The sequence below is a fragment of the Mus caroli genome, unplaced genomic scaffold, assembly GCF_978045245.1.
Source record: "Mus caroli unplaced genomic scaffold, Mus_caroli_1 scaffold_18, whole genome shotgun sequence".
Lineage (NCBI taxonomy): Eukaryota > Metazoa > Chordata > Mammalia > Rodentia > Muridae > Mus > Mus caroli.
This window is the reverse complement of record NW_028227273.1, coordinates 52,163,059-52,235,147: the sequence shown is the minus strand read 5'-3', so window position 1 is coordinate 52,235,147 and position 72,089 is coordinate 52,163,059. Positions and strand designations below refer to the sequence as shown.

Below are 72,089 nucleotides of genomic sequence, written 5' to 3'. Positions count from 1 at the left end.
AATATCTCTTAATATCAATGGACTCAACTCCCCGATAAAAAGACATAGACTAACAAACTGGCTACACAAACAAGAACCAACATTTTGCTGCTTACAGGAAACTCATCTCAGAGAAAAGGATAGACACTACCTCAGAATGAAAGGCTGGAAAACAATTTACCAAGCAAATGGCATGAAGAAACAAGCTGGAGTAGCCATTCTAATATCTGATAAGATTGACTTCCAACCCAAAGTCATTAAAAAAGACAGGGAGGGACACTTCATACTCATCAAAGGTAAAATCCTCCAAGAGGAACTATCAATCCTGAATATCTATGCTCCAAATACAAAGGCAGCCACATTCATTAAAGAAACTTTAGTAAATCTCAAAGCACACATTGCACCTCATACAATAATAGTAGGAGACTTCAACACACCACTTTCAACAATGGACAGATCATGGAAACAGAAACTAAACAGGGACACAGTGAAACTAACAGAAATTATGAATCAAATGGATCTGGCAGATATCTACAGAACATTCTATCCTAAAACAAAAGGATATACCTTCTTCTCAGCACCTCATGGTACCTTCTCCAAAATTGACCACATAATTGGTCACAAAGCAGGCCTCAACAGATACAAAAATATTGAAATTGTCCCATGCATCCTATCAGATCACCATGGACTAAGGCTGATCTTCAATAACAAAATAAATAATAGAAAGCCAACCTTCACGTGGAAACTGAACAACACTCTTCTCAATGATACCTTGGTCAAGGAAGGAATAAAGAAAGAAATTAAGGACTTTTTAGAGTTCAATGAAAATGAAGCCACAACATACCCAAACTTATGGGACGCAATGAAAGCATTTCTAAGAGGAAAACTCATAGCTCTGAGTGCCTCCAAAAGGAAACTAGAGAGAGCACACATTAGCAGCTTGACAACACACCTAAAAGCACTAGAACAAAAGGAAGCAAATTCACCCAAGAGGAGTAGACGGCAGGAAATAATCAAACTCAGGGGCGAAATCAACCAAGTGGAAACAAGAAAAACTATTCAAAGAATCAACCAATCAAGGAGCTGGTTCTTTGAGAAAATCAACAAGATAGATAAACCCTTAGCCAGACTCACTAGAGGGCACAGGGAAAGCATCCTAATTAACAAAATCAGAAATGAAAAAGGAGACATAACAACAGATCCTGAAGACATCCAAAACACCATCAGATCCTTCTACCAAAGGCTATACTCAACAAAACTGGAGAACCTGGATGAAATGGAGAAGTTCCTAGACAGATACCAGGTACCAAAGTTGAATCAAGATCAGGTTAATGATCTAAACAGCCCTATATCCCCCAAAGAAATAGAAGCAGTCAGTAATAGTCTCCCAACTAAAAAAAGCCCAGGACCAGATGGGTTTAGGGCAGAGTTCTATCAGACCTTCAAAGAAGATCTAATCCCAGTTCTTCACAAACTATTCCACAAAATAGAAACAGAAGGTACTCTACCCAACTCATTCTATGAAGCCACAATTACTCTGATACCTAAACCACAAAAAGACCCAACAAAGATAGAAAACTTCAGACCAATATCCCTTATGAATATTGATGCAAAAATCCTCAATAAAGTTCTTGCTAACCGAATCCAAGAACACATCAAAACAATCATCCATCCTGACCAAGTAGGTTTCATCCCAGGGATGCAGGGATGGTTCAATATACGGAAATCCATCAACGTAATCCAGTATATAAACAAACTCAAAGACAAAAACCACATGGTCATCTCGTTAGATGCGGAAAAAGCATTTGACAAGATCCAACACCCATTCATGATAAAAGTCTTGGAAAGATCAGGAATTCAAGGCCCATACCTAAACATGATAAAAGCAATCTACAGCAAACTAGTAGCCAACATCAAAGTAAATGGTGAGAAGCTTGAAGCAATCCCTCTAAAATCAGGGACTAGACAAGGCTGTCCACTTTCTCCATACCTATTCAACATTGTACTTGAAGTCCTAGCCAGAGCAATTCGACAACAAAAGGAGATCAAAGGGATACAAATTGGAAAAGATGAAGTCAAAATAGCACTCTTTGCAGATGATATGATAGTATATATAAGTGACCCTAAAAATTCCACCAGAGAACTCCTAAGCCTGATAAACAGCTTCGGTGAAGTAGCTGGATATAAAATTAACTCAAACAAATCAATGGCCTTTCTCTACACAAAGAATAAACAGGCTGAGAAAGAAATTAGGGAAACAACACCCTTCTCAATAGTCACAAATAATATAAAATATCTTGGCGTGACTCTAACTAAGGAAGTGAAAGATCTGTATAATAAAAACTTCAAGTCTCTGAAGAAAGAAATTCTAGAAGATCTCAGAAGATGGAAAGATCTCCCATGCTCATGGATTGGCAGGATCAACATTGTAAAAATGGCTATCTTGCCAAAGGCAATCTACAGATTCAATGCAATCCCCATCAAAATTCAAATCAATTCTTCAACGAATTAGAAAGTGCAATCTGCAAATTCATCTGGAATAACAAAAAAACCTAGGATAGCAAAAACTCTTCTCAAGGATAAAAGAACCTCTGGTGGAATCACCATGCCGGACCTAAAGCTCTACTACAGAGCAATTGTGATAAAAACTGCATGGTACTGGTATAGTGACAGACAAATAGACCAATGGAATAGAATTGAAGACCCAGAAATGAACCCACACACCTACGGTCACTTGATCTTCGACAAGGGAGCTAAAAACATCCAGTGGAAGAAAGACAGCATTTTCAACAAATGGTGCTGGCACAACTGGTTGTTAACATGTAGAAGAATGCGAATCGATCCATTCCTATCTCCTTGTACTAAGGTCAAGTCTAAGTGGATCAAGGAACTTCACATAAAACCAGAGACACTGAAACTTATAGAGGAGAAAGTGGGGAAAAGCCTTGAAGATATGGGCACAGGGGAAAAATTCCTGAATAGAACAGTAATGGCTTGTGCTGTAAGATCGAGAATTGATAAGTGGGACCTCATGAAACTACAAAGCTTCTGCAAGGCTAAAGACACCATCAATAAGACAAAAAAACCACCAACAGATTGGGAAAGGATCTTCACCTATCCTAAATCAGATAAGGGACTAATATCCAATATATATAAAGAACTCAAGAAGGTGGACTCCAGAAAGTCAAATAACCCCATTAAAAAATGGGGCTCAGAACTGAACAAAGAATTCTCACCGGAGGAATACCGAATGGCAGAGAAGCACCTGAAAAAATGTTCAACATCCTTAATCATCAGGGAAATGCAAATCAAAACAACCCTGAGATTCCACCTCACACCAGTCAGAATGGCTAAGATAAAAAATTCAGGTGACAGCAGATGCTGGCGAGGATGTGGAGAAAGAGGAACACTCCTCCATTGTTGGTGGGATTGCAAGCTTGTACAACCACTCTGGAAATCAGTCTGGCGGTTCCTCAGAAAATTGGACATAGTACTACCAGAGGATCCAGCAATACCTCTCCTGGGCATATATCCAGAAGATGTCCCAACCGGTAAAAAGGACACATGCTCCACTATGTTCATAGCAGCCCTATTTATAATAGCCAGAAGCTGGAAAGAACCCAGATGTCCCTCAACAGAGGAATGGATACAGAAATTATGGTACATTTACACAATGGAGTACTACTCAGCTATTAAAAAGAATGAATTTATGAAATTCCTAGCCAAATGGATGGACCTGGAGGGCATCATCTTGAGTGAAGTAACACAATCACAAAAGAACTCACACAATATGTATTCATTGATAAGTGGATATTAGCCCAAAACTTAGGATACCCAAGATATAAGATACAATTTGATAAACACATGAAACTCAAGAAGAATGAAGACCAAAGTGTGGACACTGTGCACCTTCTTAGAATTGGGAACAAAACACCCAGGGAAGGAGTTACAGAGACAAAGTTCGTAGCTGTGATGAAAGGATGGACCATTTAGAGACTGCTGTATCCAGGGATCCGTCCCATAATCAGCTTCTAAACGCTGACACCATTGCATACACTAGTAAGATCTTGCTGAAAGGACCCAAATATAGCTGTCTCTTGTGAGACAATGCCGGGGCCTAGCAAACACAGGAGTGGATGTTCACAGTCAGCTATTGGATGTATCACAGGGCTCCCAATGGAGAAGCTAGAGAAAGTACCCAAGGAGCTAAAGGGATCTGCAACCCTATTGTTGGAACAACATGATGTACTAACCAGAACCCTGGAGCTCTTGTCTCTAGCTGCATATGTATCGAAAGATGGCCTAGTCAGCCATCAATGGAAAGAGAGGCCCATTGGACTTGCAAACTTTATATGCCCCAATATAGGGGAATGCCAGGGCCAAAAGAATGGGAATGGGTTGGTAGGGAAGTGGGGAGCGCTATGGGGGACTTTTGGGATAGTATTGGAAATGTAATTGAGGAAAATATGTAATAAAAATATCAAAAAAAAAAAATTCCAAATCAATTCTTCAACGAATTAGAAAGTGCAATCTGCAAATTCATCTGGAATAACAAAAAACCTAGGATAGCAAAAACTCTTCTCAAGGATAAAAGAACCTCTGGTGGAATCACCATGCCGGACCTAAAGCTCTACTACAGAGCAATTGTGATAAAAACTGCATGGTACTGGTATAGTGACAGACAAATAGACCAATGGAATAGAATTGAAGACCCAGAAATGAACCCACACACCTACGGTCACTTGATCTTCGACAAGGGAGCTAAAAACATCCAGTGGAAGAAAGACAGCATTTTCAACAAATGGTGCTGGCACAACTGGTTGTTAACATGTAGAAGAATGCGAATCGATCCATTCCTATCTCCTTGTACTAAGGTCAAGTCTAAGTGGATCAAGGAACTTCACATAAAACCAGAGACACTGAAACTTATAGAGGAGAAAGTGGGGAAAAGCCTTGAAGATATGGGCACAGGGGAAAAATTCCTGAATAGAACAGTAATGGCTTGTGCTGTAAGATCGAGAATTGACAAGTGGGACCTCATGAAACTACAAAGCTTCTGCAAGGCTAAAGACACCATCAATAAGACAGAAAAACCACCAACAGATTGGGAAAGGATCTTCACCTATCCTAAATCAGATAAGGGACTAATATCCAATATATATAAAGAACTCAAGATGGTGGACTCCAGAAAGTCAAATAACCCCATTAAAAAATGGGGCTCAGAACTGAACAAAGAATTCTCACCGGAGGAATACCGAATGGCAGAGAAACACCTGAAAAAATGTTCAACATCCTTAATCATCAGGGAAATGCAAATCAAAACAACCCTGAGATTCCACCTCACACCAGTCAGAATGGCTAAGATAAAAAATTCAGGTGACAGCAGATGCTGGCGAGGATGTGGAGAAAGAGGAACACTCCTCCATTGTTGGTGGGATTGCAAGCTTGTACAACCTCTCTGGAAATCAGTCTGGCGGTTCCTCAGAAAATTGGACATAGTACTACTGGAGGATCCAGCAATACCTCTCCTGGGCATATATCCAGAAGATGTCCCAACCGGTAAAAAGGACACATGCTCCACTATGTTCATAGCAGCCCTATTTATAATAGCCAGAAGCTGGAAAGAACCCAGATGTCCCTCAACAGAGGAATGGATACAGAAATTATGGTACATTTACACAATGGAGTACTACTCAGCTATTAAAAAGAATGAATTTATGAAATTCCTAGCCAAATGGATGGACCTGGAGGGCATCATCTTGAGTGAAGTAACACAATCACAAAAGAACTCACACAATATGTATTCACTGATAAGTGGATATTAGCCCAAAACTTAGGATACCCAAGATATAAGATACAATTTGATAAACGCATGAAACTCAAGAAGAATGAAGACCAAAGTGTGGACACTGTGCACCTTCTTAGAATTGGGAACAAAACACCCAGGGAAGGAGTTACAGAGACAAAGTTCGTAGCTGTGATGAAAGGATGGACCATTTAGAGACTGCCGTATCCAGGGATCCATCCCATAATCAGCTTCTAAACGCTGACACCATTGCATACACTAGCAAGATTTTGCTGAAAGGACCCAAATATAGCTGTCTCTTGTGAGACGATGCCGGGGCCTAGCAAACACAGGAGTGGATGTTCACAGTCAGCTATTGGATGTATCACAGGGCTCCCAATGGAGAAGCTAGAGAAAGTACCCAAGGAGCTAAAGGGATCTGCAACCCTATTGTTGGAACAACATGATGTACTAACCAGAACCCCGGAGCTCTTGTCTCTAGCTGCATATGTATCGAAAGATGGCCTAGTCGGCCATCAATGGAAAGAGAGGCCCATTGGACTTGCAAACTTTATATGCCCCAATATAGGGGAATGCCAGGGCCAAAAGAATGGGAATGGGTGGGTAGGGAAGTGGGGGGCACTATGGGGGACTTTTGGGATAGCATTGGAAATGTAATTGAGGAAAATATGTAATAAAAATATTAAAAATCAAAAAAAAAGGAAACAAATAAATCTTTGAAGAAGGAGAAGGGAAAGAAGAGAAAGAAGAACTCCTATTAATACTTATTGTGGGCTGGAGAGATGGCTGAGGAGTTAAGAGCCATAGTGCTCCTCTACAGGACGAGAGTTGAGCTTCTAGCACCCAAACCAGGAGGCTCACAAATAGCTGCCTCCAACTCCAGATCTCATGCCCTCTTCTGACCTCTTTGGGTACATGCTTTCATGCAGAGATCCAAATGCATACATATAATTTAAAGATAAAGACAAACATGCCTTTTTAAAAGCAACTAATGAAAAAAATGAGCCTATGAATTTGGAAAAGGGCAAGGAGGGACTTAAGGAGAATTTGGAAAGGGGAAATGATATAGTCCCAAAAGTAAGAGAAGGAACATTTTTTAAACCAAATAAAGAAAAACAGTAATTCATTCCTCTTTTATGCTTTAATAAGAAATTTAAAACAAATCTTCTTAGTTGACATCCTCATTGTTATCAATAAATCAGAAAACCACAGAATCCTGTGTTGGTGTTGCTGCTGTTGTTCTCCTCCTCCTCCTCCTCCTCCTCCTCCTCCTCCTCCTCCTCCTCCTCCTCCTCCTCCTCCTCCTCCTCCTCCTCCTCCTCCTCCTCCTCCTCCTCCTCCTCCTCCTCCTTCTTCTTCTTCTTCTTCTTCTTCTTCTTCTTCTTCTTCTTCTTCTTCTTCTTCTTCTTCTTCTTCTTCTTCTTCTTCTTCCTCCTTGCATTTTCTTCCTGAGCTTCTAGGAAGACTCACTTATCTGTACCTTATCTCAGTTGGACTGAGTCACAGGATTCTGTGCTGGCCAAGGAACTGTGGTGGGGCTCCAGTGTAACAGATGACATGACATAAGATCACACTTTTTGAGGTTTTGTTCTCATTGTACCCCTTACAATAGACATGCTGTACTGGAAACAGATGTATCCCAAAGGGAAAGGTATCTTACCCTGAACAATTGCACGGGGCACAGTTCCTCTGGGGGACTCATGAATCACGATCCAAGCCAGAAATAAAATTTTATAGTATAAAACAGCAGAGGTTGGAAGGCGAGGGGCAAATTTTGATTGTTTACTGTTACTACTGAATAGCATAACCTTTAAGAGTGTCACTTCTCAATAGTAGAATTTTAAAAGATTTCAAAATGTAGCTGTGACTTCATACCTCTGGATCTCCTTCTGTGTCTTTATTCCCATTTCCTCCTTCTGCTGCTCTTCTGGCTATTACCCCACCCCAAGCATAAACACTCACAAGTACAAGTTCTTCATAGCTGCTCTATTTTAATTTTCAAGATTGTCTTAAATTTTTCCCTTTTATTAAAAAATAGATTATTTTCTCACCTAACATATCCTGATTATGGTGTCCTCTCCCTCTACTCCTCCCACTGAAATCCACTCCCTTTAGAAAAGAACAGGTTTCAGGGGGATAATAATAAGATATAACAAAATAAAATATGAGATAAAATAAAAACATCAGAGTTGGACAAGACAGACAAGTAGAAGGAAAGGAGGCAATGAGAAGGCAAAACAGAATCAGAAACCCACTCATTCACACACTCAGTCTCATAAAAACACCAAACTGAGAGCTAGAGTGCAAACGCAATTGGACCACGTATAGACCCATGTAGGTCCTATGCATGCCATCCCATTCTCTGTGGGTTTATTCATGGATGGATCATATTGACTTAGAAAGCCTTGATCTTTAGTACTGTCATCCACTTTGGCTCTTACATTCCTTCTGCCTCCTCTTCCCAGGGTTCCCTAAGCCCTGAGGGAATAGCTTTGATGGAGAAATCCTATTTAGGACTGAGTGTTCCAAGGTCTCTCACTCTCTGCATATTATCTGCCTGTGGGTCTCTATATGTGTTGCAATCTGATACAGGAGGAAGCTTCTCTGATGATGGCTGAGGTAACAGAAAGATGTAAGACCCACAGCTTCCAGTTCTCTCTCCCATACTCTTTCCCTAAGTCTACACACACACACACACACACACACACACACACACTTGATTCCTTCTGCTATCCTTCCCAGCCCCTCTTCCACCCCAGTTCCTCCCTCTATCCACCTCTGATGTCAACTCCATTTCCCCTTCCAGTGAGATTCGAGTGCCCCTCTCCTTGAGCCCTCTTTGTTACTTAGCAGCTTTGGGTCAGTGAACTGTAGGATGATTATTTTGTAGTTTATTGCTACTATCAACTTATAAGTGAGTACATATCATATTTGTCCTTCTGGGTTTGGGTTACCTCACTCACAATAGTCTTTTCTAGTTCCATCCATTTGTTTGCAAATTTCATGATGTTATTGTTTTAATAGTGGAATAATATTCCATTGTGTAAATATACTACATCTTCTTTATTCAGTCTTTAGTTGAATGACATCTGGGTTGTTTTCAGTTTCTGGCTCCTACAAATAAAGCTGCTATGAACATGGTTGTGCAAGTGCCCTTGTGGTATTGTAGAACATCCTTTAGGTATGTGCCCATGAGTGAGTCTTGAGGTTGAACTATTCCCAATTTTCTGAGAAACCACCAAATTGATTTCCAATGTGGTTGAAAAGTTTGCACTCCCACCAGCAATGGAGGAGTGTTCCCTTTGCTCCACATCCTCACCAGCATCTGCTGCCACTTGAGTCTTTCATCTTGGTCATTCTGACAAGTATAAGATGGAATATCATAGTCCATTTGATTTCTATTTCCCTAGTGAATAAGGATGTTGAACATTTCTTTAAGTGCTTCTTGGCCATTACAGATTCCTCTGTTGAGAATTCTCTGTTTAGATCTGTATCCCATTATTAGTTGGGCTTATTTGGCTTGTTGGTGTCTAGTTTATCTGGCATGACCTTGAAATCTAGGACAATGGAAATTCCTGGGAATCTATAAGGGTAACCCTAGCTAACACTATTAGCAATGTGGGATGTGGAGTTTAAATGGCCATCTCTGGTGATCAGAAAATATTTCTAGTGGAAGAACTGCAACACCACTCCAACCACAAAACCCAAAGCCCACAGTTTCTTGGGCTAGCAAGATGTGTGGGAATAAAGATAGAACAAAACTGAAGTAATGGCCAACCAATGACTGGCCAACCTTGAGACCTATGCCATGAGGGAGAGCCTACCCCTATCTCTATTAATGTTATTCTGCTGTAGTTCTAGAAAAGCACCTAGCCTAACTGACATCTGAGAGGCTTCACCTAGCAGCTAATAGAAGCAGATACAGAGACCCACAGCCACACACTAGGCAAAGCTTGGGGAATCCTGTGGAAGAGGGAGACTAAAGATTAAAGAAGCCATAGAGGTCAGGAACACCACAAGAAAATCTACAGAATTAACTAACCTAGGCCTACAGGGGTTCACAGAGACTGAACTACCAAACAGAACATACATGGGACGAGCCTAGACCCTCAGCATATAGGTAACAGCTGTTCAGCTCAGTCTTCATGTGGGGAACCTAATAGCAGGAGCTATTAAGTATCTGACTCTGTTACCCACCTTTGGGTCAATTTCCTCTAACTGGGCTGCCTTGTCTATCTTCAATAGAAGAAGATGCTCCCAGTCCTACTGATACTTGATATGCCAAGGTTGGTTGATATCCATGGGAGGCCTCCCTTTTTCTAAGCCTTTTCGGGGGGGGGGGTGAGGTGAGGGGAGATATTAGGAGAGGATGGATGGGAAGCTATAATTAAATAAATTAATTAATAATAAAAAAGAGCCAGGGGGTATGGAAGACATCAAGAAAACATGGTCTTCTGCATCAGTAGGATTGACTCACAGCACCTTCACAGGTCTGCTCCAGATGGAGTCCTGGAGCTGAAAGGAAAATGGGACATACACCTCCATAACCCAGAAGCTTTCTCCAATTGATAGCCTCTTGCAAATGAAAATTTAGTTTTTCTCTAAGGGAGTCTCACTTAGGAAACAAAGTACTCTTAATGTTAGGTTCCATTCCCAGCAGTAGATGACCAAGAGAAAACAAATTCATTGGCTTTTTTGAAGGTCCTTTGTCTCACAATTGTCATATCAGGTTTCCCCCCCATTTTTAACCTTATCTTATTATTTTCATCCTTTTTTTTCCTTCTCTCTTTTTACTGTACAGGCCCTCTGTGTGGATATTATGCCTTCCAGTTTACTGTTTTTATGGGATTCCTGTGTGTGTGAATGAATGGTTTTCTGATTCCTGAGCCTTAGCTTGATTTCTTTCCCTTCTGTTTCTTTGTCTTCTCCAATTCCAAGTGTTACTTTCAATTTATCTTATTTTCTTTTATTTCCTTTTATTTTCCTTTATTTTATTTCACTTTATCATTATCCTTTAGGAACCTGTTTGTTTTCTAAAGAGAAACAGGAAGGAAGTGGATCTGGGTCAGAGGGGATGTGGGGAGGAATTGAGAGTGGTTAGGGAGACGGGAAACTATAATCAGGATTCATTATGAGAAAAAATAATCTATTATTGATAAAAAGAAAATAATAATACTTATTATTTTTCAGCACTGGCAATTGCATTTAGAACCCCTCAGGTGTTTAGTAAATGTCCTGTCACTGAAGTATATTATCAGACTAGAAAATCTTTAAGTTTTAAAAACAGTCTGAGTTGAGTTTTTTCCCTTCATGCAGTAGTGGATTTCATACAAATAGTCAAGATCTTTCTTCTCTCTGGTCTTCTCTTTGTTACCTTATGTTGTGAGACCCCGACTTAGAGCATTTCTCCCTAGAAGGTAAAGGCCCTGGACGTTCCCCAAGCTTGTTTTCCCTGATCTCTAAAAATACAGCCAGAAAGAAGCTCTTTGTTCTCTATAACCAGCAAAAAGCCTTTTTGTTTCTGTGCCTTATAGCCAGAGATGTGATAATTGTAGGAAGACCTACAAGGACATGGAGATAAACACCGGAGAGGAGGCTGCAGCTCACTCCCCCCCTCACCAGAAAGGAGCTGTATCCAACTCTCCTCCCAACTCCTCCCAACTCCCTCCAACTCATCCCAATTCCTCAGCTAGCTGTTAAAAGCCCCCTACTGTCACCGCTTGGGGTCGAACTCCCTTTCCCTGCACAGTGGAGGGACTTCGTCCTCAGCTAGCTGATAATAAAACCTCTTGCAGTTTGCATCAGGTGTGGTTTTCTCTCAGGTCACTGGGGTGCTGGCCAGCTCATCCCAGGACTTGAGCAGAGGCCCAGCTTTGGGGGTCTTACAATGTCACAATTTGAATATGAAGTGTCCCTCACAAAGGTTCATCTGAGGACAGTTTGGTTCCCTGCTACTGCTGTTGAGTGGTGATTGAGTCACCCGGGTGCTTTTTCATCAATAGTTCATACAAGAATCAAAGAAGCTTGATCCTTGTGTGGGTCATCTAGACAGCCAACAGAATCTAACTCAACAGAATAATCCAAGGTTCCTGTCTCATAACCATCTCATAGTTTTATGGGTTTTGGTTGGTTGGTTGAATTTTGTTTTGTTTTCTTTTGTTGTTTAATTTTATCTTATTTTTATTTTATTTATATATTTATTTATATTTTTTTCTCTCTTTGAACCCTCCAGGTTCTTCCAGTTTAGTTTCCTTGTGGAACTGTGTGAGCAAATGGGTCTCTGCATCTCTCTTTCTTTGGCTCTTTTCCTCCTGTTTGTCTCATTCTATTTTGATTTTATCTTAGTATATGTTATAAGAGAAAAAAGCTATTTTCAATAAAGGAGAAAAAAGAATAAGTTAAAAAAGAAAAAAGTTAAATTAGTTTTAACTTAAAAAAGTTAAATTAGTTAAATTAGTTCTAAGTTAAATTAGAAAAAAGAAATATTTCTAATCAATGGGCATTTTTTTCCCTAAGCTCTGTGGTTTTAATATCAATCACCATTATGGACAAATGGAAAAAAACAATCAGTGCAATTTGGCTGATTCTCTTAATGTAAGTTCCTTCATTTTAGTCCTGTTAGAGCTTCACAATGTTATTGATTCTTGAGACATAAAATAAGCAATTCCAATAAAACAAAATATGGCTCAAAATGTTGGTGCAATATATTTTCTTTATTTTTAAAAAAAAAGGACTTGAACAGCAGCTATGACTTCAAAAGAAAACTATTTCAGTGTGCCAAGAGAGATGGACAGAGATGAAAAGTACTAATGCATTCTTTGCTAGTACAGTCAACAAACTGTTCTTCAGTGCGACACACAACTGGGACAAAGTGAATGAGTCAAACACTAAAACATCTTCTGAATGTTCTCATAGAGAGTACTTACAAATACTATGTACAAGTTGACTTGACAGAGTATGCTGTTAGAAGCTTCCCAGATAAATGTTCAAAATTCTCACCATGTACAAGAAGTGGTTGACAGTTTCAAAGGCATGTTCACAGTCATGAATGCATCAATAAGCTCCATTACTATCACGATGAATAGGAAGCTTAAGGGATGATGCACCTCCCAAGCTTAGGATGTGCTTTCTCCTTAGAACACATTAATCATCTTAGAAAGCCTAAAGAGTGGACTCTTCACATGCTATGTATTCATGATTAAACTTCAATATCAACACTGCAGTCAACGCTGACCATATATTTTCTCAAACTTAAAAACAAATGCAAATAATACACTACAGCTTTATTTTCAGCATTTCAAAGAGTATATTGAAGCTGGCCACTTATGTCTGAAGCCCTGATGGACAGGTGCGGGGTTTCTCGGCCTCAGAACACAGATGCTTATTTCTTGCCACAGTCACCATCATTACTGTGACTCTCTCCATCCATAACATGGGCACTAGTAAATCTGGAACTGCTCTGTTTGAGAGAACAACAACATTTTTGAGGTGCACGTCTGCTAATGTCAGGCTGTCTTCACCAGCTTCCCATTACTAGTCACAGACTCAGAACGCTGTAGATAGTCTACAACCCCTGACCCACACTCTCCGAAGCCAGACTTGGATCTGTATGGACTTGCCCACATTTCAACAATGATCACTGGAGCAGAAATGTTTAATGCTTACCTTAGGACACTCCAGGAAAATACTACAGATGAAGCCCAATTCAAAAGAAGGAGCTTCAAGGATAGAGTCTGAACTCAGATGAACTTAAAACTAGAATGAACTATGGTTAAATGCCTTTCTAGAAAATGAGTAAAGGCATTCTACTGATTTTGAAATAAAACCAGTGACCACAAGAATACAGTCAATTATTCAGAAAACTTCAAATATAGTGCAATTATTACCATATATCTTTAAAAAGTATTTTAGATGAGAGATGGATTAAGTACATATATATATATGTGCAAAGATATATATGTATAGATACATATATATACGCATATATATGCATTACTTAAGTAGATTAATGGATGATAAGTATATGGATGAATAAAGATGATAGAGAGATAGATTTTTCCTTCAATTCTCCAATGAAATAGAAACACAAATTGTACATTTATGATAGAATTTACTTATCCTTTCACAATTTAGACAGTGCACTTCATGTGAAAAAAACGCCACTCCTAAAAAGATTGAAAACAAATAATTTCCTCCAGTGGATTTAATCTTAGATACTCTAGCCTAGCCCTTCGCTGTGTTTCACTCACCAAGCAGAAGCAGAAACATATCTGAGGCAAGATTGCCTCTTCAGACCCAGCTTTTCCAGATACCCCTCCATTATCCTTCCACAGAGAGAAGACCATACACAGCAAGCATACAATATTCTCAATTCACTCCATGTCTTCTGTTGCTGTTTATCTAACCACACATCCTTGACTCTCTCTTTCTATGTTCTGACAGTAGACCACACTTCTTTCCCTTGATTTCCTTACTGTCCCCAACAAAGATACCTAATAAATATACTCTGTTGATAAGAGCTAATGTTATGTGATAATCAATAATTGACATGCCATCTCTGTCGAGCTTGATTAGGGAAATGAGGATTGCAACCGGAGAGAGATTTGATTATCTGGCATCCAGGAGCCTGTAAATATGATTGTTCTAGAAATATCTTACAAATATGCTCTTCTCAATACCTTCAGGTGACCTCCTCTAGATTCTACCTCTAAGTCTTCAATCTGGGCTCTTTTATCCCGATTCAACCCGATTTTAGTTGTTCCTAATGATGAAACATCTGAAACATTTTGGGGATTCCCTGGTTTCATCTGATGTTTTGCCTCTTTAAAGTGTTTTTCTGGTATGTGAGATAAGATATTGTATGAAGGATGAATATAGTTCTACTCATACCAAGGTAATAGTGGTGGGGAGTGACAGATTCTTTTTACTTTTCTACATTCATTGTATTGTTGTATTTGTGCCAATAAATTACAATAAGTTTAATATTACTATCAAAATGTTTAAAATTCTCCCTGATATTTTTCTTAGCCTCTTTTTCTTTCTTTTATATTCTTAGCCTCTTTAGAGTGAAATCACATAAATCTGTATTTTCTCTCCTTTTGACATTGTAACAACCTTTAACATAGAAGAAATAGTTCTCCAACAAGAATTCCATCTGTCACTCAAAATAATGGGAATCTTCATAAAACTTACTCTGGAATAAGTTAGTAGTAGTGCTGTATTTGGACATTTAGTAATTCTCAAACCTCAAGTCTATCCAGAATAGTATGATGATAACACCTGAAAATTATGGGACAAAGAACTACAGAGCTCCTCTTCAGATCTGGGAATATTGAGGTTTGGTCTGTTACTATGTATTGTAATGCTAAATATTAGCCCTGGTTGACCCCAGGGGCAAGGAGCTTCTCACATAGACCCAAGTGAGGCTATGTAACCTTGCTCCCTAAGTTATCCCTGATTGGAGAATAAAGATGCCTACAACCTATAGCCTATAGAAGAGAGATAGGTTGAGTTTTTCTTCCCGGGATTGGGGTCTGAGGCAAGAGACCCCAAGAGAGAGAGAAGGAGAAGAAGGAAGGAGAAAACACCATGGTGTAGGTGAGTTATGAAACATGGCCATGAGGACTGGCCAATTAGAGTTAAGAGCAGCCCAGGTGGAACATGGCAAGTTATAATTCAGGGTTATTGGCAGGGAAAGAGACATGATAGCTTAGAGGGTAGATATCTGCCCAGCTCTAGTACATTAAATGCTTCTTATAAATATAAAATTTAAATATCTTTTATCTGGGATTACAAACATAAAGGTTATATGTCTTTTAACTGAAAACTGAGTGATCAAAATTGAGATTAAATATTTAATACAAGGACCAACCCCCACCTGCCCCTCTGGACCTCACAGCGCCAAACACTTCATCTTTTATTTTTTAGTCTGCCTATCTCTCCAACAAACTATAAGCTGTACCCTTACACACCCTGTCCTCGTGTGTCCCCAGACTTCCATTCATGCATTCCCCTTTGTTTGGGGAAGAAGGGGGTGTATTCCCTCTTCCTCTTTTTTAAAATGTATTTGTGTGTGAGGAATAGCCATATGTGAGAGTGGTGTGTGTATTAGTGTAGTATTTGTGTGAATGGTGGTTCCCCCATATACCCCTTTCCTCTCAATAATAGTATTGAGGAATATAGGTTCCATTTTTTCCTCAATAATAATATTGTGTGATGATAGACATTTGAGGAACAGTTTATAAAACACACAATTTAATTCTGAAGTGTTCTGGAAGAGAGAAAGCCTGGACTCGTGGTGTTATCTCCAGTTCCATTGCTGCCTTACTGTGCTGTTCACTAAGTCTTAGAAGGTAACTGGGACTATTCCTCTGTTCTGGCTTCACTGGCCCCATTTATAATTACATGGAGGACTCAGCATCTCCATGTGTTATGTCATTTAATCACCAAAAAAAGTAATTTAAGGGTTATATCCCAATTTTCCGATGAGCACAGCAAGGCTCAAAGAGACTGAGAAAGTCTCTCAAGGATTCACTGTACAAGATGAACAGCAAGCCCTCACCCCAGGAAAACATTCAGGGGAACTGGTGCTATCTACTATATTTTGTTTGTAGCATCTTTTAATGAAAAAGCTATATGTTCATGCCTCTCATAATCATGAGAGTAGATATAATATAATATAATTGGATCAAGAAGCTTCAGTCTGTACGTTTCCTCTTCTAACCTACCTAGAGACATTCCCTTTTAATCACCTGCAATAAATGATTGCTTATTATATAATTTTATGGCCCAGATGAGTGGAACTCTAAAGCTTACTGAACTACCTTTGGAAATGCTAGCAGGTGGGGAGAAACAATCCCACTTACTCACCTTGACCTACTTGAATGAACTGCTAAGATTCATTCTTAGCAACCACCTTGCCACCAAGTGGTCCCTATCTCCATGCAGGTATGGTTCAGCCATAATAAAATCCCAGTGAATTAGAGAGTTTTGAATATTTTTGGTTTGGGTTTTAGTTTGTTTTGTTGCAAAAGCTCTGTTTTGTTGTTCCTTCGTTCTTTGTAGCTATTCTACAACTGTCCTACTTCCCATGAGGCATTGAGCAGACTTGTATACTTCTAAGTTTTTGCATAGGTTTGTACTCATCAAATAATATAACTAAGATGCTGTCTAGTGGCATTGAGGAGGGAGTAATAAGGGTGACACATGTCTTCATAATTTTATTCTGTCCTTTCCAAATTACTTCATGGATAATTCCATTAATTAGCCACTGGTAGATTCTGCATAGACAGGTTATCTACAGATTTCCTTAAATGCTAACAAAAGTATACACTCCTGCTTCTAAGAGATTCTGGGAAAAGTATTCCCAGTAGAACATTTACCTCACCCTATCCCTTAGCCTTTCCCATCATATCAGCTAGAACTTCATAGGTTTCTGGGACCATTCTACTTATGAACAGAGTACTCACTATACATCCAAAAGAAACTTTTCCCAGACATAACAGGTTCTAATTTCAGTCCCACTCTGTACTTGTGACCTTGGGTAAGGCATACACATTCTCTGCTTTAGCTGCTGAACAAGAAAGCCTGTCCTTCCTCCCCTTTTCACAAGGCATTGGAAAGCTGACTTAAAACAAGGAGCTTTAACAAGAGCACACAGTATGATAGAAATGGGAAACATTACTGTTAAATGAAACCCTAGTGGCTCTAGCCTAATGTTTTTTGTTGTACCTTGTCAGTACAAGAAACATGAAGTATGTCAGAACCTCCAGAGGTCCCTCGGGTCATCAGCTGCTGTTAACTCCCTGTCACATGCAGTGTGATAGTTGAGAACTCAAGTTCAGCAGGTGCCACACAGCCCTCCAAAAGCCCTGCACATGTTCACATGCTACAGAAGCATTTTCTGAGTTTCCATTTCCTCTTCTGAAATGGGGTGATATGTTCATAAGTAAATGCCAATGAATTTTACTACCATAAGTAAGAACTAAATGTAGGAACTCAGTAGTAAAACGGGCTTTAACATTGAATCCAGCACATAGTGGCTGCCTGCTCAGAGTTATAAATATTATCTCTTCTAATGTCTTCAGTATGGCAAGAATAGATCCTCCAAGCAATAAGAATATCCAGAATCAATTAAGTTTAGAAATTGATAAAGTCCTGTGTGGAGATCATCAATGTGCTCAGAACCATTAGTACACAGGCCAACTCTTCAAACTGGAAGCATGTTATCTACTCTTTGCATGATATGTTGAAAGATTAAAACTCTTTCTTCCTGCAGAAGCTTTGCAGAACTGGATTACAAGGTCATGCTTTGAGAAATATTGCTCTCACCAATCATATCTTTTGAAAACTATGATGTTAAGCTCCTAAAAATATGAAGAAGAGGGCCAGCAAAGGGATTCAGCAGGTGAAGGCATCTGACAATGTCTGACAACCTAAGTTCAATCCCAGAGACCTGTGTGAAAGAAGTAAAGAACCAACTCCTGTGAGCTATCATGCATGCTGTGGCAATGTGCTCCCCACCTGGAAACACCAAGAAATTTAATTTGGAAACATTTTTAACTTATGAAGAGATGAAACAGTGAAGAAAGGGCTGGGTGCATCTAGTTTTGTTTTGAATTCACTGAATTTCAAGATGCTTTGATCTTTTTCCTTCCTGAGAAATTCCTGTTTTTACTTGTCCTCTAGGCAGACTCATGAAAGTAGAAAGGCTGTGTGCACTTACAAGCTGCATAATTAACACAAAATAGCTCATTACACTATTTACACTATTCCTCCTCTTTTATGCAGGTTTTTTAAACTCCATGAACATCTTAGAAAACACATTAAATAAACCAGAAAAGAGTATGTGTACATACAGATAGACTGTAACTTTCTTTAGTGTATTACATTTTATTTATTTAGTTTGTATGCTTGAGATGGAGTGGGGGTGGCAGATATATCTCATGGCATACAAGTAGAGGGCAGAGGAAAATATGCCTGAGTCAGTTCTCTCCTTCCACAGGATGGACCCTGAGAATCAAACTCAGCTGAGCAGGCTTGGTTGTAGGCATTAGCCTCTGAGCCATCCCACCAGCCACAGACTTTTAATATATACAACAAATCTAAGAGAAATGGCTACTGCCCTAGAATTCCTGCTCGTTCCTGTTCTTTCCTGGAATTGTTAGTCAAGCAAAGATAAATGACTTGCTTCTTTAGTGAACTGGGGGGTGAACCCTTCTCCTGGTTTAAAACCAAAAGAGGTTACCCATGCTGACAACATAGTCTATAGAGGGTATGTGGAGGGCGGAAAGCATCACTAGTCGTGATCTGAACCTTTCTGTGAAAGTGCTTTATATTATAAGTGGCATCTTCAACTTAAGTCTTCTCTCTTGCCTGCTTGTCAAATACAGTACTATAGTCAAAGCCAAGGAAAGTCTGACAGGACTACCAATGTAATCAGTGCCTGGGCAATAGTAAACTTAACTGAAGGCCTGTGTCTAGTCTTCATTCTAACTGCAGCAATCTTTGGGGAGGTCCAGGTTCCTATCTGCCAGGGAATCCTAAGGCACTTTCAACTGAACGGGAATCCATTTCCCTTGCCAAGGTGCTAATTCTTTATAAGAATTATCTTTGCTACTGAAAGTGAAATCAGCAAGAAGAGATCACTTTTGGTCTTTTGAACAGATTCTCCCTAACTGTTCTTTTGTTCCAAATCATATGAACAATTAACATACATGAATATGTGAATCATGTATCATACAGTTTAAACTCACTTCAGTGCATTCGCTGACCTGCTTGCCACCAAGGTTTGTGTTCCTGCATTGGTGATTTCCCAACTTGCCAATTTCACAGTCTCCCAGAGAGCCGTTCCCATTCATCTAGTCTGTGCTTATAATCCAAACAAGATTTACATGGCACACTGCCTCTAAAATCCCTGTTCCCTCTCATCCCCAGCCAGGCATAATAAAATGCCTTTCTTTCTTCTTCACCAAGAGTTACCTCTAAAATTAGGGAAGACACTTTTGTTCTAGTTTACTCAACAACAACAAAAACAAACAAACAAACAAACAAACAAACAAAAACCTGTTGTATTAAGTCACAGAGATAATGGCTCTCCAATCCCACAATACATGAATTCAAATTCAGGTTGACATGCTCTAATTGCAATTTCTCCAAAGACTTATGTGGGTGCATCAGGGGTCTTAAAAAGAAGTAATTCAGCTTTCAGAAGTAACACTTCTACCTGCATGAATCCACACTGCACTTACAGTCACAAAAATACATTTTCACCGATTTACACCCATGTCTACATGATAAAAACAAGTCATATTCCAGATATGGCCTGAAGCTACTGCAGATGGATACACAGCCTGACACCCTTAATCGGGCTTTCCAACTGAGCTTTTGCAAAACTAGGTTGGCAAAAATGTGGGTCCTTATTCACTAAGTGTGGGTGTTCATTGCTAGCCCTAGAAGGGTGGGCATCTAGCACTCGGTCACACTGCTGCTGTTTTAAAATAAAATAATGGGTTTTAATGCTGCTAGGCAATGCCACTGTTTTATATTGCTCATTACTTTCTTTCTTCAACCAGGAGAAAAAGGATACAGGTTAGAAATCAGAAAACTAACTTTTGTAAGCAACTTTCTCAGCATATAATAGACACCGTGTAAATATTTTAAGTTGTGCCATTTTCAATGGCATTTGCCATTTTGTGGAAGCAAAATTTTGACTTCAGAGAAAAGCAAAAGGTAAATGCAACTGTAAATGCTCCATATAGATGCCAAATGGATACAGACTGTGTGGGGGGTTCGACTTCTCAAGGACAGCATCTCTCATAACTCTCCCGTTGCCTAGTTAGTCTTGCATGCCTTCACCCAACTCCCTTTCTGACCCTTCTAGTGACCTCAGTTAGACTTCAAGCTCCTTTTCTTTTGACAGGAATGAAATCCATCCTTTGTAGAGTAGACTACAAATTTGTCCTATACCTCCTCTGTGGTCACCTGAACCATCTGATGTTCTACATGCTCATGAATCTATTAAGCACAATGAGTTCTCCAGATACTGGTCAGGCCCCTCTGGGACAAGTTTCTGTCCGTCTGCCTATGGTAGAAGTTTAATTTATTCTTTAATATTCTGAAGAAGCCACACTTCCTCCTTGAGAGCCAACTTTCTCCATTCCCCAACTTAGCCTTTCTTGTTAGAAAAGAGGAACCTTGAGGATTTGACACACATCTTCTTACTCAATGATACAAACCAGTTGGTGATGGACCAAGGTGATTAAACTAGCCTGGGGTGGAACCTACGTTTGATAAATTCTTTAGCAACGTTCATTCCAATATGCCTATTGCTTAAGACACAGATGGAGTTAGAACAAGCTCTATGTTATTCTCTTATGAGTATGGAACAGTCAAAGAAAGCTGTGCCCTTATGCTTGTCCTTTAAGCACATATGGGGGACCTCTTGTCCCACTTTTAATGACAGTGAAGTTGTGACACTGTGAAATCTAAGAATTTCATTTGATCAACAAACATATGAAGCGATTATTTTGGAAGAAAAAAAAGCCAAATAACACTTTCTGGGATTTGGGGGAGCAATCATCTTTATGATGGTGATTCCTAAACAGGTCTTCCTAGTGTCTCTCTAATATACAACCTGCCCAAAGAACAGATTTCTTAATTAAACTGAATTGTCCTGTGCCAGATTCCATGTCACATTTGCTACATTGATTTTGAAAGCAGGTCATCTTGTGTATCAGACTCTTGACAATAAGTATGTATAAATACACATTGCAGCCTACTGTTCTGGGCATAGCTTTGAATCCTGGGGAAATGAACTGGGCATTTGTTTCCAAACTGACTGGCATGTTTCACTTCAGGGTGAACAGAAGGGAAGCTCCTAGACAAGTCCATGAATTGAAATAGGCAACTTTCTGATTGAGAAGGGACGAAATGCTGCTTTGTGTCAATAACTGAAGCCTGGAGTTTTTAAATAACACATGATATTCATTTTGATGCCTAGGCTTCAACCCAACTTAAATAAAGTTACTTTTTATTTCCAAAACAGTTCTAATTTTCAGTGATCCTCCCTCTACATGCCAGGCACAATGCTTGGGGCCTTTGTCAGTCCTTACCTGGCATCAATGTTTTTAAATCATAGAATGGAAGAAAATTAGCTGGGACATTCTCTTGAATATAGACACAAAGACACCAGTCCACAGAGTGTGGAATGAGTTCAGGCAAGTCACATGTTAAATAAGTATTATGGGAAATTCTGATATTGGGTTTTATTTGGGACAGAACAAAGACCCAGTATGTCTGTCATCTAAAATGGAAATGTAAAAATAACTTACATACACTAAAAACGCATGCTTTCCCACATGAAATAGAAACAAGGGAAGCATTTGGCCTCAGTGGCATGGTGTTCAAAGACCTTCATCAACTGATCCTACCAAACTAGGCAGTACCTGGGGAAACTCTGTTCGAGAATAAGTGGCATGCACATCCTCACAAAACATTTTACTACTCTCCCAAAGACTATTAATGAACAACTCTTACCTGAGACTTCCTATTCCAAGATCATCCCTGGGTCCCATCCCCTTCCCACACCATTGGTTCAGAACAACCAGTGCCTTTATACTCTTAAAGACATCTTGGTAATGTCAATCATAGCATGTCCTCTGATGCAAGGTGGCCATCTACTTCTTCATGTTTGTTCTGCCACACCATGACTCCTCTTAATACAATAAGCACACTTGGCTTTGTACACACCTCCTCTAGAAAAGCACTCAATAAATGCTATCTACCCAAATCCATTCTTAGCTGTGGCTGCAGCACCGTTCAACCGATTCCTTATCCCAAAAGCTTGGTGTACAGGATTTTAAAGGGAATGGTAGTCAGCTCTTATTTGCTATTGCATTTGGAACTCAAGTGTGGAGAGAAAAGTATCTTAGGGGAAACATATATATTTTAAAGCAAGTGAAGGGAAAAGAAGAAAATATCAATACAGAATAAATCTCTGTCAATCATAGAGCAGAGTATGGATATCACAGACTGACTGAGAGAGGGGAAGCCCAGTTCTTCAGTGGGCAGACTACATCAGTTCTCTGTCTTTGCTTTCTGATCAAGAGCAAAGAATGTCTCCTCAAGTTTTTAAGACAATGAAGATGATTTGGGCAAAGATTTTTACAAAGTATAAAATTATGTATTTTATAAAGCCTAAGATAAAGGTTAGGGAGTGTAAAACTTTTTGCAACATAGAGTCTCTCAACTATTCAAAAGGACAAGCATCGATGGATTTAGAGATGAATGGATGTGTGCCGATACAATTTTGAAATTTCTGAAAATAAGCAGTGAGTTAGGTTTTGCCCAAGGGCTGTGGTTTGCAGACTTCTGCAACAAATGAAAACACAGCAGGTGCTAAGCTTGTAGATGTTATTATTTTCCTTGAAGAAATTTTCTACTTGGTGAGCATCCTGAGTTTCAGCCTCTTATAAAACCTTTAATTGTGTTCCATCAGTAATGAGACTGCACAGTGACCATGTGTACCCACTGAAATCAATATCATCGGCTGTCACCTGGAGCTCACTAGCCCTTATTTCCCATAATTCTTACCTGTGTCTGCCATCAGAAGTAAAGGCAGCAGAGTGGACCTGGGAATATATAGCTTCTCCAATAATGTTAAGCACTTTGCTGCACAGAAGTTCAGCTGAAATTCTCTGAGAGACACTGAACCACCAGACGCAGCAACAGCCTCACTGATAAGAATGGCTTTCTACTACTTGAAAATTACTTGTATTGATTGATAAACTGTTAGCTAAGTGCTGTGTTAAATGAAATCCCTTCAACGCTAAATGGAACGAAGGCACGAAACGGCTGAATGTGGACTCCGTTGTTCCTCCTTTCTCTCTCCTATCACCTGCCTGTGACAGCAAAGAAGAAATGCCTTAACCTTCAGAATTATTTAAGTATTTCTGATCCCCCAGACACAGCATCAAAGCAACTTTTCAGGAAACATATAATGCCCTTTCATGGAACATCAGACAGATACTTTTCCCATGCACATGTTGATGAAATATCTTAGAGGGTTGGCAGTAGAGAATAATGCCATTAAGGCAGTGAGTTACAGTCTATATTTCCATGGACTAGTGGGCACCTTTCTCTAAAAATATAACCAGGCCTCTACCTGCATAGAATGTCAAAATGCATAGCTCTGAAGCTAATTCTAAGCAATCTGCTGGAAAATCTGGTTCATCTTTTTTCCAAATGGATACGTGCTTCACTCTTCCTTTGACAGGTTAGATTTTGTTCATTTGAAGTGTGTGTATGTGGGTCAGGAGGGCGTTAGAAGCAAATGGCACCTTCAAAGTGGAAAACTCATAGGGAAATAGAACTTGGATAAAGAGGGGGAAAATCCCTTCTGAACCATCAAGCTCAGAGCAGTAGATAATCCCCATAAACAACTATATATGAAAAATGCTCACCTATGCAATTCACTCTCTGCTTCCCTGCCTCCATGAGGATATAACCAGATTCTCCCACAATCTTCCACAAAGATTTCCCTCCACAAAGGTCGTCCTGAGACACCTCCTGCTGTGCTGTCCCTTTGTCCTAGTGATACACACTAAAGAAAGTGTTCTGTTCATAGAACATTCATCCCTGGATCCATCAACACTTTCACAACAGCAGCTCTCTGTCCCACACACCTGTCTTTTCACTGAGATGCTTAGATAAGCTTTGATTGTTTCCACACACAGTGGGGAAACCATGTGGTTCATAACAGAATCATTGACTTAACCAATGTCATTGGCTACCCATGTCACTTTCCGAAGTTATAGATTCTGAATAAGTCAATCATGCCATCTTATTTCTACATTTTTAATCAGCTCTTGGGAAATATCCAAACAGTGTGCTGATGACATTTTGGGTGAGGAAATTTTAAATCACATTATCAAAGATACTAGTAGATTAAGATTCCTGGATAGACCTTCAAAAGCAATCTTTGCTGTTTTATTTTATTGTTGCTTCTATATGTTCGTTATGTTCACTATGAGGCCTGGCCTAGCATAAAATTCACAATCCCCCTGTCATTACCTCCTGAGTTCTAAGATGACATGCATATAACACAGGGTCAGTTTCTTCTCTGCTTTAACTATACTCTCCAGATAGGAAGCAGAGATAAGTGAGAATTTATGAACTATCTTTAATGCCAAATAACATTTGTGACTGTGGCTCTCTCATGTGCATGGATGGTATGGAATTGTGATAACTCAGCAAAATGTTACCAAAGCACACTGTGGTTCATCTATCAGGCATGACTGCCAAACCCCTTTATCCTTGCTGGAGACTCTAACTGGAATGGACTCCTCTGGTTCATTTCCTGCACCTCCAAATGCAGCTTATACAGGAATCACCTTTTCTGGTCCAAGACCTAACACTGGTGATGCCCTGTGGAAGAATTACAGATGTCTATTTCCACAGAGTCCTGTTGCTTTTCATCTCATCAAACAGAGTGAGCACCATCCAGACCTATAAGGTCCAGACATCCTCTCACTTATGTTATCCATGTAGATATCCATATAGATACTGTGCAAATGAAATAGTTCTTCTAATAAGGACAACACTTGAACATTCTGTTCACTCTATCCTCTCAAGAATCCCAAAGGTTCCTAAGATTCTTATAGGCTGTGCAAGAATTTAAAACAAGCCATGATGATAGAAGGCTGTCCCTATTCACTAGCTATGACAACTGAAGAGATGGAGAATTAAGGCCATCTACCCACTCATCTGATATGTTTGGTATCAGGTAAGGCTAAGTCCAAAGCTGTGCTCTGAAATCCTATGCTCTAGTTCCTATACTTTTTCTCTGTTTTCAAGAAAAATGTGTAAATTACAAGGTCCCTAATTACCTGGCGAGTCTCGTTTTTGTTATGTCCTAGAGAAGAATACTAAGTCATAAAGTTCAAATGTGAACACCCACATATTATAGTTTCCAGATAATATTCATCATTGTCGATGGCAACATATGGGTTGAGCTTCAGATGCCCTCACAATCATTCCACAGCTCTCTCCCCTTCTGTTGAGCAGAAAACGTGTCCCATTATCTTTCACTTTCTCAAGTAAACTCTAATGGAATCCAGAGGGGCCCACTTAAAAAAAAAAAAAAACTACTGCAGTTGTAATCATCTGTTACATGACATAGATGTAGGTAATACAGCCATAGAGATATAGATGATATATAGATGTACAGAGAGTTGGCAGTATTTTCTGATGCTCACATTCAACTCCTAAAAGATTGAAAACACAGCCCCCTTCTTTTATATTTTCAGGTCACTATGTATTGCAAACACCTCCTAGCTGGGGTAAATGAGTACATGTGGTATCTATCTAGGTAGAGTTCACCAACATTGAAACCAAAATCAACTAGAGTCAATGAAGTCCTTGTACAATATAGAGTGATTTTTCTCTCAGTTATATTTTATGTGATCTACATCTGTCTACTCCAAATCTCATAATGCACTTGAGATATGATGACTAGAGATTGGAGATAAGGAACCGATATTTAAAGTAACTGAGAAAGGTCATTTAGATACACACATGGGTTGTTTTAATTCCAATCTGTGCAGTAGAATGATTTTCCGAATGTATCCCACACCTTATTATGACCTGTGAATATGCATGTTGAAAGTTATACAATCTTTAAAAAGCAAACTGTTCAAGTGCATAGTAGCCACAGTGGTAATGTAGAGTTTTCTCGGTAGAATACACTAGTAACTTGAGATGTTAGGCTATTGATGCTAACTGATGTCTTCTTACTGAATTCCCGTTGGCTTCTGAAACACTTGCCTTTTGCTAGCTTTTCACAAGAAGCATGCAAACTGTTTATAGTAGCCCAGTACAGAAGCAATGGAGCAAGGTACCTGTAGGCAGGTACATGGATAAGGACAATGTACTGAAAGGTGCCTGTTGTGCACACGAAATATTATTTTCCACAGAGAAAATCAATGTTGGGGTCTAGCAAACACAGAAGTGGATGCTCACAGTCAGCTATTGGATGGATCACAGGGCCCCCAATGGAGGAGCTAGAGAAAGTATCCACCGAGCTAAAGGGGTCTGCAACCCTGTAGGTGCAACAACATTATGAACTAATCAGTAACCCCCGGAGCTCGTGTCTCTAGCTGCATATGAGAGGCCCATTGGTCTTACAAACTTTATATGCCTCAGTACAGGGGAACACCAGGGCCAAGAAGTGGGAGTGGGTGGGTAGGGGAGTGGGGGGGGAGAGTATGGGGGACTTTTGGGATAGCATTGGAAATGTAAATGAAGAAAATACCTAATAAATTTAAAAAAAAAAAAGAAAAAAGAAAGAAAGAAAGAAAGAAAGAAAGAAAGAAAGAAAGAAAGAAAGAAAGAAAGAAAGAAAGAAAGAAAGAGAAAAGAAAGAAAATCAATATCCTGTCACATGCAACAAACTAGCTATACTTGGGGTATATGACAATGACTTAAATAAGTTAAATAATCTCCCATGTGTGAAAGTTAAAATCAAAGTAGACCTGAATGTAAAACAGTGATAACCAGCAATGGGGAAAAGGGAAGGAATGGCTAAAGAGAGACAAGATTGACCCCGATTAATATGAACAACGAAGAACACTATCAAAAGCACGGGCAAATAAATAAGGGTCATCACTTTGCTCCTCTGGACAATGAAGCCTGGTTCCATCACACCACAATGAACTGTGAATCCAAAGCTGATGAACACTCCCCTCACTAGCCTCTTCCTCTATAGGACCTATCACCCAGAGATGGCCACTTCTAGCCTGCTGACATGTTTCCTATGCCATGTTCCTCCGCCTTGTCTTTTCTCCTGTTTGCCCTGACTTAAAGGAAGTAGGTCTCTTCAGAGTCTGGTTCAAGTCACTACAGATGATAAAAGGCAAGAGCATGTTTTATTTCTTCAAGGAAAAATTAAATGAAATAAAGTATTTCGTTACCAACTGAGTTACAATAAGTTTAATACTTGACTCTTAATAAAATTGCATGTGAATGATCAAATAGAGTTTTACGCCAAAATACATTCCTGCTGCCTTACTCCAAAAATAATCTATTTTTTTGTTGTTGTTGTTTTTGGATCTTATCATGGTTCTTGAAAATCAAATTTTCAAGTTCATGGAACATTTCAGTTCTTAATCTCTTTTCATAAGCTCATCTGTTCATTTTATTTTAATGGAAAAAGCTACATTTAAATGGTTGCCGATTGAAAGAAGGCAGTTTAAATTAAGAACTGTCTGGATATGGTAACACACGCCTGTAGTTTTAATATAAGACAGGTATGAGGTGAATCAGAAACAACTTTGGATACTTAGAAATAATAATAATGATTACTATTATTATTATTATAATGAATAAACCAGTTTTCTAGGATTTTACATTTTCTATTTAAGAGTCTACCTCTCTTTTTCCTGGTCTCTCCAAAACCTGATAGCTACCTATTTGATTCTAGTCATTTACCTTTCAAGTGTCCTTCAAGTGACAAGCACTGAGTCAGTTACCAAGAGCCCAAACAGAATATGCAGTCTGTCCAAAGATTCAGATGTTATTAACACACAGGCATGCACACTACCAGCACAAATAGCATCTGGGATTGAGAACTGGGGAAGTGTTTGGTAAGACACTGTTTGTTTCCCTGAATCATTGGATGCTTTGGGGCAAGCAACACCAGCTCAGGGAGAAGCCACTGAGAGTCTGGGTTTATGGAGCCAAGCCTCAATAACTCCTGTTTCTTACTGCATTCTACCCCAAGGATCGACTCTCTTTCCTTTATCAATCATTATGATAATTCTAGATCCTTCTGGCTCAGAGGGTATCACAAAAACTTACGGAAGCCGAGCACACGGGATTTAAATTGTGTGTTTTGAATTGGTAGGGAAAACCAATGCCAGAATATTTTCCCCCGAATTCCCTAATATTTAAACTCTATTTTCCTTTGTCACCATGTTAATCCTTTTTCATACATGTTTTTTAAAGCTGTGTTAAAGTCCACGGTTTAGTTAATAAAATAGAGTGTACACTCTATGTTTAAGGACTCCTGCAAAGGTCACTGTTAACGTCCCCTGGTAACGTTACACTGGCATGAGTGGACTCATCTCTCCCATCTCCCCCTTCACCCTCCTCTAAGATCATCTCAAGACACCTCCTGTGCCTTAATCCTTAATCCTTTTGAAATCAGCTCTTCTTTATCTGCACTATGTCCCAAGCAGATTTCCCAAAGCCCTTCTTAACTCTTCTATCACAGGGCAACCAATTGCCAAGGGCTCCTTTTTTCTTAAGACATTTTCAAGCTTTGTTTTCATCCCCATGGCCCTGGCCACTCCTTCATCCAAGGTCTTATAAGTTATCATTTCTTTCCAAAGCCCAATAAGTGTGAGAATGTACAACTATCTCCCTCCCTCCCAACCAAGTAATCCACCTTCCACCATGCCACCAGACTATTTGTTAGTCGTTCTAGAAATTACAAACACCATAACTTCCTGGTCAGTTTATGCAGAACAACTACTGCCCACTTTTCTGCTAAGCATCACCCCTACTTTAATCATAAGAGCAATAGTTAACACGTTGGTACTGGTAGGGTACTGAATGGTGCTTTCTTATTCACTACACCTCCAACTACCTTTTGATGGTATTGTTTCCTCTTCCCTTTTTGCAAGCCTGCCAAAAGCACTGAATTAGGGTTGCAAACCCAGGCAGTGTGAGCCTGTGCTCTAAACCTGTGCTCCCCCCATCTAGGTTCCTCCCTTATTTCTATAATTACACATCTGTCCAGAAGTAGCTTGCCTCTCCTTTCTCATGACAATTATGTCCTTCCTCAGTCCTAACTTAGTAACTCTAAGACCCAGGCAGAGCTGTTAACTTATTTTTTTTTTTTTGCTTTCATCAAACAGCTTGTTTTATTGCATCTACTTAACAATTAGCTCAAGCCAACAGTGTACATGAACCCCTTCTTCATCCCTATTGCAACCCTCAAGGAAAATAAATCCGGAGGAACTGAAGGTGTCATACACAACAGGCTGAGCCTTGAGAAACTGGCTGATTCTCTACAAACTTTCAACTGCAATGAGTAAATAGATCACCAGTACAGTGGAGAGGCCACTCACTTCTGCCTCTTCTTGCTAGCTGTTCTCAGAAGACCAGAAACAAGGTTGCTGAGCAAGGCTGTGTTCATGGGAGACTCAGAGGGAGATGGGATGCAGAAGCAGGGAGAATACCTGCTTGGGCCTGTTCCTCAGTCAATAGGAGAGAAAAATCAAAGGAACATTGATGAAACAAATGCTTATCTAGACCTAGTACCTGCATGCCTTATTCTTCTCCTTAGCTTTTATGGGACACAAATCTGTCTTTGAAATCCTGCCTTCTCATTCACACTTGTACTTCACACTTTAACTTCAGGCTTCAAGAAGTACTTGTTGAAATGAAATGAACAAAAACAAGAAGAACCAAGACCACAAAGAAAATTAACAGCACTTACAAGCAGTACTTATGTAAATTCCTTCCCTGGGTAATGGTGACTGGTAATGCCCTAGCCCATCCACTATATACAAGTAGTCAGAACCTAATAAAAACCCAAATGAATAAAGCAGCCATCAATGAGGATCATTTTTTATTCAGATTCAGAGACGCAAGAAAAACACTTAAGGGTTTCAGACAAAGCTGATTTCCATTGAGGACTACTTCCCATCACTACCAGCATAGAACTCAACACTCAGCCACCATAAAAGAGAAGAGTCCTGAGACCTAGTCCTACCAAATGGCCCTACACCATCCCAGTGATCAGCTGCCTAAGTAAACCACAGACACAGCATCCCTGACCCTACACTAAGAAATGAAGGAGGAAGAAGAGGAGGAGCGGGAGGAGGAGAAGCAAGAGGAGGAGGAGGAGCAAGAGGGGGAGGAGGATCGAGAGGAGGAGGAGGTAATGATATGATGTCAATGTGTTAATGATAAAAAAAAGATGTCAGGATGGTAAAAGTAAAAATAATACCTAATAAATAAAACTTGTAAACATTTTCTTAATATCTCAGGCAAATCCTGTTTGGCATAAGGATAGGTTTATCATAAGGAAAAGAGAATATCAAAGATGTCCTTCCTAATATTCAGAAAGTCCTAGCCTTGTTTCCATTTGCAATATCCTAACAAACCCTGGATTCGAGAAAAAGAGGGGAAATATACAAAATATAAAAATATAATATAAAGGCAAGAGTGAGGCCACGATTGAATGTTAGGAAGAGTGGAAAGGCAAGGATGTGAATAAGTGTGTCCATGAGTGATGCTGTGTCCATCTTCATACCTCTGGATGGATCTCCAGCACAGCAGAAGACTTCCTGACTGCGGTTACAGTATGCAGCCTGGAAAGAAAAGGAGAGACATGAAAATGCATATAGACAGACACATGTACATGTATGTATGTGCATGAGCACATATTATCATGTCACCTTAACTACTGTTACTACTTATTCGGAGGAGCCTGGAGGAGCAGGTGTGACTGAATGTATTGTATACATGTATAAAATTTTTTTTAAAAACTATTTTGTATAAAGTAGTATAAAAAACTTGTTGGGGGAAAAAAGACCATCAACATAAGAGTTGAGCTTAAAGGAGAAGAAAACTAATAATTCAGAATATTTAAAATGAAAAGAAAAGTATCTCTTGGGCAAAGCTTTACACATACAGGCCTCCACTTTGCAGTTCATTCCCTGTGATATAAAAGCTGTAATTCACTGCATTCATTCATCTGGAAATGCAGCCTGCAAATTAGGGCAGTCAAGGAGACTTAATGGTTAACAGGTAACCCAGGATTTAGGGTGTTGTTTTCCCCTGGGCCTCAACCATCTAAAGTATTCGAAACATGAAAGGCCTCCATCCCATATAGCACAGCCCACTGAGTCTTTGGATATTGTTTTCTGTGAAAGCATATGAAGTCTATTTCTCCTGTCAGCAGCCACAGATGACCTCATAGGTCTCTGCAAAGAACTGTAACTCTGCCTTCCATTGCCAGTGCTCCCTCCTCAGCCTCTTTTTATCATCTTTCAAACATGGCTGTAATGAGAACCACCTGGGAGAGAGAGTCAGTCAAAAGGCTGAAACACCAGTGCAGCCTGGACCAGTGAAAAGCTAGTCTCTGCTGGTGAGGTTTTCAGAGTTCCTGGGATAACTCCACTACTCAGCCACAAGAGGCTACATGTAGACACCGAGTGAAGAGTGCTGTGTCATTTCAAGTAGGAATCTTCTCTATGTTAGGAATTTTAGGGTCTGTTTTGTTTTTTGACTGACTCGTTACCTTCTGCCAAAACTTCAGGGAGCTTGGCTGTGGAAAGGAAAAGTTCTGTTTTACTTTGCTAGGACTGTTCAAATTAACTCAAAATTTACTTTCACAATCTCGCATTCGATCCGGTAGCTTTTCTATTTGAATTCAATGGTTTTCTTCGTCAAAGCAAATCCAGTTCAGATCCCAGAAACAGAAGGAGCAAAGATATCCTCAGTTAACCTCATTTCAGGCCAGTGACTTGCCCTGAACTGGCTTCATCTCACTTCCTGTCACCCTAGGAGCATGTAGCCTCTTAAGAACAAAGATAAACAAGAATTCCTTTTATTCTCTTTATTTATAAGATAAACTCTGATAGCCACCTTCCACCCATTTGCTCTACTCTGGAACAGACCCTTGTAAAGCCTACAGCTCAACACCTCTTCAAAATGGTTTCCTGAGAGACACTTCAGCCTGTAGAACCCAAAGTCTCTTCACTGCCTCAGCCCCGTTGCCAGCTTCCCCAAAGGAGGCAGAAAATGGGGGGGGGGGGGAGATGAACCAGCCTTAGTCCTCTTCAGAAAAACAGTCACAGAATTTCATATAAATGTTTAATGAGAACAAGCAAACTGAGCTGTCTCTTGCTTGACTGAGTTTCCTAAAGCCTTGTGGCTCAAAGTCACTTTCTGTCCCTCTTTCCCTTGCTGGATGCTAAATATTTATGTGCTGTTCACACTTGTGAATAAACGTGCAAATCACAGAACTAGTCTGTCGAAAAATTCTGAGCTAGGTGAAATGTGCTTCTAGCGGTCCCTGTCATGTTCTCGTTTTTAAATAAAGAAGTGTTCCGTTACTGTCTCCCAAAATTCTCTGTGAACATGATTCTCTCTATTCTCCCTGCCTGCATTCACAATAAAAACTCAAGAGCTAATAAGGGCAAAGCTTTGTTGCTTCCTGAAAAGACACATGTTTGTATTTGGATTTAGGTATTCGTTTCCAAAGAGAAGACATGAACTACTAACAGTGTGAAAGGCCACCCATCCATAGTGGTCACATCGGCCTTCCCCACACATCCTTCCGTTCAGTTATTACAACTTCCTATTATCAACTCATCTCATCCTTAGGATTTAAGCAACTAATTTGCCTTTCAGTAGTCAGACTATGGGAAACTGAAGCTGTCCACACAGAGACTACCAAAAGCTGTCCACACAGAGACTACCAAAAGCTGTCCACACAGAGACTACCAAAAGCTGTCCACACAGAGACTACCAAAAGCTGACCACACAGAGACTACCAAAAGCTGTCCACACAGAGACTACCAAAAGCTGTCCACACAGAGACTACCAAAAGCTGTCCACACAGAGACTACCAAAAGCTGACTACACAGAGACTACCAAAAGCTGACCACACAGAGACGACCAAAAGCTGTCCACACAGAGATGACCAAAAGCTGACCACACAGAGACTACCAAAAGCTGACCACACAGAGATGACCAAAAGCTGTCCACACAGAGACTACCAAAAGCTGACCACACAGAGACTACCAAAAGCTGTCCACACAGAGACTACCAAAAGCTGTCCACACAGAGACTACCAAAAGCTGTCCACACAGAGACTACCAAAAGCTGTCCACACAGAGACTACCAAAAGCTGTCCACACAGAGACGACCAAAAGCTGACCACACAGAGACTACCAAAAGCTGACCACACAGCGACGACTGCATAAGGAATCCAGGTAATCATAGTCTTCCATCTCAAGTTGTTGATCTTGTCCCTTTGTCACAGCAACAATGACAATATTGATATTTATTTATAAATTTTATGATTTTTATTTGATCATATATTCATAGAGTAGTAAAATCAAAGTTCAAAAGAGTTATCACTTGGCCAATGTGAGAGATAAAATTCCAGATCTTCCTGATCTTTCTCTAATACCTCTTATTAAAGAAAACCAGTGTTGAATAATACCTTGTCACCAAGTAAAAATTAAAGAGAAACGGAGACCCTGAAACCTCTACCTCCTTAGCCAAGACAATGATTTGAGATGCATTTTCTACTTTTTATCGAAAGATAGGCAACTCATGGACACAGAAGATCTCCCCACCACTACTGGCCCAGCTCTTTCCTCGCTCTGAGTATTGAACCTTTAGGGAAAAAAAGTTCTGAAGTCTCAAACTCTTGTACACTGTGCATCAAAAACAGTATAAACTTTTTGAAAAGCTAGTATTTAAGTAACAATTCCTACCCTACTGTCTTTGGGCTATATAAATAAGAGCAGCTTCTCCAATCTTACCCTTACTTAAACCTATTTCTTCATCTAATAAGAGAAAGAACAGCTTCTATCTTTCAGAATATAACTAAAAGAACCAGGCAGAGGTGATAAAGAGAGAGGAATGGCTTCATTGCCCTTCACTCTCACTTCTGCTTGAGTCCTTGCATTTTTTAGCCAAGAGTTCTGATGACCCGAACAACAGTGGCAAATAATTCCTTCACATGAATTTATTGTTGAATCAGTGCCACACAGAACAGTATTCTTGGACTGATATGGATTTAATATCCCAGAAGGAAGTCCACAACCAGTAAATATGCACAAAATGGCATCCTGGTTGCTCTAGGATCAAAACCAGAATGCTGTTCTCAATATCTGGCCATCATCCAACCCATACATATCTGATGACTTGGCTTCCGGTATTTTTATGAATGTAAACCAGAAACCTCCTAACCCAACTACTTAGGAATTTAGTTCTAACCCAAGTGTTTACTTAAATTCACCACAGCATTTTAAGACAAAGAAACATAATTACTTTCTAGCTTCAGAATTTTACCTAAAGTCTTCCAAAGACTTCTTCTTCGTTCCTCTCAAACCACCAGCCTGGCAACAGGCAAATCTGTAATCAATGACCTGGTAGATGATTGGATTGTACATCGCTGCTGATTTTGCAAGGAGTGTGGGCACCACGGAGAGCTGTATGGGGATGGAATCTGGCCTTCCAAAAGCTGACCACACAGAGACGACCGCATAAGGAATCCAGGCAATCAGGAAACCAGCACAAATCAGCATTGCCACCTGGCACAGGGAAAAGAACAGACAGCAGGATCAAGAGAATTCATAAGCAATCCAGAGTAAGTTATCAGTGTGAAAAAGGAACAAGTTCTTCACTCTGAAAACATTCATTTTTGACCACAAGAATTGCTTCCCATGAACTTCTGAGAACTTGGCACAATTCTTTATCCCATTTACATGGCCTATCCATTCATCACTTTAGAATTTGAATGCACCCAAAAACTCAAACTATAACCCTGTAATAGCTGTCAGATTTTGCCTACATTTGAAGCACGAGATCATAATAAAAGAATGCCAGTTCTCTTGAGCTTGCCAGAGTTCTCAACCCACAACCACTTAAAGACCTGACAGAAAATAAGTTCATCTTGATGGAATCTTTTGCCTCAGGAAACTGAGAAGTGTTGCCCTGGTTTTAAATTCTAACGTGCAGTTTCTTCAAAGATTTCTATGAAATGTTATTTCTTCTCCTCAAGATTTTCACAATTTGAGGTTCATATTATAGAAATTTCCCAAATATAAAGAAAAAAGAGTTACAGGGCTTCTGACAAAGCAACATGGGAAGTGATTTTTCTCTCACAAAATTAGCATCGTAACTGTCAGAACACAGGTTGATTGGCAGTACAATTTAAAATACCCTCACTGGTTTTCACCATCCCAAACCCAGTCCCTGTAATGATGTAACCCTAACTACCGCCCTATAGCTGCTGATCTTGACAAATTATCTCAGTTCAGGTAAACAAACAGTTTTAGCAAATGCTTTTGGCAAGACATTAAACTGGGCACTATGGGACATCCCAGAATGCCCCTGTCTCCTTCTAGAGTACAAATAGTAGCAGATCACAGCTGAATATGGTTTGGGTTCCAGCTCAGAAGAGAACATTTGTTTCTTATTGGAAGGAGTAAGAGCTTCATGGTTCATGTTGCCTAGATCCTGCACTTGGACAAGTTGAAATAGTAGTAGTGAGAGAAATACCAGTAAAACATCCCAAGCACGAGTGGGTTTGTACAGAAACAAGTGAGGGCATCATCTAGATGTGGGAAAGTCGTGCGGGTTGGCGAGACCTGGAGGAGAGACAATACTCATGTGAAACATATTACTGAGCTTCCCTTGTGCTCCACGTGCTCTGCAGCTCTCAGAGGTTCATGAGCAGAAACATGGAAGGTGAACCCATAGGAAGAAACTGCTGAGAGACAACAGCAGCTAGAGAGACTGACCGTTCCTTATTCATTCAGACAAATCATATTGAGAATCTGTGCTTTGTGTAGAAGACATAGAAAGGAAAAGCAGACACATCCCTGCCCACTTAGAATTTCTACTCTTAGCACATTCATTTAGACAAATGTCTAAACAATAAATAAGAGTGTTTCAATGAGAGTACTAATGCTAGAAAATTAAGCCCAGGCTCTGGATTTTATTTTAAGTGAGCTATTCCAGGCTCAACTTGAAAGCAAGCGTTACTAAGTCCTAAGTGTCCTTACACTGATGTTTTTTCCAGTGAGATGAACAATGAAATTATACTTAAGTCAACTTCCTGAACATGCTTCCCTTTTTGTTTGCTTGTACTTATTTTAATCTTCTTGGTGTATCTTCAACTTTAGAGTTCCCAGCATCTCCTCACCCTCCTAGTTTTATGAAGTTGACATTACAGGTAGCACATGACTCAGATCAGACCAATCAGAGGTCTAAACTCCCCTGACTACAGGAACAGGGATAAGGACTTAATCAAATTCATCTTTGATATTTAGTGAAGCTCACTTTTATCTCTGAGTCTCCTCAGATCTTGGGAAGATGTAAGAATGCTAACAAAGATCTGTTTAATTCATCTTCCCATCACCTAACTTAAAAGGGCAGCAGCCATCCTTGATATCCTGGTGATGATGAGCTATGAAGAGGATTGATGACAAGAAGTGAGACCAAACCTGCTGTATATACATGATAAAATATTTATAGAAGCTCCTTTGTTTTAATGGCACAGCTGGATGTTTAGTTTTCTGACAATAAAGCTTGTGTGTGTGTGTGTGTGTGTGTGTGTGTGTTCATACATATGCACGTGCATTTCCATATGAGTATGCAGAAGCATAATTGTTATGGCCAGGGAATGATCCAAAGCTTGTCTGTGACCTAAAGAGCAGCATGGATGGGGGATGTGTTGCCATGGAAACCTACCTTTGTGAGATACGAAAGAATGAAGTAAAAGACTGAATTTATTGATGGAATGCTTGCTTAGCATGTGCTCTATCTCCCAAAATACACATACACACAGCTTGGAAAATATGCTCTAATGTCTGCAGTTATAAACGTTCACTCAAGAATCTCAAGGCTCAAAAGGCTGAAGAGAGTAGCCTGTCTTTCAGAGGACGCACATTCAGTGCCCAGTATGCACAACCAGTTATAACTCCAGCTCCAGAAAATCCAATAACTTTTCTGGCCCCTGTGGGCTCCTGTACTTACTTGCACATTTCCACACTCAGATACACACACACACACACACGCTCACACACACACACACACACACACACGACTAGAAATTAATAAATCTTTTAGAAAGAAAGAAAAAAGAAAGAAAGAAAGAAAAAAAGAAAGAAAGAAAGAAAGGAAGGAAGGAAGGAAGAAAAGAAAAGAAAAGAAAAGAAAAGAAAAGAAAAGAAAAGAAAAGAAAAGAAAAGAAAAGAAAAGAAAAGAAAAGAAAAGAAAAGAAAGAGTTTAAAAGCTCATCTTCAAATCTAATGTTAGGCAAGAAAAACCCCAGTAGTGAGCAGTTTGTTCCACTTTTCAGCAAACATGGATTCCCCAAGAGATGAATCAAATGAGCCCAGGACTTCAGCTGGGTCCTGCAACAATACTTCTGCATCTTAAACTAAAAATTCTCTTCTGTAATCAACACTTCTAATCCATTGCAACTAAACACTCGCCACTTTCTCCCTCTGAACCTGCTCTTCCATCATCCTACAGAAGCATACCCAGGAGTCCTTTCTGTTTGGTTTAGTGTGATTTTTTGCTTGTAAAGAGTAGATGTCCTGAAGTGAGACCCCTTTTTTCTTAAATTCCCAAATAAACACTAGCTACATAAATAAAGCTTGTGTTAGCAGCTGCATAGAGACTTAACATAGCCCCATCTTTGATTCTAGGATGAGTAATAGGATGGTTTTATGTCATCTCAAAATCCATTTTCTGTACTGTCGCCAAAGCCATTGACAGAAAATAGATTAGCAAAAAGCCCATAATATTTTCTCCTTCTATGGGAATGTGCAATAGGAACAAAAAAAGGTTTATAACATTCGTACCGTTACACCTTATAAGATAAAGAACTAGATGTACTGTAGATTTCAAAACAACAAATTAAGTGCCGTGGGCGGAGCTTCTGGCTAGCAAGTAAATCACAGTAAGTAGAAATTGAGTCTAGCACAGAAGGGATAAGGGTAGAATGTGTTGTGAAACGTGCTAAACAACGGTGCTTGTGTGTGGACGCAGCATCAAAGCAAGGCACATTCATTCCTTTTGACCTCAGTTTGAATTACATCACACATCATTCGTTTAAATTATATTGCAATATCAATCGTTTAAATACTAAGTCTGGCTGAGTGAGATAACTCACAGAGCAAAGGTGCTTGTCACTAAACCTGACAACTTGAGTTTGATCCCAGGGACTCACACTGGGGAAAGAAAACCAATTCTTGCAAGCTGTCTTTTGACATCCATGCATGAAATGGAACAATCATGGGCATGCACACACACACACACACACACACACACACACGCCTAAGTCAATTAATTAACTAGATAACTCATTAATGTTTAAGCTATTTTAATATATTTGCCACACACTCTCTAAAACCTTTGTGACATTTTTCCAGAGCTTAGACTTGAGCTTAAAGTTTTCATCAATGCATTTCTTGCTTTTCCCACTTCAATCTCATTCCAATTTTCCAACATTTACCTCCCAGCCATCTTTGAGCCAGTGCTACCAGAGGCCCCAGCACCCACCATCCTTCCCAGGTTGTTTATTTTTTTAGTGACTTCGCTCCCATCACTCTTTTTGGTTCACTGACAAAGCACTAAAACCCCCAGTTCCCGAATTAGACAGTTTTGTGGGAGGAAATTCTCACAAAATTCATGTTTAGCTTGTACAAAAGAATCACACATCTGCAATTTGCATCGCTTGAAATAATTTGCCACAGAAGACACAAGGATGTCAGTATTCCCCAGCTGTAGCTCAAGTTAGCAGTAAATAATACAAAGTCATGCCACCTGGATGAGCTCCATTCCAGTGAACTAACTTGTTAACAGGGTCCTAATGGGCTAAGCTTAAATATTTGAAGTTATACATGACCCTGACTCATCAGAGCAGGTAAGGGTTTTAAGCAAAGAGTATCCCTCTCAGTGTGAGGGACTCGGTAGAAGGATTGTTCAGGAGTCTTTGGCTATGAGGTACTGTGCCTCTCCATAGTCTCAATCTTAGGTTAGCCCACTGACTATAAGAAGAACAAAAAACTGCTGCTGTATTCACAGGCATTTCAGAAGAGGAGTCCAGTTCCTCACTAGGAGCTCCTTTGCCAGGATTTGAGTCAGGCATCAGCTGTACGATATACAGAATAATGAAATACATGGGAGAAAGCCATAGAATTTATGTGAAAGGTAAAACCCAGAAGAGGGGCCAAAGAGATAAGATGACTCCTCCACCAATAGCAAATTTGAATTACATCACCAAACAAACAATAGTCATCCTAATTCAGTGCCTGGGGAGAGATCGGTGCACAGAGAGAAGGTAGTGGTAGAGACTCCAGCTCACTGCTCGAAGGTGTGTGATTGGTCCAAGCATGGGATGAAAAGACTAAGATATATTATAATAGACCTGCTCAGCAAGTACATAGATTTACCCACAACTAGTGAAAGTTGGATTTAAAGATAGTGATTTCATTTCTAGGGCAGCTGCCTTACAGTGTGTATGCTTGTCTCTGAGTGATACTATTTAAATGCAGAAAAACCAGAAGCCAGCATGAATGCACACCTGTAATCCCAGCACTCAGGAGGCAGAGGCAGAGGCAGAGGGGAATAGCCATGAGTTCAAGGCCAATATTAGTTTCAGTGTGAGTCCCAGGCCAACTTGTACTGCAGAGTATAGTCTTTTCTTTTATTAGGGATTTATTTCATTTACATTTCCAATGCTATCCCAAAAGTCCCCCATATGCTCTCCCCACCCCACTCCCCTACCCACCCACTCCCACTTTTTGGCCCTGGCATTCCCCTGTACTGGGGCATATAAAGTTTGCATGTCCAATGGGCCTCTCTTTCCAGTGATGGCCAACTAGGCCATCTTCTGATACATATGCAGCTAGAGACAAGAACTCCGGGATACTGGTTAGTTCATAATGTTGTTCCACCTATAGGGTTGCAGATCCCCCCCAGCTCCTTGGGCCATCCAATAGCTGACTGTGAGCATCCACTTCAGTGTTTGCTAGGCCCCGGCATAGTCTCACATGAGACAGCTATATCTGGGTCCTTTCAGCAAAATCTTGCTAGTGTATGCAATGGTGTCAGCGTTTGGAAGCTGATTATGGGATAGAATAGTCTTGACAAAAAGAAAAGCAAAAAGAAGAAGAGAATGGAATAGAACTGTTGCTGTAGCTTCCCTGTCCCTCAGTTCCCTCACACACATACAAATACACAAGTAACAGTGTCTGGGCTCTCAGGCTACCTTCTAAGAGCCTAATTCATTCAACAGCCTAAGCATTCCCAATTTGAGCTTTTCTGTGTTACCCACAGAATGACAAGGGAGGTCAACTGTCTCACACCCTCTTCCCCAAACTTGCAAAGAAACTTTTCTGGAGTCTTTGGGGTGCCTGCCATCTGTTAGCCCTGGCTACAATCCAAGCAGAGAATATGAGCTCATGCTTTAAAAAAAAAATCCACACTTTCCAGTTGCAATTTTCTCAAACCTTAAAATACCACTACTCTAAAAACAAGCAAAAGCTGTGATTGAAAAGAGAGGAGACAAATTGGGTCATATCAGCTTGCCCATCTGTGTTCGGGAATTTAAATCTAAAACTGAACATGATATCCCCGGGCTAAGCAATGGCTTGATCTAATGAATGGGGATAATCTCCAAGTGCCTATTCAAAAAAAATATGAGACCTGAAGGAGAGGTGTTCATTATATGTGAGCCAAAGTCCTTAGGTGGGACAACCTTGCTTAGAATAGAGCAAAGAGCTACAGGACCCAACTCAAATTACTTTTGTCAAACTACCACAACAGGCCTTTAAATGACCCAACATGTTGGCAGAATCTTGGAGTTTTCAAGTCAATGATGATGTCATTTGATTTTAACTGCCCCCTCCCCCACTCTCTACCTCACATCCTTCCACAGATAAGAAAACCTAAGGCCCTGAGCACTGAATGACTTTGCCCAAGGAGGGTGAGTCTAGAGTCTGACTTATGAGTAATAGCCCTGGTTTATGCTGAATAGAGCAGAACTTATCAAAAGATGCTCTAGCTTACAGTTGAGATTCAGAAATAGATGATACTCAAATCCCAGCAATTGATTGGTTCTGATGTAGAAAACACCAGCCTGTGTGAGGATTCTGGGCCTGGGTCTGCCCTCACTAGACCCTAAGACACATGACAGGATGCCTGGTGATGGGGGTCTACATGTATGTCCTAGCTCAGAGGCAGAGAGGCTGGAAAGTAAGCTATTGGCTTTTTTTCTGCATTTTTAATTTGAATCATATTCCTCTCACCCATACTCCTCTAAGACAATTTTAAAAGTTGGAGATTTCTTTAGGGTTCAAGCACTGACCACCAAAATCATTAATAATGTAAGCAGTGTATGTCCTCTGGGGCTAGGGGCATAATTGGGAATGACTACTACTTTGAAATAGGGGCACAATTGGGAATGACTACTACTTTGAAATAGGGGCACAATTGGGAATGACTACTACTTTGAAATTCATTTTGTTTTGTTATGTCTCTGTGTCTTAGGTTTTTTTTTCCTTCCCTTCAACAAATATATATTAAGTACTTAGCATGTTAGAGGTGATGCGTTGGGTTCTGGGGACATGAAGTGAAGAAAGTCAAAGTGTCCCTATAGCCCCTATGGACTAGTCGTGAAAGACATTGAACAAGAAATCTCAAGAATGAGCATCCAATTGCAAATTAATTAGAAATTTGGCAATTCTCAAGAAGTAATGATGTTTCTATGAAACATCTTTAAGAGGAAATCCAGAATTCCATTTTTTAAAATGTCTCTCTGAGGATTGACCTTTAAGCTTGGAAACGCTAAGGAGAACAAAGAGAAATAAATAATTAGTTTTCATTGTGGGGGCCAACAAGTGCATGCTGAAAGGAGCCTGATATAGCTGTCTCCTGAGAGGCCCTGCCAGAGCCTTACAAATACAGAGGCAGATGTTCATAGCCAACCATTGAACTGAGTGTGGGGTCGCCAATAGAGGAGTTAGAGAAAGGACTGAAGGAGTTGAAGGGGATTGCAACCCCATAGGAAGAACAACAATATCAACCAACCAGAACCCCCTGAACTCCCAGGTACTAAGCCATTAACAAAGGACTCCACATGGCTCCAGCTGCAGAGGATGGCCTTGTCAGGCATCAATGGGAGGGAAGATCCTTGGTCCTATGAAGGCTCAATAGATGCCCCAAGGTAGGGAAATCGAGGGCAGGGAGGTGGGAGTGGGTGGAGGAACACCCTCATAGAAGGAGGAGGAGGGAGAATGTGATCGGGTGTTTCCAGGAGGGAGGGAAACCGGGATAACATTTGAAATGTAAATAAAGAAAATATCCAATAAAAAATAAGAGTAAATAATAATAATAATTCGTTTTTTAAAAAGAGCAACCATTCCTCTTCCCATAGCCTCCACATAGGGAGTGTCTTGAATCTCACACCTCACTGGCAGGTTATCAATCAATAGGCCAACCAATGAAACAAGTCACTTGAGAGAAACAGAGATCGTACCTTGGGGTTTTTTGTTTTTTAAGACTTCACAATCAAAGAAAAAAAAAAGAGTAAAACAAACCAAATGTCCCAAAGAAAGAGATGGCTGAGCCAGAAGTCAAAGGACCAGTTCACAGTTATTAAGGCCACCTTGAATCAGGTATGCAATGGAGCCATCACAGTTACCATCTAGCAAATGCTGGGCTGTGGAATGCAGAAGAGAACAGAACCAAACACTTGCCTAAATCTCATTCACTCTCTTGCAAAAAAAAAAAAAAAAAAAAAAGAGAGAGACAAATATTTGACTCGATGGGACCTGTGTTAGGGAGACTTACACTATCCAGGGACAGTTAGAGCTGGTTTATGGTAGTGAAAGGGACATTAAGAGAAATCCGGGATCATCATATTAACTACAGATCTGGACATGATAGGTGATTAGTGTATGCTAATAAACAAATAGTGAATGCCAAGGTACTTGAATAATAATGTTTGAAAAACAGAGGTAGCCTCTCTGACCTTACCTTCAAGCCACAGCACTATCCCCCTTCTTAGATGAGCTGCAAGAGGCTCGCTTCAGTGTGAGAATACTTTTCCCAGTGGAAATGCCCAATGGAATAACTAGATATTCATCTTGGGGCTTCTCAGTTTCAAAATAGAAATTTAAGCTTAGCTGGGCATGGTAAAGCATGCCTGTAATTCTAACACCTGGGAGGTGGAGGCAGAAGGACCAGGAGTCCAAGACGAGACTCAAACAGTGATTTTTGAGGCCAGTTTGGGATACACAAGATCTGAAGAAAGGAAGAAAAGGAGGGAGGGAGGGAGGGAGGGAGGGAGGGAGGGAGGGAGGGAGGAAACATGAAACTTACAGAAGGGTAAAATAGTTGAAATAAAAGCTTTGGGGGTTTTAGGGTGTGTGTGGGGGCGGGGGTGAAAAACAATTGACTGTCCCCAGCAAGAGGCCTAAGAGATGTGAAGAGTGAGCAAGAAAATCCAAGTAAATTTTCCACTCAAATAGGTGAAATGTCTGTAGTGCAGAGACAAGAGAGGATGTCAGGGGAGTTGAAAGCGTATCCTGAACTGGCCTTTCTGAGCCAAGCACCAGAGAGCAGGGCGGTATGAACAAAGCAACAGGACCTTGTGCACCAATGAGGATGTACAAACTGAAAATGCATGCCATCCTCATGGGCTCTTAGCCAAGTTCACAGAATCTACTGCACAAGTTATAGCAGAGAGTAGAAACACTGCCTACAGAGGCCTTGTGGGTAGGATAAAGAACATGCACAGTGCTTTATGACATGACCAAAAGGAATTGGATACCTCATTTAAAAAAAAAAAAAAACAGGTCAGTAAAGAACAAAATACCAACCAGGATCCCTAACCAATTGGCACCATGACACTTTGAAGACCTCCTCAGGTTGCACAGGCAGCTCTGGGAACAGAAGGGCAGTCTCTGATGCTACTGAATTTGCCTTTATTGACCATAATTAAACTTGTTTCACGGGGTCAATTGAAGACAGAAAAGTGAGATGATGTTGAGCCATAGAACCAGAGAGCACAAAAATATTGTGCTCTTGTGTGAAGGATGCACATATGTACATGCAAATACACACTATACTTCTGTCTGTAGTATGTATACTATGAAAGTCAGAGAAACCATCTGAAAAAGAATAACTAGAGGAGATGGCAGGTTTAAAAGGGGTTGTAGACAGATACCACTTCATATTCTGCTAGATGAGCTCAGACCCAAAGAAGGCAAGTCAAGGTGATAACCCAGCTAGAAATACTTAAGAGGATGCAGACACTGGACTTACTTTGCCACTGAGATCTTGGACTATATAGCCTTGGAGTTACACACTTTAGACCAGTGGCATTGTAGAGAACAGAAGCTCTGAGTGGGTGAGAAGCAGAGCAGTCCTGAGCCCAGGCTGAATGGAGAAAAGGCTTTTCTCCAGACAGAGAAAGGGTCCCTGTGAGATTGTATCTTCTTGCTTCAGTAGAAATCAATTGAAAACAGTGGGACTGCAAGGTGGATGTCCTAATGGGAAGTTACACTGGGTTTTTCCCCTACATTTACCTTTGTTTTATGTTGGGGGGGGTGCAGTTTGCTTCATGTGTATACAGCATGAGCATTTCTGGTGGCTTACAAGGCCAAAGAAAGAGGTACCTGAGCCAGAATTCAAAGGACCAGTTCACAGTTATCAAGGCCACCTTTACTCAGGTATGCAATGGAGCCATCACAGTTACCATCTAGCAAGTGCTGGGCTGTGGAATGCAGAAGCGAACAGAACCAAACACTTGCCTGAATCTCATTCCTCTCTTCCCTGATGAGCTGCGAGCCACCATGCGGATGCTGGAAGGCAAACTTAGTTCCCCTGCAAGATGGGCTGAGTTGTATCTCCAGACCCAAATTTACTATGCTTGTTCCACAGTGAGGAAACAGACTCTAAGAAGCTGGGTGTCACAGAAAAAGATGGGCTCTGCAAGTTGACCTTACATATTTGTCAATGTGTAGGTCCATGTGTGTACATGTTGGGGAGTGGGCATAGGAGTGTGTGTGTGTAAAACAATAATAATCAAAGACAGAGAGAGAGACTATAAGTGAGAGTGAGAGGAAACATGGGAGGGGCTGGAAGGAGGAAAGGGAAGGAAGGCAGTAATGTGATTATATTTTATTTACCATGTAATAAATCAATTAACTAACTTTAAAAAGTTAGATGTCTAGTGCTGGGTTACAGACAGGGCAATGTTTATGGTGGAATCCAAACCTTTATCTGTTGTCAAATTCCATGGTCTTTTCTCCATTTACCATAATATCTAAAAGACTGCCAACTGTGTTCCTTCACACTTACCAAAGGATCCAACCATTCAGGAACGCTCTGTGATAAACCAGCAGACAATGTGGATGGCAGGATGACCTTAAAATGCCTACCAGGGTCCAAGCAAAATGGTGCAAACTGTGAGGTATTACATATTTGTGTGTGTGTGTGTGTGTGTGTGTGTGTGTGTGTGTGTGTGTGTGTGTGACCAACATGTAGTTCAATAAAGAAAATAGGCCCATCAAATCCACTACACTAATTTGGTAGATACTTAAAATGTGTGCATTTGTGTGGAGAGTTTAGGGAACAGAAGGGTGAGACTACAGTAATTTATATAAGCTCTAAAAGAGTTCAAGCATGGATAAACAACCAATAGGGATTCTAGGTTTTATCAGGTCCCAACAGTCCCCAACCTTTTGACATTTTGACATTCCCTAAAAAGCCACACCTATAAAGGGTCTACAGTTACCATTACCTTGGTCAGCTTCACCTCAAGCACATGGCTGCTATGGATTCGACTGTCGAAATGGGCTACCTCTTTAGAAGAAGACTTCACCTTGGCGATGATCTTTGCATATGAGAAAACAATCACAGCCGTTGGCAGCAGGAGGCAGAAGAAGAGGATGCTCAGGATGAACACCTGACCCCCACCTGAAGCCTGGGCCAACCACCAATCCAGGGTGCACGAGGTTCCGAAGGGCTCAGGTGCATAGTCCCCCAGGCCCACCAAGGGCATGGTGGTCCAGAAGGAAGCATAAGCCCAGATGACTGCCAGGCAGATGTAGGCATGCTTTCTCTTCAGCCAGACCCCTGGAGGTGGAAAAAAAGAGCATTACCCACATGTAACCTACCCTGAGCCCGGATACCTCCCCTGGACATGTCAAATTCCATCTCCAAAGATTTATTCCACTGAATTCTGGGAGACGTGGACAGATTAACTGAAGCCTGGGGGAGAGTGAAGTCAAGGCAGGGAAAGTTCCAGAGCTGGAGGCTTTTTCCAGGAGGATGCAATTTGAAGAGAATTCACGGGGAAAGTTTTCTCTAGGCACCTAGGAGCTTTGGGAGGGAGAAGTGGCTCAGGGTGGGAGAGCGGACAGCACAAAGAGGAGAGGACACGGAAGACGATGGGGGAGCTTGGGAAGACATCTCAAGAGTATGTTAGTGAGTTGTCTAAGAATTGAAAGGACAGTCCTTCCCAGGAGGTGCAAAATCACAAAGAATTCGTCTTGTCTTGAAAACATTCTTATTTCTCAAACCTCTTTTGTGTCTATATCTCTTCCTTGCCTAGGAATTTGTTGAGTGGGGTTGGCGGGTCTTGAACCTGAATCTGTGGTGTGGTGTTAAAATGAATGACTGTGCTTAGAAATTCATGCACATTTTTGAATCCTTGGATGTTATTCTTGGGACAGTCGGAGAGTACACCGGCATGGTGGGAGAGCAGCAATGTGATTAGGTTGTCACACATACTGTGTAAGTAATTCTGGGGGGAAAAATGTCTTCAAGAAGACCGGGGGTGACAAAGGAGTGGGAGACAAAGAGCTCTCTAAGGGAATTCCAAGAAAAAGAAATGCTACAATCATTTATTTTTTAATTAAGTTGTAAAACACTAGTGATCATTTCGCGAAGTTCAACAGTCACCAAAGCCAGGTCATCTAGCTCTTTTGCAGCAGTCATGGGAATCTCTGCACCTCCCATAGCATATTGCAGAAGAGGAATGAGATGGCTCCTTGCTGCTTCGGCTGCACGGTAGCAGGGAAGAACTATCAAAAAAACACAGAGTAACCCTAACTCTTTCCACATGCACTTGGGGCTGCTTCTGTTCTGAGCAAGTGAGAGTGAAGTCACTAAGACTGCGGTTCTTCAGAGTGCAGTGTGACTTCTTCCAGGTGGCCTTTCTGAGTGCTCAGTATTCTTAACATTAAAGGGAAGTTGTGTTGGCCCATTGCTTATGGTTTGTTGTTAGCTTCTTTGCTTTCTTGTTTGTTTGCTTTGAGGAATGGACTCTGACCCAAGCTAGCCTCAGAATGGCTGTGGAGCTGAGGGTGAGCTTAAACTTCTGATCCTCCTGCCTCCACACCCAAGAACTGGAATGACAGGTGCACACTCCCACTGGGCCTACTTTATGTGGTGCTGGGGCCAGAACACAGGGCACTGTGCATGGTAAACAGGCACTCTACCAACTGAGCGATCACCCCAGTCTTTGCTTAAAGGTTTTGATGATGTTTAAAGTAAATGAAATAGTGTCAACTTTGCAAACTCTTAACTTAGACCTTAATATGAACATTTACTCTTCTGTGTGTATGTGTGTATGTGTGTGTGTGTGTGTGTGTGTGTGTGTGTGTGTGTGTGTTGTGATCACTAAGAAGAAACAGAAGAAATTGTGTCTATGCTCCGTCGTCTCCATTTACTCAAATACATGGCATTGCACATCATGAAATAGAAACTTTCCTCAAGCCCAACGAGAGAAGGGTAGCAATCGGGTAGCCACAAAGGTTCATCAGCTCTTGATTATCCATCCTAACGCGTCAGACACTGGCAGAGATTGTGACATAGCTTCATAAGGACGTGCATAGGCATACGGATAAGCATTGATAGTGAGGGTTACTGAGTGAGATGCTTTCATACTTACATTCCAGTATGCTGAAAGGCTGTCAAGTACAGGAGGGAGTAGATTAGGAGATGGGTTCTGTGGTGCTCCAGAAGTCAGAACTAGGACCAATGGGTGGAGGTTACTGGGAGGCAGTTTTGTCTCAATATAAGGAATAACATTGTAACAATGAGAGCAGACCAATCAGAGAATGGGCTGCCTTGAGCAGTAGTAAGCTCCCCGACACTGGTCACTGGAATTATTCAAGAGTCCAAAGGGTCATCTCTCAGGAATGACCACTTACAACGTTACGTGGTTGCTTCCCACCACATATGTCTGCATGTCCCTGAGTGACCTTTTAAATTCCGATAGGCTAGAGAACACTGTGTGAAGGTCCAATAGTGAAGCAGGTTAAAGGGTGAAACATCACTGGAAGTCAAGCTTAGAAGAAGCTTGTGGTATATACACTTCTCCTACAGCATTCATGCCCTGCTATGATTCTGGAAATGGATAGCATCCTCTCTTTAGTTGATACAAACTTGAAACTCTAGATGACATTTTAAAACAGAGATCAAGGATTAGTCTTCCCCAAATACTCCCAGGAAGTTGAAACTTTTTGTCTTCTTGTCTATAAAAGCTATGGTTTTATTTAAAATCCATTTGCTGTGCGAGAAAACAAGGTTATGGTAAGAACTGGGCTCTAACATCATACAAACTGCATAATTGTATGATTTTATCTTATTGGAACTTTTGACTCAGGCTGTTTCAATGGGAAGTTTCAGACATTTATGAAAAGAGGTGCAATTTTTTAATGAGCGTTGAATCCTGAAGACACTCGCAACTCCCCTCCCACTGCCCCATATATGGCCTCCTTCAGAGTCCCTCAGAGTCCTCCTTCAGAGCACGAAAAACTTTTTAAGGACAAAAGAAAACATTCTTTGCCATGTCTATACATTGCCCATCCTCTGTCCTGCAGCCTCAGCCACACTACCTAACAGTTTGTTAGTCCAAGCTGTTTTACCCAAAGGAAGTCACAACCTCTCCCTGATTAGGTCTGATTCTTACTATTAAAATTAAGTGCCCCAAATCTCTCTCCTTCTGGATCAATAAATTTCCAGGATCCAAAGAACCACACATACTAAAACTTTAATTAGTAAAATAGTCTAATCTCTAAAATATGGAGGTCTGGAAAATCCATTAAAGCTGCCTTGCTGGCTCTCTTAGCTGCTCGTCTACCTACCAAAACCACAAGGGATCCGCAGAGCCTTTTTTCAGTGCATGTATCCTTTTAGATAGCAACATCTGTATGGCTCTCTAAACCTGGAGAACATCCTCGAATTCCCCTTCTCTGAAAACTTAGGGAACCTGAATCCTAAAGGAAAATCATAGATAACAGTTCTTATAATCACATAAAAACTGAAGTCATCAGCTAAATCTCTCAGACCTGATCTTTTCATTTATTCTTTTTGTTTTCCACATGAGTAAATTGTGTAGACACTGCAGTATTTTATACAAGAAAGTGAGACATCTGAAAGCTGTAGGCATATTGTAAAAGTCATACTAAAGAAAACATACATCAACACAGGTCAAATCTAAATAAACAGTAGAACAAGATAGGCTATGAATAGAAGGGTTCTTGGTCACTGAAGTCATTAATAACCTTTATTTACTGTAGAAAATATGCACAGCTCTGACACTCCGATCATCTAACTTTCCTATCAGGGAACAAGGGACCTTCCAACTTACCATAAGACAGATAACAGATCTTCAGATAGCGGTCCAGGCTGACAGCAGTCATGGTAATCAGGCTTCCACAGCCAAAGAAAAATCCAGCCCAGCCATACCAGCGGCAGCCAAACCAGCCAAACACCCAGCGGTGGCAGAAGCAAGAGATGATGGTGAACGGCTTGCCTACAACTAGAGCATCAAGCAGTCATCAAATGAAGCTACTTGAAGGTTAAAATCTTCACATATTCACTCAACTCAGCTGGCCCTTCATCCCCCCCCAGACACATTTCAAAGAGTGAGTACACACACACACACACACACACACTTCATTACTCAGAATGGATAGATTAGTAAAATTCTGACAGCTCATAGGTGACCCACAACAATAAAATGAAGACACAACAGGTCTTGGTGGTAGACATAAAGGGATCAGCAGGTACTGGGATGAACGAGAAAACCGTTTCCTCCTTGCTGGCTTTATAGGGCTTGAAGGGGCATTGCAAACTGCTGGGAGCCCATTCATCTGTTGATCATGTGTTCGATAATAACCCATGAGTCTACTTGTACACTAAGGAATAATGCCACAACTGTTGTAGGAGTAACCAGCGATTTTCTAATTGGCTTTGAGGCTTGCTCCAGAAGTAGGAGAACTGTTTGTGGAACTGTAAACCTAATCAAAAGCTGATGGCTTGGGAAGTCCTGGACTCTGTGAAGAGGCATGAGCTGCCTTCTGCATAACTATGTTTTTGCCCATAGATTAATGTTGCTGTTAGCTTTGGTCAGACAAATGTTGCTTTACAGTTAGCAGTAGTGACTGCAAGACTCACAAATTGGCCAAACTACTGAAGATAAATGACTATTGAATGTCAGGCTGTAAATGGGACATTTTTAACACGCACCCTCTTGGAGAACAACTCAAAAGAAGAAGCAGAAAGATTGTAAGAGCTGCAGGAAAGGATAGGGAGCTATACAGGATGCTGACTTCATGATTAGACATGTCATGTCATGAAATGGCATAGCATGACTGTCACAATCCTGAGCTCATGGCATATGTGATTACATGTACAAGGTGGGCTAAGCTTATCACCATCCTTTTATGGGAGGGAAGGGGCTCATAGGTACCCATTCCTCTCTGAAGATTTATAAGTACTTAATGGCTGCTGAGGAAGGGAGAAATATGCACTGGTAAGGTGGGACCAGGTCCTGTAAGCAATTCTAATATAATTCATTGAGACACACATGCAAAAGATGTGAAGGTAGATAAAGGACTGTTAGGAAAATAGTAAGGAATTAGTGAGAAGGATGGGGGAGTAAAGGGGGATGAAGGAGTGAGTTGATTTTAATATGTTATATACAAGTATGAAAGTGTCATATTATGCTAATATATATGCTAATAAAATGATTCAAAAATACCTTTCAACTATTTTTAAAATGGCACTAATGTTTTTCAGGAACTAAAGTTGAAATTACCCTGAAAAGTTTTCATTCATCCCAATAGTCAAAGAACTTTTTGAAAGTTAAGTATCACTTTCCTTACTATTATAACTGCCTCAAAGAGATTTGGCTTCAAGGAATACAATAGATGTGACCCCAGAGGGTGATGACAGCAATGTGATCCTTGTTAACCTAAAGTGGTTCATTTTAAAGATGAGCAAGACAGACACTACATTTTCAATAAAACATCCGAGAGAGATTTTCTTCTAAAGCACAATGTTCCTAAACTGATTTTTCCTCCTTGACTGTCTGGGACTCTGTTGTTCTCCTCCTGTTCAAAATTAGATATTCAAGTTGGAGTGTTGAATAGCGTTCCTGGGAACAAGGTTGTCTACAGTGACCTTGACACATCTATTCAGCCACACCAAAGTTATTGGAGGACTTGTGTCTTGGCCTCCAAAGCAAACATACTTGGCTACTCAAACAATACCCAACAAAGGGTACAACTATGGTCGTTGATGGTGAATATTCAAAACATTTACGAATTTCCTATTCAGAAAGTATCTGATGCCCAGGTGTATTAACTATAGACTGCTGCTGCTGCTGTTACCAATTACTCCACAGATTATGAAAAATAAAATTAAGACTCCTTGGGTGCTCTTGGGACCCTTTGTCTCCTGTTGGGTTGCCTTGTCCAACTTCAGTGTGATGGTTTTTTTGCCTTGTCTTGGTGCATTTTGCTTTGTCATGTTGGGTTGTTGTCTCTTGGAGATCTGCTTCTTTCTGAAGGGAGATGGAAAGGGAGTGGACAGGGGGAGAAGGGAGATGGGGGAGAGCCAGGAGGAATGGACCGAGGGGAAATTGTGTCCAGAATTCATATCAGAGATGAATCTATTTTCAGATATATATATATGTGAAAGGATAATAGGTCTTACACCAAAAAATACTTCAAGGCTGGGAATTGTAACCTTTATGCATGTCATGCAGTAGCTCCCCAAGCCTGCTGATACTCCCCTGTGTAGTCTCAGGATTAACACGTAATTATAGTTTTATACTCATTTGTTGTGTTATTACAATATATAAGCTTTATAGAGTAATGTCAAGTAGATAGATCATAGAAGGCATCCATATATCGACCAGTTCTAAAAGAAATGTTTCTGTTGGTTTCAGCTGATGTTCCAACTCAGTTTGTAGAGTGTTTGCCTGGGGTACCCAAGGTCCTGGTTCAACTTCAGGATACACAAGTCAAACATGGCAGCATTTTGCTGCGGCTGTAGGGTTTGGGAAGTAGAGTCTGGAATATCAGAGGTTCAAATCAACCTTTACTTATTAGAGAGTTGGTTGTCATCCTGGGCTACATGAGACTATGACACAGAACGAGAGAGAGAGAGAGAGAGAGAGAGAGAGAGAGAGAGAGAGAGAGAGAGACCTTTAAAGCTTTTATTATTGAATGTGATAATTTTGCTACTTTTAATCAAAGATACTCCTTCATCATTCTAGCTTGTTAAGAATTTTTTTATCCCAAAACACATATTAAGCTTTATTAAAAGGTTTCCATTGCACCTTTCATGAATTCTTATTTCATGAGTTTTCTGTCCTCACTGAATCTGTTAATACAGTCACTCCTGCTGTGAGAGGTTGATATGGTTTCTAACCCCAGGTGTAACATCACATACTCAGAGTTAAGCCCTGAGTAGTGGGACTTGGGAGAAGAAAGCAGGTAGGTCATCTATGCAGAAAGAGAAACCATGCCTTGAATTCAGAACAGGGAGAGTGAAAGGCCACAGAGGTGGGCATCTCACTCACATTCTCTCAATTTGAACTTAAGTACATACACATCATATACATATACATATACATATACATATACATATACATATACAAATACATATACATATACTGTTTTCAGGAAAACAACAGCATTCAAGGACAAGAGAATAAGAGGAATGAAATCTTGGAATTGAAAGGAACTTTTCTAATACAATGATTTTCAAATGCTCCCTTCTCGGGGAGTCTATAAAGCTCTTCTGACAACACAAATATTTGTGTGTGTGTGTGTGTGTGTGTGTGTGTGTGTGTGTTGTGGGAGGGGTGGGTTGTATATATACATGGTTCATATATAAATGTATGTGTGTGTGTCTGTATAAGAATGACTTGATATGTATATGTTTGCATGTAGACAAGCACGTATGTGAGTGTGTGGAAGGGTGCACTGTCTGTGCACAACTGTGTGTGTGAGGCGAGACTGTCATGGAGAGCCTAACCCTCTTTCAATCAGAAGAAATATCATATCTTATTTATGGCTATTTTATTACATCATTTGATGGTTTTGGTTTTTGTATTTTTATTACTTATGAACAGAGAAGGACCAGTCAGGGCAGATGGAAAATATCAGGAGTGGGAATGAATGAGGGGAAAAGGGAGAGGGGGGAGGGAAGAGAGAATGAATGAAAAGTATGGAAGCCAGTCCTGCAAGAACACTCAGTCCTTTGTACAATATTTCTAACAAAACTAACAAAAAATGTTTACCAATCACTTTTTAAACTCTTCCATGTTTAAATTAAAACCACATTCCCATGTTCTCTTGCAATTTTTCCTCTCTATTCATTCTTTGTCACACATGTTCTGTTGAGTTATGTCTTACTCAGATATAAGATACCCATTTTAATAAACGTAAGATTCAAACACAAGACAGCTATTAGTAAAGGCAAGGTTCAATATGCTTACAACCAGTCTGAGAGAGAAGTGGGGAGCATGACAGAATGATAAATAGGAATTAGTGGGGTAAAGAAACACAGGATACAGAGATAGACAAGAGTCATTACTTTACATAAGGGAGTGACATTTAGGTAGCATGAGGATCAGTAGCCTGAAAAGCCTTCAGAGCAGAAAAGACAGCAAACCCCAAAGCTTGCAGAAAATCCCCTTGCATGAAGGCCAAGGCAGCAGAAGAGATTAATGTGGCCTAAAGACAAAAACTAATATCCATGCTAGGTCTCCATCCAAAATGGAGATTGTTTGTTTTGTTTTGTCTTGTTTTGTCTTGTTTTGTCTTGTTTTGTTTTGTTTTGTTTTGTTGGGGGGAGTGAACATCGTGTGTGTGTGTGTGTGTGTGTGTGTGTGTGTGTGAGAGAGAGAGAGAGAGAGAGAGAGAGAGAGAGAGAGCGCGCACTCATGCACATGTATGTTGGTTTGTTTTGAAACAGGGCCTCACGTAGCCCAAACTGGCCTCAAATTTATTCTGTAGCTGAAGAGGGTGACCCTAGGCTACTGCACATCTTGCCTTCACCTCCCAAATGTTGTGATTTTGAGTTCTGGCACTATGTCCAGCCTGATGTAGAGCCTTTGACAAGGTCATCTACCACAAATATCAATATCTGTGTCTGTCTCTGTCCCTCAGTCTGTCTCCCTCTCCCCCTCCTCTCTTTCACGTAGTAGAATCCTCCTCAGCCTGATAGAGTCACTGCAGTGCTGCTTCGCTGTGTTTTGCTTTGCTTTAGCTATCAGTGTCCAGGACTTCAAACCCCTGGACCTGCTAACACAATTCTCTAACCCTCTATCTTACTCTACTACATGGTCCTGAATAAGAGCCTCTCTCTGTGTTAAGACAACCTACATTAGTTGCAAATCTGTGGCATGCCTGATTCTAAAATGTGCTTCTTCCATGTTTAGAATAGAATGCAGCTGGGTCACAAACTTTTGACTGAAAATCTATCCTCTCTACAAGAAACCCAGGGGTGGGAGATGGAGCAGAGACTGAGGGAATGGCCAACCAATAATCACCGACCCAACTTGAGACCCATCCCATGAGCAAGCACCAATCATTGACACTATTAATGATACTCTGTTATGCTTGCAGACAGGAGCCTAGCATGGCTGTCCTCCAAGAGGCTCCACCCAGCACTGACTCAGACAGATGCAGACATTCACAGCTAAACAGTGGATGGAGCTTAGAACTCTCCCCCCCCCTTTTTTTATTAGATATTTTCTTTGTTTACATTTCAAATGTTATCCCCTTCCCTAGTTTCCCCTCAGAAAATCCCCTATCCTCTCCCCCCTCCCTCTGCTCCCCAACCCACCCACTCCTGCTTCCTGGCCCTGGCATTCCCCTATACTGGGGCATAAAACCTTCACAGAACCAAGGGCCTGTCCTCCCATTGATGACCAACTAGGCCATCCTCTGCTACATATGCAGCTAGAGCTAGTCCCTCCATGTGTTTTCTTTGATTGATGGTTTAGTCTCAGGGAGCTCTGGGGGGTACTGGTTAGTTTATATTGTTGTTCCTCCTAGGGGACTGTAAACCCTTTCAGCTTCTTGGGTACTTTGTCTAGCTCCTTCATTGGGGACCCTGTGGAGCTTAGAACTCTTATGAAAGAATAGGAGGAAGGACTGAAGAGCCAGAAGGGGATAAGAACTCCACAGGAAGACCAACAGAGTCAACTAACCTTAACCCTTGGGGCTCTCCGAGACTGAAACCACCAATCAAAGGGCATACAGGGGCTGGATCTAGGCTTCCCCACACATATGTAACAGATATACAGCTTGGTTTTCATGGTGGCTCCTAAACAACTGGAATGGGGCCTGTCACAAAAGCTGTTGCCTAGATGTAGGATATGTTGTTCTAGCTGTGATGCCTTGTCTGGCCTCAGTGGGAGAGGATGTACCTAGCCTGGAAGACTTGATACCAGGGTAGGAGGATACCCAGGGGCCCCCACCCACACAGAGGAGAAGGGGACAAGGAATGGGGGAAGGCTTGTGGGAGGGGGTGACTGGGAGGGAGTCAGTGAGAGATTGAGAAGTGAATAAGTAAAAAATAAACGATAAAAATAAAATAATAAAAAATAAAGAATGCATCTGAGTAAGGGAAGAAGACAAAATTTTTAGGGATGTAATGGAAGAAAGTGTATTATAGACAGTAAACATGACCCAGATTTACCAAAGAAAACCCAGGTGGAAGAAAACACCTTCTGGTGAATTCCTCTAAGCGCATTGGCTGGGGAAGGAAGGGTGTGATTTCTGAGATCTCTTGAGCAGACTGGTAAGGCTGAAAGCAGTTTCAATGTATCAGACCAATTAAGAGTATTTTTTTTAATTCGAGTCTTGTCTGTGTCAGCCTTAAGCAGAAGTCAGCTATTACTCACTGGTGAAGGATGTAGCTGAAATGGCAGGGTTCACAGGGACAGGCATTTTACTTGCAGAACCAGGAAGGGAGCCTTAGGCTAGCTGATGGAGAAAAACCGAACCATGTCCGCTGCTCTCCCGCCATCTCGTGGCAAGAGTAAAAATGGCAGGCACTTTGCAGCCTTGCGCAAACCGCGTAGGTTCGCACAGGCTTGCAGAGCCTCTTTCCGCTTCTAACATGCAAACACATTTACCACCCTAAGCGTTTATGATACTGGAGTCTATCCGTACCCAGTAACGCCTTCTCAAGCAACCTGAAGCAAGCAAACTCTCAAGAAGAGGGCAACATATCTGCTATTTAATATCGCATCGACTCAACAGGTCGAGGATTATTATTAAACTTGGTTTTTGTAAACTAGCAGCAGTAGAAAATTCGACTTAGGAAAAGGCACACTATTTTAAAAGGGAAAGCGAGAAGCTGCTTTAAAAAAAAAAAAGGCTCCAATGCAAAAGCAAACACTTCAACGGCTCTTCCTCCCTCCCTAACAGCCTGAGACTACAGACAGCTAGATAACAGATTTTGAATCCAAATAAAGGTTAGGGTATAGTCAGTCAATCCTGGAGCAAGATGACACATAACCAAAATTACTCTTTCTTAAATAAAGTACAGTTAAAGAAAGAATATTATAGCTCCTTTGCTCAGTTATCTGAAATGTCTAAGAAACAGGAGAAAATCCAGAAGTTTTCAATTTGACCCACAGAGTAGCTTATCTGGAAATGCATGAATGCACACTGGTGTGTGTGTGTGTGTGTGTGTGTGTGTGTGTGTGTGTGTGTGTGTCTATCTGTGTGTCTGTCTGTAGCTCCTCTGTGTGATTCTGTGTGTGTGGTATGTCTGTCTGTCTGTATCTATTGAGTGTCTGTGTGTGGTGTGTGTGTGGTGTGTGTGTGGTGTGTGTGTGTGTGTGTGTGTGTGTGTGTGTGTGTGTGGTGTGTGTGTGGTGTGTGTGGTGTGTGTGCATGTCTGGGTGTGTATGCATGTGTGTGTATCTGTGTGTCTGTAGCTCTGTGTGTTTCTGTGAGTGAGGTATGTCTGTCTGTCTGTATCTATTGAGTGTCTGTGTGTGTGGGGTGTGTGTGTGTGTGTGGTGTGTGTGTGGTGTGTGTGGTGTGTGTGGTGTGTGTGCATGTCTGGGTGTGTATGCATGTGTGTGTGTGTGTATCTGTGTGTCTGTAGCTCTGTGTGTTTCTGTGAGTGAGGTATGTCTGTCTGTCTGTATCTATTGAGTGTCTGTGTGTGTGGGGTGTGTGTGTGTGTGTGTGTGTATCTCCATGTGTCTGTCTGTATCTCTGTACCTCTGTATTTCTGTGTGTGTCTGTGGGCAAGGTATGTCTGTCTGTCTGTATCTCTTGAGTGTGTGTGTGTGTGTGTATGCGCACGTGTGTTATTTCTGCCTGTCTGTATCTCTGTGTATTTCTCTGTATGTGGTATGTCTGTCTGTCTGCATCTCTGTGTGTTTCTGTGTATGTGGAATGTCTGAATTTCTGAGTGTCTGTGTGTGTGGTGTGGGGCATGTGCACGTGTGTGCATATGCAAATGTGTAGACTGAATGTTAATGTTAGGTATCTTTCTCAATTGCTTGCCACCTTACTGGGGGCACTAGGGTCTTTCAATGACATTCTTGTACTCCATGCCTCACAGTGTTCCTGTCTCCACTTCCCAAGGCTGGGATTACAGGGATGTATTGTCACACCCATGGATGCTAAATATCCAAATCAGGTCTTCATGCTCACAGCAAGGACTTTATCCACTGAACTTCTCGGGCACTTGAATTGAACTCCCTGATATCAGTACTTTTAAGTGCCTCCTATAATGTTTTTGTGCAGCCAACTTTAAGGACCATGGTAGAAGCTTGTAGTGAGTTCTTACACTACAATAAAAATCACCGTTGCCCCAGCAACCCTCATCTCCTCTCAGAGTGACTTGTCACTGTCTTTGGCTAGCATTTCCCCTTCAAGATTCTATCATCTTACATGCCCCCCCCCCACCAGATCTCCATGCTGGTGAGAAAGTAGTCACAGAGTGCAAAGCAGTGGACTGTTAGATCCTGAACCCATAGCCCAGTGCACTCTGAAATATGGCAGTATCACGTATTATATGGACAGTATCATGTATTGTCCAAAACTCTGCCCTTAACACTTAGCATTCCTGGGATAGGGCTTAACAGTGGGCTTGGACAATCACTCCAAGGGTAAAGTGCTTGTCAGATAAGTGTGAGGACCAGAGTTCGTATCTTCAGCACCTATGTAAACCCTGGGTGCCCAGCCCATGGGAAGCAGAGATAGTGGATTTCCTAAGGCAAGCAGGTTAGCTAGAGAAACAAATTGACGAGCTATGAATTCAAGTGAGAAACTCTGTCTCAGTACACATAGAAGTCAAGAATTAAAAACAGCAATGTTAGCTTCTAGTTTACCTGCACACACACACACACACACTCACATGCACACGCACACATACATGTACACGCACAGACATATATATGTGTGCCCACATAAACATGAATATTCATGCACACAAATACACACATGAATATGTAACCACATGAAATTGCCCATATATGTGAATGTGCATACACACGTACATACACACATGTATATGTTCAAGGAAAAAGTAAGTAAGAAATAAAATATTTGACAAAAATAATCTAACCATAGAGCCACATGCCTGCAATCCTACCACTCTGGGGAGGCAAGAGAGTGAACAGTTCAAAGTAAGCCTCACCTACATAGGAAATCAGGGAACAGCCTGGGCTATAGGAGAGCTTGTCTCAAAAGGCAAAAAAGAAAAAGAAAAAGGGGAACAAGAAAGAAACAAGGAAACAGAAAGAAGGAAAGAAACAGAGAAAAAAGGAAAGGAAAATAGAAAATAATTTTTGTTTTTCTTCTCTCATACAATATATTTTTTCCATATTTTTTAATTGGGTATTTCAATTACATTTACAATGCTATCCCAAAAGTCCCCCACATGCTCCCCCACCCACTCCCCTACCCACCCACTCCCACTTCTTGGCCCTGGTGTTCCCCTGTACTGAGGCATATAAAGTTTGCAGGACCAGTGGGCCTCTCTTTCCACTGATGGCCGACTAGGCCATCTTCTGATATATATGCAGCTAGAGACACGAGCTCGGGGGGGGGGGGGTATTGGTTAGTTCATATTGTTGTTCCACCTATAGGATTGCAGATCCCTTCAGCTCCTTGAGTACTTTCCCTAACTCCTCCATTGGGGGCCCTGTGATCCATCCAATAGCTGACTTCTCATACAATATATTTTGATCATTGTTTTTCCAACTCCTCCCAAATACTCTCTACCTCCCTACCCACCAGCTACATGCTTTTTTCTCTCTCTAAAAAGAAGCAAACAAAAGCCGGGCATGGTGATACAAGAAGAAGAAGAAGAAGAAGAAGAAGAAGAAGAAGAAGAAGAAGAAGAAGAAGAAGAGGAGGAGGAGGAGGAGGAGGAGGAGGAGGAGGAGGAGGAGGAGGAGGAGGAGGAGGAGGAGGAAGAGGAAGAAGAAGAGGAGGAAGAGGAAGAAGAAGAAGAAGAAGAAGAAGAAGAAGAAGAAGAAGAAGAAGAAGAAGAAGAAGAAGAAGAAGAAGAAGAAGAAGAAGAAGAAGAAGAAGCAAACACTCGAAAGAAAAAAGAATGAAATGAAATGAAAACCAAACAAACAGAAAACCAATAAGACTAAATAAACAAACAAACAAACAAACAAACAAACTTGCCAAAAAACATGGAGTTTGTTTCGCTTTGGCTAACTAACTATTCTTGATCACAGGGCCTGCCCACCCTGGAGTGTGGCACTCACTGGAGAAAACTTAGTCTTTTCTTTTCCCCTCCAGGTATCAATTTGAAATAGCTTCAGGTGGGGGGGAGGGGCTGTCCCAGTTTTCTAGGGAGAAGTCCCATGCCTAACCAAAAATGATAAACAATCTCTTAATAAATATGTTATTAAATAAAATTAAATATGTCAATAAGTAAAAAAGAATGTTAGCTGATCTCTTTAGCAGATGTTTCATTGACTGGCTACAAACACTGCAAAGATGCTTTGGGAAGAAGCAGGAGGTAAGAAAGTGAGCTCTGAGCCAGTGAGGGATTTAGAATGGCTAATACCTTAAACCCACAAAAAAGGAGCTGCGTGGCTGAATTACCTGATATCCCCAGATCACAGACTGCTAAATTGATAGTCATTATTTCCGCAGGTCTCAGCTTCTTCTTCCGTCTAGAAGACATATAAAGGACATACCCGTTTCCAAAAGTAGAGAGAATCCCTACAAAGAAGAATAAAAATGTCCCATCATTAAAGTGAGCATGAGCATTCATTTACAGATGAAACACTTCACATTTAAAAAAAAAAACCAATGGACTCCACAGATTTAGAGGGTAATGACAGGACACTAGATAAAAATCTAAGTTGAGAAGATGAAATAAAAGCATGGATTGTGAGTGACAGGCAAGGGATGGGTCGCCTCAGAAGGGGTAGGAATCGGGAATTACAGGACTGAACTTACCCAGGCAATGGAACCACTAGCTTCTCGGGTAGGCTCAGGATGATGTGGGAATCCCAATGGTCAGTTCTTGTACCGGCCCCCAGGGCAGAGTGTTTTCCTCAGCCATTTTTATAAAGTATTGGCTTTATATGACGCCCTCCCTTGAATAAGTGGAATCAACCCCTTAGCTTTTTATAAAATCTTGAAGATAAAGTCAACCAAGAGAGGTGACTTCAGTGCCCCTGTGGGCTCACATAGGAGCACTGGCATGTGGGAGAGGTGTGGTCAGAGGTGGCTTCCTTGCAAGGAAGGGGTCATGTCCTCAACACAAGCCCCAGGACTTAGATTCCTGCGGTGGAATGGACCCTCACTATCTGGACCATGGATGCCTTCAGCTACCCCTGGACTAGCTGTCAAGGGTAAGTGTGTAACCACTGACAACATAATCATTCCCCTCCCACCAAGGAGAGAGAAAGTGACCCTCAACCCACCAGACCTGACAACAACGACATACATGTGTTCCCAAGTTTGAATGTTCTTTTATTAATGGCAAGTTGGTTTGGATATTACAATGAAACTGTTCACAAGTTCTTACAAACCCAGTTTTTAAAAATCCAAAAATTAGACCCATTATCTACTGACTGTATTTAAGAAAAGAATACACCTACTTCCATAGCTTAACATGTAGAGTAGATTTCCTCAGGAATTCTTGCTTCATAGTGTAGCTGTGTATAAATGAGAATCTGGTACAGCTGCCTTCAGTGGTAAGGAATAAGGAAAGTGTTAACAGGAGAGACCCAGTGTTTTCTGTTTAAATTTCTACTTTACTTCCTCCACCACAATTCATTTGAGGGGGCAAGGGGGAAAAAATGTGTGTCTCTGCTGATGGCATAAAACCACCAGATCTGACTGCATGGTGCTTTTTAGGGAATGCTGACTCTCTGGGGCCAAAGATGCTTAATGGTCCATGAAAGCCTCTTTAGCTTTCTTAAAGCAAATGGGGGAGGGGAGACTGAAGGGATTGTGCAGTCCTAGAGCAGAGCAGATAAAAGGCAACTCCTAATAGGAAGCCATCTAGCAAGGCACACTGGGAAAGAAAAGTGCAAAAACGCAGCTCAAAAATAGTAAGACAAATTCCATCTTTGTCATAGTCAAAAAAAAAGGGGGGGGGGACAGTTAAGTATTCACATTCAGTCAATCCAGAAAGTTCCTCTAACACCCTTTGCCTGCCAGCATCTCTTGAGATTATTTCTTACTGTCATTTTCTTAAACTTTTTACTAACCCTATTTCATAGGGTTTCACCCAGTGCCCGTCATGATTTTAAAAATAGTGAACTCTATTAATGCTATGCTCAGTTGTTTCCGTGAGCAACCTTGTCTGCAGATGAGCATAATGAGACATCAGATATATTTTTAAGAGTAAGGAAAACAAAATTATGAAGATAGAGACTATGGGGTGGTCATTTTTTTTTTTTTTTGATCATCAAAATCCTGTATCTTTTGTGTATAGACGGGATGAAAAGCCTTCCTCTTAGGCAGTTAGTAAAACAGGTTTTAACATGGAGAGAAGAGAGTGGCAAACGGGCCTCACATTTATTTCTCCTGCATATCAAACTGGGGTTTCTATTCTCAATCTTCAGTTTCCCCGAAGATTCCTAGTATTTAACAAAGATGACCAAGAATGTTGCTTTGTCCACTCGGGCTCCTTAAAAAGGATCTAAACAAGTGGCAAGCAGACATGGGTCTAGAAAGAGTATAAGCCCCGCCCCTCCACTCTCATCCAAACCCACCCTTCCTCACTCATCCCAAATGATTATTCTGTGACTTCAATTCACCTAGTACTCCCTTAGCTTGGAGACTTCTTTTCCAACACCTAAGTTTTAAGCTCCACTCCAGCACTTAAGTCTGACTTTGACAGCCTTGCACCTAACACACATGAAATGAGAACTTCTCTCATTTCCCACCAACACCGCTGCATTCTCTTGCTAAAAATCCTTCAAAGTAGGAAGGGAATGGGCTAATCGTTCTCCCACGGTTAGATCGCCTAGAGCCATTGATCTGGTTAAAGACACTATTTTCAAAGCATCCCTTGCAAACTGACTGGAACAAACAATTTTAATTTGTGAAATGATTCTTCGTCTGCCTTTCCTGATCACTGAGTTTGGGAAGACATGGTGTGGAGTTTATTCTGAGGCCCTCTCGCTTTCAGCAGAGAGCTTCTCTTTACTGCTCTACCCCAGCTACTTAAGAGTAGCCAAAAGTGGATACTTCATATATTTGTGTTCAAATTTGTGCCAAATTTCAATGAAATGAGAAGTAGTCAAATGGTCACAGTAAATACGGGGATCCTTGAAATTATTTTGCAACAGAGCATATGATTTAATTTCATAAGTTCTTTCTGCCTCAAGCACTGACCATAGAGGGATCTATGGAACATTCTAGTGTGGTTTTTTTTTTTCCAATTTCAGGAATTACATGAAATTCTTCGCCAGTCATAAACAGATGAGAGAGGGAGGGGAAGAGAAAAAGGGAGGGAGGGAGAGTGGAAGAAACAAAGAAAGGAGGGAGAGAAAGAAAGGTTGAGAAGGCAGGCTGGAACCAACATCTGAAATATTAAAGACACATAAACCTAAAGATAGAACCCACCTGCACGCGGCTCACCCAAATTTAATATAACAACTTTAAATTAAAGAAATGTGGTAAATATTTAAAGACAGTTCTACAGTTTAGCCCTGGCTGGCCCGGAATTCTATGTAGACCAGTTTGGCCTTGAGTTCATAGAGATCTGCCTGCCTCTGACTCTCAAATGCTAGGGTTAAAAAACATGCCACCATGCCCAGACAAAATGTCATTGGTACAAAATTGCATTGTGCAATCCAGTAGAAATATAAACCAGAAATGTGAGCTATACATATGTTGCTGGTTTTTTTTCTGGTAGCCACATTAAGCAACATAAAAGCACAAAAGAACATTAGTTTTAATAATTTAATACTTAATCTACTAATCCATAAATTATGTATAAATCTAATCCATAAACTCATAATCCAGAAATTATGAGTTCAATGGACATTTCATATTTCAAAATATCAGTAAGATGTTTGTACATTATTTCCAAGTACTAAGCCTTCAATAGGAGGCGTGCATTTTCACTACAATCTGCTCATTTGAAAGGTAACAGTTTGTCCACTCAGGAGCCATGGGTAGCTGCCGGTTTGAATAATACAGTCTAACATAAGGCAGATTCAACCCTGTGTGAGTTATACGCAAAAACTCTTTTCACCAAAGTGTGGAACTTCATTGATCACCAGAATAATTTTTATCTTCATAGGACTGAGGTGCTACTTTTAAAGCAGTGTCTACTGTCACTGTTATATTGGGCCAGAGTTCCCTCATTGATGAGAACATGAAGCTAAAGTAGATGATGTCTAAGGGCCATTCTTTTTAAAACAGAAAAATTATCAGTTATCACTCTTTTGATAGCCAGAAAACAAACCTAGTAATCAAGTGACCAAGTGAAGTAGCTTTGAGATAAAGAATTCACTATGAATGTCCTTTGGATTATTAATAGAATATTTATCCCTAATGACAGCAACGTCATTTTTTATGAAACACTGATTGACTGTCAATGCCAATTCACCTTCTCCACCTCTGCTAATACCCACGTACATATCAGAATCATTTGTGCAAAATCAATACAGCCTATGAATTCTCTCAATGCAGCCTCTGACACAGAAGCATTAAGGAAGCTTACCGATTATTGTTAGGTAAAAGCCAGCCACTAAATCCGCTTCCCAGGAAAGTTTGGAAGCAAAGGGGTCCTCATCTTGAAGATAGTGGGGCAGGCGCTCATCCTGAGGCAGGGCAGTGTGGTTCAAGGCCATGCTGGTCTCACACCCCCAGGGGTCTGTGAAGCAAATCAGCAGAGATCTCAACAGACGGAATAACAAGTCCGTGAATCCGTTCACAAATGCATCTCTTTCCATAAAACAAAAGGCATGCTCCAGGGTCCCACAGGTGATTAGTACCTAGTGGAGAGACGTTCACCGTGTTTTGTTTTGTTTTGTTTTTTTTCTTAAATGACGTAAATACACCAACACGCAGTTGTTCAATTTGCAGTCTAGACAAACCTGCATCTTCTCCTCAGGCTGCCTCTGCGGCTTTTCACACCTCCCCCAGCGAATAAAAGGTTGAAAACTAGTTTGTCCTATTGCTCCCTAGCAAACTTTGTAGAGATCTGACGTAAGAAAACCCACAGTGAGAAATGTGGACACTGCACACTGACTTGCCAGAACACAGCATCCCGAGATAGCCCAAGCTTTCTCCATTCTTAAACAGGCATGGTGAGCTAAGGAAAGAAAAAGTGTTCAGGGCAAACAGACATGGACACTTCATGAAATGAAGCTAAAAGGTCGGAGATTGACAGGGTTAACATAAGATTTAAGGCTGTTCATGAGTGGGGAAGGGGAGGGGCACACCAGCTTCCATCCATAGCTAAGGAGCAGTTATCTGCTTCGATAGGAAGGAGAGTCAGTTTTCTTTGGAGATGTGGCCTCTGGTAGGTTAACTATGGTCCAGTAAGTGGATCCTGCAACTTAGATTCAACACAATGGGCAGCACAAATTAGACTCAGTGTGTTTTAAAAAAAAAAACATGAAAAAATTCTCAAAGAATAAATGCTTGTGTGTGTGTGTGTGTGTGTGTGTGTGTGTGTGTGTGTGTGTGTGTGTGTGTGTCTGTGTGTGTGTATGTATGTATATAACTAAGGGCTGGGGACTGGGAAGATGGCTCAGTGGTTAAGAACACTGGCTGCTCTTCCATAGGCCCTGAGTTTAATTCCCAACAACCACATAACCATCTGTCGTGGGATCCAATGCCTTTGTCTGGTGTGTTTGAAGAGAACAACAGCGTACTTGCGTGCAAAAAATAAATAAACAAATCTTTTTAAAAAATAATTAAGGACTGGAGAGCTGTATCAGTGACTAAGAGAACACAACATGCTTACAGAGGAGCTGACTTTGCCCCAGAACCCAGACTGGGTGGCTCACACTCCAGGCTGTGTCTCCAGCTCCAGGAGGATCTGGCACCTCTGACTTTAGGCATTGGCACTTACCACACACACACACACACACACACACACACACACACACACCCCACACAGAGAGACACTGACACACAGAGAGATAAATATGCAGGCACACACATGCATACAGAGACACAGTCACACATGTACACACAGGATATACACACATACATAGGTACACATATGTACGAATACATATACCCACACACTCACAGAGACATACTCACACATATATATACACAGATACACACAGAGACATACTCATACATACACAGAAAGACACATACATACATACATACATACTTACTTACATACATACACACGTGCTCACACACACTCAATACACATACACACTTAAAAGTAAAATAAATCTTAGGAAAAAATAGGTTATTTAAAAAATAATTTGGTCTTGATTAAAGTATACAAGGCTAGCTACCAGAAGGTTTAGAGTTTCTTAAAGCAGAGAACAGCTGATTTCAGCCACATTCCTTCAATGCCAGGATAAAATCCTAAGCAATGAGAAACTCTTAAAGCACACAGAATTCTGTGCTGTTTCTTTTGAGTTTTGATTTTGAAAGGTTTACAAAACAAACTACAACAAAACCTCTAAGTGACGCTCTGCAGAAACCCAAGTCCCGTGCTGCCCCTCCCTAGTAAGGGAGGAGCCCGTGCTTCTGGGAAGTGACACACATTGCTGAGAACATGACATCCAGTGAGGCAGTAGCTACTTCTTGGTATTAGAGGAGAAATACTTTGAACCAGCTCATTTCAAACTGAACCAGTAGATGGCACTGTTCAGCCCTCTGAGACATTGGAAGTAAAAGGGATCTCCAGAGCTGTTAGCCTCACACAAGGAGACAGACAATCAGTAGGTGTCACAGAGGTGCTTTCAGTTTCTATAAAAGGACAGATTTAACCTCTTTCTGGCAGACAGTTTACAGCCCGCGCAAGGCTTTTTCAGTGAGAAATGGCATTTGGCAGACGTTACTACAGTTTGAGGACATTCAGCAATGAATATCCGTTCCCATTCTCCCCAATTAGTTCAGAAAGCTAGCTGTATAGGAACCTGGCTGTCAAGCCTGCTCCATCTCAAGCCCTGCCCACCCAGAGGATTTCTTTTAACTGTCAAGCTCCTGATTCCCCCTTATTCTGGTCAAGTCTCTCATCACAAGGTCCCCAAGCACTCTGGCTGTCTGGCCTCTTAGATTCAGAAACATAAAATGAAGGTGAGGCAGATTTGGCACTCCCGCATCAGATCTTAAAAATTCTGATCTACCGCAATTTCTGAAAAGTCACGTCTTACAGGTCCCACGTGTTCATTATCAACGAGATACTGAATTTCTTTTCTTTTCTTTTCTTTTCTTTTCTCTCTCTCTCTCTCTCTCTCTCTCTCTCTCTCTCTCTCTCTCTCTCTCTCTCTCTCTCTCCCTCTCTCTCTTTGGTTTTACAGTATGTGTGACTGGCATGTTTGCAGCATGGGGGCACATGTGTGGGGTGTACATATGGAGGCCAGAGGTTGATGTCGGTAATCATCTTCAGTGTTTTTCTCCAGGTAATGACTTCTGATCAACACCCAAGCTTTCATAGATCAAAAGTCTTGACAGCCAGCTCCCACTGGTGTTCCTGTCTCCTCACACTTGCACGGTAATTTATGTGGTGCTGGGGGCATCTTGTGGAAGAACTGGGGATAGAATCGAGTGAACCAGAGAGGTCACTGACACCACAAGAAGACCTACAGAGTCAACTAACCTAGGCACACAGGGGCTCACAGAGACTGAACCAGCAACGAAAGAGCATGGAGGGGCTGGACCTAGACCCTCTACACATTCGTAGCAGATGCGCTGCTTGGTCTTTGTAATTTACATACAGTAGTTCTTCAGCTTGGGCAAATACAATTGAGGGAAAAGACCATTTCCTCCCCCAGACTTTGGACAGATCAGTATGTGAAATCTCATCTGTTTCTGCTGCCATGCCCTTGGCCCACCCTCCTGGACTCTAACCCTCTGAAACTGTAAGCCCAATTAAATGCTTTCTTTTATAAATAGTAGTAGTAGTAGTTATTTAATTTTTGAGACATCTCATCCTCAACACAGTAAATTTGAAAACTATAGACATTGAGGCAAGAAGCCCTGTCTAATTTTTACACACAGGAATGCTTATTTTCTAAAACTTGCAATTCTTTTGATTATTCATATTAGCATATGCCTATAAGCAATGAAATATACCCCACTGCTCCCACCATTTAGTTACTGATTCTTTGACAATAAATAAAACAACCTAAGGCTTTTTTCATAACACTTCACTATTTTAAAAAAGCCAAAATCATCTCCTATCCGTAATGATGCCTAGAAGTTTTAAATAACTCTTAGATTCCTACAAATAATATGGCAATATAAATATATCTTCTAGCCTCTATGGATCTTTATTTGAAATCAAGGGATAACTTGAGGCATAACTAGACAAGTTCTCTCATGTCTAAACACAGGGGACTTATAAAATGGTTTGGTGGCAGATGTGGGCAAGTGTATTTTATAAGGTCACACTCCCAAAAGAAAACATATACGCACAAGTTAGTACAGAGGGGAAGAGTCTAATTTTCCGGTTTTACTAATACACAAATTATCTTCAAAAATATAAAAATATTACACGAGATTATTTTCTTCTGGCTCCCTAAATTTCTTGTAGTTTAAAATAGGAAATAACAAAAATCTAGGTAGTGTGGGCAGCAAACTTCCTGCCCAGATGCCCTTGGCCTTGTCTACTCTCACCCCCATGAACTTTGGGCCATGTGTGTATGAGAGAGAGAAAGAGAATGTATGTGTGTGACAAAGAGAAGAATGAATGTGTGAGAGAGAAATGATGGAGAGAGAAAGAATGTGTATGACAGAAGAATGGGTGAGTGTGAAAGAGAGAAACAGATAGAGAATGTGTGTGTGTGAGAGAGAAAGTGTGTGTGTGTGTGTGTGAGAGAGAGAGAGAGAGAGAGAGAGAGAGAGAGGGATCTGAGAACATGAGATTCAATACATCAGTACCTTAGAAAATTCAGCATAAGGACTCTGTGTAACTAATGACAGAAATCTCCCAATGGGAAAATAGCCGTGGCATAACTTACATCAGTCACTGCATGCATGGGTAAGGGAACTGTAAGTAATGCTATGAAAGAAGATGGACATCTAAATAAAGAAGCCTAGGAATGAGAGAGAGTATGACAAAGAAAGACAAACAGCAAAACCTGAAAACTTCAAGTGTGGGGTAGAATTCAGAAGTCACATTGCTGGTTTGCACAAGTCTTTACCAAATGAGGCCTACCTTTCTTATTATCTTAAAGGAGCATTTAAAAAAAAAAATGAAGTTCATCATTCCATAAACTCCAAAGATTCGAGCCCAATCTAGCAGGTCAAGAAACAAATGCTTTTCCCTTCCCCCAACCCAAGTGAATCAATCAGTGGGTCATAATTGCACAGGAATCAGCTTATTAAAGACCAGAGAGAGATGTGCCGGTCAGCCCTGACCCCTTTTACGCTAATCTGTCTCCTCTCCACTCCAGCTTCAAGCTATGTTTTCTCCCACTGCACCAGCATGGTGGTAGCTATACCTTCCCTATACAAAATTGAGCTGAGGAAATTTGTTGTGATGGTATGGTAACACTATTACTACTACTTAAGGGCAGAGAATACTAAGTACCAATAAATATTTTAGAAGAAAATTGTAAAAATTGTAGAAGAAAAACATAGGGAAATGCTGGGTCCAGCATGGCTTCCTAAGGGGAGGTGTGACACAGTTCCTGCCCCTGGAGCATCGCCAACCCATTGATCCCCATGCTCCTCGTGTCTGCTGATGACTGCTGTTACCCAGAAGCTGATCTGCTGTCTTTACTACTCTACTTTCAATCTTTCTTTCTGGGGAATAGACTTCCCCCCATTACTCGGAGCTAACCATGCCATAATAAATGACAGATGTAGTTTTCAGGAATGGGGAATGGAGGTGGCAATGAGGCTATGGAAGATGGGGAACGGGTCCTCTGGTTGGCCTAAAGGCCTTAAAAGGCCATGGGAAAGGATCTAGACAACATAACCATAAGGGTCATAAAAGCCTACATGGTCCATTGTAAACATAGTTCATTGCCAGACTTGGCCTTGAATTTGGAAACATGAGGAGATACGTGTACCCTCCAGTCCCATAACTGCTGCATTAATTAGCTAGGATGAACTTGGGGCCATCAAAGGTAAAGAGTTAAAGTGGTCTAAAGAAGAGTAGATATGGATAGAAAAATGGGAATTTATGTATGGCTTGGAAATAAATTGTATTAGAAGGAGAGTACATACGGCGATGGAATTGCCAGGATGCGGAAATGAAGGCTAGATAATTAAAAGATGGTGTGGATGCATTTAAAAAGGTAGAGTTTTGTTCTCCTATTTGAAGAACTGGAGATGGTAACACCTGGAAAGATATTAGAGATAACCGCTTTACTTACATGAATTTTGATACTTTGTAAGCAATCATTTCAACTTACGTAGTCTGTCACTTTTCTGTTCTTACAATGAAAATAGTTACTAAAGACTGCTGTCTGCTGTTCCAGGAAAGTGCAAGAGCTGTGCCCAGCTACCCATGTGTAAAACTATTAAGAAATGTGCTTTTGCTTTGTGTTTAGTTTCTTCCCTAAGGAAATGGGTTTTAGGACTGTTGATCCGGGACTCATAGAATTTATGTAAATTAAGAATTTTTGATGATTATTAGCAGTGATCAAAGCCTTGATAGTATAGCTCTAGTAAATAAAAGACTGGGTTCAGGCTCTCTCTCGTCATTAAGCTGAAGAATAAGGAATACTTAGAATCATCAGGGAACAGAGAGAGTACCTGAACTAGCAGCTAGTATCTCTTACTGACTCCAAGTCATTATTGAATCAGCACTGTTCCCATTCCCTGCCCCATGCTGAGGCTAGACCTCAGCAGGGAAACAGAAAATATAAATACATGCTTCGAGGGGTAAAATTGATTCTTGTTTTGTATATGCACACATATATTTTGTACACATATAAACATATATACATGAATATATAACGAAGTCACTATATGGAGCTTAATGGTAGTTCTTTGCACTTCATCTGCTGAGGGAGGTTCTTATTAATGAGACCCAAAATTCTCAGCTAACTGCTCATGGTCTGTCACTTTTGAAATATTAGTCATCTAAATATTTTTTTAAAGATTTGTTAGTGGTTATATTAGTAAAATATTCAAACCATAAATTTGTTCATTCATATAAATATTCATAAATATTTTACACAGGCCCCTACGGAGTCTGTGAATTACTTTCCTTTGGGGCTTTGCGGTACATTAATATGGTGCTTTGCAGAATTTGATGTTTTGGTTGGTGGTGGTTTGGTTTGGCTTTTCTACATGGAACCTTCTGAGAGCCATGGAATTTCACCACCAGGCAGCTGTTCTCTTTCTCTGTTTTCTCTGAAGCCAATACTGCCCTGGATGGATATCAGTCAGAAATTCAGATCCCATGTGACATTGAAAGGATTTCCTCCCTAGTAATAGTGTGTTTTCTTGCTCCCTGGGTGTCCTATAAACTCAGCAAGCTTCAGTAATGCTTTTTTACTTCTGTGTGAGCAGCTACTGATGCTTCAGAAGTGCCTTCAGCCTTGATAATGTCAATACTGTTCTAATTTACTGTGGATCAAATCTGATTCCCTTAAAAAGTTGGG

At 40.8% G+C, this 72,089-nt stretch overlaps 1 protein-coding gene across 1 annotated transcript; it reads right to left on the bottom strand.

Moving 5' to 3' along the window:
- Nucleotides 1-13,166: 13,166 nt before the first annotated feature.
- On the bottom strand, nt 13,167-65,180 carry Opn5 (opsin 5). Its single transcript, XM_021150004.2, has 7 exons — nt 65,051-65,180; nt 60,961-61,080; nt 50,214-50,384; nt 46,356-46,690; nt 34,883-35,124; nt 31,104-31,161; nt 13,167-13,244 (listed from the first exon to the last, which is right to left on the bottom strand). The coding sequence occupies exons 1-7, from the start codon at nt 65,178-65,180 to the stop codon at nt 13,167-13,169; spliced, it is 1,134 nt and encodes a 377-aa protein (XP_021005663.1).
- Nucleotides 65,181-72,089: the final 6,909 nt, after the last annotated feature.

Excerpts from the sequence above, each read along its gene's own strand:
- Opn5 (XM_021150004.2), bottom strand. The coding sequence starts at position 65,180 with ATGGCCTTGAACCACACTGCCCTGCCTCAGGATGAGCGCCTGCCCCAC. Across the intron at positions 50,385-60,960 it reads CTGTGATCTGGGGATATCAG|TTGTAGGCAAGCCGTTCACC; the intron begins GTAATTCAGCCA and ends TTGATGCTCTAG. Across the intron at positions 35,125-46,355 it reads TTGAGGTGAAGCTGACCAAG|GTGGCAATGCTGATTTGTGC; the intron begins GTAATGGTAACT and ends TCCCTGTGCCAG.